Here is a 67,446-nt window from a genome sequence, read left to right as displayed (position 1 = left end):
TACCACCGCTTGATTTCAACCTGAAACCCCTGGCTCTTGAGTCAGACACCTTCGGCTATTTGCAACACAACAATGATTTTATACAAAATATTTACAGTTTTGAAACACAGATAAGTTAGAAAAAAGCAACACATGAAAGAAGCTGTAAGCATAAACTGCAGTTTTATTGATATGCAATACAGACAGCCTTCGAACACCATGTCTTTGCCACGTAGCACTATCAATCACAAACAGTGCAAATTGAACAGAGATTACACGGCATTATTTGATGTAGTGGACCTCCACACGACGCACAGAATAAATGATCGATTATCCGAAGTTTCTTTTCCAATCAAATTCGCTGTTGAGAAACTCCCGGTTCGATCGGAGATCGGCGATTCCCAATTCGCGACGGATCAAATATCGCGCTACGTCGACTCTCCACAATTTCAATCTGCTACAATTTCTCATGCGCGGTTCGCTGATTTTCACGATTTTGAATTTACAATTGAGCACCGGTTTGCACAATTTTATGTACTCGTCGCTCATATCGTGTTAAAAAGAAAAAATCGCGGTATTGCACTCACGACTTCTAGTCCTCGACTACTGAGCGTACCATCAAATTCATCCTTCTATATCCCACTATTGTCACATCGTTTGTTTATCATATCTAATTTCACCATGATCTCAGCATCCATACATTTGGGCCTCACGAAAAATCTACAATGTGCAGTTTTGCACGTGCGCGATGAAGTCACCGCGAGACACGTATGTTCATGAAAACGATATCGCGCCATTAACTTTCAATGGTTTAATCTGTATAACTGCTATTGAACCGCTGTCAAACTTCTTTAAAACAGCTATCAAACAACAACTAAAAACAGCTATCAAACAACTAAAAACAACTAAAAACAACTAAAAACAACTAAAAACAACTAAAACAGCTTTAAAAACATCTTTAGAAACAACTAAAAACAACTAAAAACATCTTTAGAAACAACTAAAAACAACTAAAAACAACTAAAAACATCTTTAGAAACAACTAAAAACAACTAAAAACAACTATCAAACATCTTTAGAAACAACTAAAAACAACTAAAAACAACTAAAACATCTTTAGAAACAACTAAAAACAACTAAAAACAACTATCAAACAACTAAAAAGAACTAAAACAACTAACAAACAACTAAAAACAACTAAAACAACTAAAACAGCTTTAAAAACATCTTTAGAAACAACTAAAAACAACTAAAAACATCTTTAGAAACAACTAAAAACACTAAAAAAACTAAAAACAACTAAAAACAACTAACAAACAACTAAAACAACTAAAAAAACTAAACAGCTTAAAAACATCTTTAGAAACAACTAAAAACAACTAAAAACAACTATCAAACAACTAAAAACAACTAAAACAGCTAAAACAGCTTTAAAAACAGCTATCAAACAACTATCAAACAACTAAAAACAGCTTTTGAACAGCTAAAACAGCTTTTGAATAGCTTTTAAACAACTAAAACATCTATATTATATTACAAACTATGTGGGAAAAGGAAATAAAACATTTTATATATACATATATAATTTATTTAAAAAAATCATAATTTTTTTCTGGTGTCGCGACCACCAGTTACATATTTTTAATACATTTTGTAATGCGCAATTCTTAACATGTTTTTCACATCTTATAGTATTAGTAACATCTAGATTATTTAAAGATTCGATATCTTCGTAATCGGCATCCAAAGTCTCAATGTTTAGATTTTTTTCTAGCTTTATTCTCAAGTAGATCCACCAGCCATTCTCGTTTCTGGCATCCCTTGACGTACACAAGAGTCGACGTCTCGTCGCCCTCTCCAAGCACGACCGATGTAATTAAATGTTTCGCCATGCTGTATGGCACGTTTCCATCCTCCCATCGTAGTCCATGGTGATTTGCAATCAACCAAGAAGCGCATGATTTGTCGGATTTCTTTTTTTGTTTTGCATTTCTTCCTTTGTCTTGCGTACTGCGTCATAAAAATAATGTGAAATAGATACATCTACGCAGTACGCAAGACAAAGGAAGAAATGCAAAACAAAAAAGAAATGATCTTTCAAGATTCAATTGGAGCGAGAGAGAGAGAGAGCAAAGGATATATAACGATGGATGCATCAAGCCGCAGTAGTATGATTGAAAGTCTATGTGCAGCGATACATCTGTGTAGCGATCGATACAGTTAACATCTGGTAAATGTGCAAATTAATATTTAAAATTATTGGAATGTGATGTGGTATAAAATATTATGACATCATAATTTTTATATCAAAGGTTTCCACAGTATGGAGGACGCTGTCCGAAAACACTTCGTTGATTTACGCCGTACGATGCATTACCGCGCCTGCTCAAAATGTCATGAAGCATTGTACATGACATTTCCATGCAACATGTGCCCAATTTGCACGAAGTGAAAAAAACATTATCGCGAGTGGAACATTATATATATATATATAATGTTCCACTCGTTATATATATATATATATATAACGTGCGCACCATGGAATGGACAAGTGACGAGAACTCTACAGAGTTTCCAGACTCTGAGGATGAGTATATAATGGGAGATGTCGCCGATGGTTTGCGTAAAGAAGATCAAGGTGTGAAATTGACGGATGTGCGACGAATATCACCGGTACAGTTTCTTCGCGATCGCGAACTAGGTATACGTGGAACCGGTCAACGCATCGCTAGACAAAGAGTCGTTATCGATACCAATTCTCCTTATAACTGGAGATCTAACGTGAAACGAAAAGTGTATCGACGGTTGCGGGACGAGTGCGTTAGCGAGGAAGAATCACGTGCAGCTCGCCGTGCTGACGTTGTGCCGTATTATATTAAACCTATTGCTGACTATCGCTATTGGGCGACTAAAATTTATCAAAAGCTCGACGATTGTGAAGCAACATACATTAAGATTCATACAGGTATTGGGAAATACGTTGAATTGGTGGTGATGAACAATTCGGTACGTATGTACCCTGGCCGTATCATTGATCCTAATCATCTATTGATGCTTGAAAGAACTTATGAACGTGACCATGATGATGATGTTAATAATTGGGAACTTAATCGCTTTAATGCCCCCTTCTTCAGTCTTCATCGTTTTATGCTTACGCACTATTGCGTTCAACATTGCAAACGATATTGTTCAGCGTGTGATCGAGTCACGTGCAAGTGCTCCATCGAAGAATGTGACGTGATCTAAAAAATAGTGCAACGAGTGCTCATAAATTCAAGCATGGTCCTCGCGAGCGAGTACCCCAGGGGGAAATGGTAAATCGGATCGACATCGATCAGACGTCGATGGCGTCTACAGCTTTCCCAGATCGAAATAGCAAATCAGATCGACGTCGATCAGACGTCGATAGCATTTACAACTTCGATCGATTATCTGTAGACGCCATCGACGTCTGATCGATGTCGATCAGACGTCGATAGCATTTACAACTTCAATCGATTATATATAAGTTTAAATTAAAATATAATATATTAAAAAATTAAACGGGTCTCAATTCCTATCTACCATAAATAAACGGACATGAGGATTTTACCTGCTTTTGATTACAAATAAACTCATTCATTTTTTTCGACACATAAAATTAGGAAAATTATGTATATACATGCAGGCACAAAATATAGCGTGAGTTGATACAAAATAACGCTGTATTTTGTCCATCTTGTATATAATTGTATATGTAGGTATATGTATATGAAAAATTATACATATGCTATCTATATTATTATATTTTTTTTATTATATAATTATTATATAACTATTATAATAATTATCATATAATAAGATTTTTATAATTATATAACATGTATAAATATATATAAAATATAATATGTTTTAACTTTAAATTTTGACCGTTGAAACTATAAAGAGTACATCATATATGCAAACAGATTCACGATTTTTAAAACAGTTGCAAATTAAAAGATCGAAGGGCCGCTCAGCGCTGAGCGCTCACGGACGTGGTTCCTCTTTTGTGTGTGTACTCCCTCTATCTCCGTTTCACGGGACCGCGTCCATGCGGCCTCGAACGACCAATGCGATTACATCGCCCGCGACGCACGATATCCAATGAGCGTGCTGCGACGAGTGCAAGGTTATGTTCGTTGGATATCGTGTATCGCGCGCGATTGACGTGATCGTGCTTGTCTGCCGAGGCCATCACAGTATACTGCAGCTGTGTTTCGTGTCTGGCATCACTGCTGAGAGTGCTGAGTCGTGCTATTTAATGAAGTCAGCAATCAATCGAAAATGAGTGAAAGTCCACCGGTAAGTTTTTCATAGTGTTATTTCTCATTTATCTGTTTTTAACTTCAAGAATTCTCGTTTTCGAAATCTACATATATATTTGGTCGATTTAGATTACCTTTTGTAAGTTTATTGTTTACTTATTTACTCAATAGCAACCTATATCGTCGTTTGATGTTATCATAATATCAATATTTGGTTATTATTGGTTATTATAATGTCAAAATGACATCAGATGATCGATAGCTTTCTACTTGTTTTGTGTTCTTAAAGAGTCTATAGACAATTATGATTACTTCATAAATAACTTATGAAATATAATTTTTATATAGTTCATAATTTGTTAATAAATATTTGTTCAGGTTTATTTAATTGGAAACGTTGTGTGCTCTCATATGCTTTACTTTATAACCTTATTATGCAGGTTAAATGTTATCGATCATCAATAATTCCACTATTCTTATACTTCTTGCTTTTGCCATTATTTATTTATGATTTGCGTACTATCGAGATTTTTATATTATTGTAAATGCAACATAAGCAGCATACATATATTAATGTTATTATATATTAATTGTTTTTATATAATAAATATTTATTTTATATATCGTTCTTACATGTGAAGTATCGTAGAAATGCACAGAAGAAATTTATCAAGGAATTAGTTCGCCAAATCTACCCTCTCTGCCTCTGAGTGATATAAAAGGCCTTGAAGAATTTGAGAAATTTTTATCCAACGATGTAAATCTTTCAGCAGCAGTAAGTAATATTTTATTATGCTTATACAACTTGATACATTTTTATTATTTTATGGCTAGATTCTGGATATTCACTGCCACTACTGAATCTATAGTTTACGTCACATACACTATAGATTTTTAGTACTGGCAGTGAATATCGGAACGTCATCATCTCTGTAATGTGTTTCATAAATACTAATTTCTTTTTGTTTGGTTCCTTTCTTGCAGTGCTACTATTTGAAGAGTTTGGCTTTGGGAAATAATGAAAAAACTGCAACGTCAAAACTTATGACTCAATTGATGACCAATTCCTTAGCTGTACATTTTAATTTTGATGGTCATAATCCTCAGAAAGCTATGACAATTAAAAGGTCATTTAAACAGTTGAAACTTTGGGAATTATTTTAAGGTATTCTATCTTCTTTCAAGTATTCCGTCTCCCAAAGTTTTTAATTTATTATACAATATTAGGTAACTCAGAGAATCACAGAATATTTATTTCTCTTCATTGTTCTTTTAATCTAGGAGTGATGCTACTAAAATTTCCGGACAGCGATTTATCAGAAGCTTTAAATGCACTCAGAAGTTGGCTACGAAATGCTGCTGGGCGTAAAAAAGATTAAAATGTAGAATTTTTTATGATTTCCTTTTATATGCAAGTTTGAAGCCTTATATTATTGGTGTTTCTTTTTCGCTTTATTTTATTGCACTAGAGAGAAACTAAATATTATATAGAAAGTTTGTCAGATTCAATTTTAAGTTTAAATGTATAACGTATACGTTATATTTCCTTTTATATACAATTTTTGAAGCCTTATATTATTGGTGTTTCTTTTTCGCTTTAGTTTATTGTACTAGAGTAACTATTATATAGAAAGTGTCAGATTCAATTTTAAGTTTAAATATATAACATATACGTTATATTTCCTTTTATATGCCATTTTTGAAGCCTTATATTTGTGCTGTTTCTTTTTCGCTTTATTTTATTGCACTAGAGAGAAACTAAATATTATATAGAAAGTTTGTCAGATTCAATTTTAAGTTTAAATGTATAACGTATACGTTATATTTCCTTTTATATACAATTTTTGAAGCCTTATATTATTGGTGTTTCTTTTTCGCTTTAGTTTATTGTACTAGAGTAACTATTATATAGAAAGTGTCAGATTCAATTTTAAGTTTAAATATAGAATGTACGTATATATGTGTGTGTATATACTGTATATATATATATATATATATATATATGTAGAGAGAGAGAGAGAGAGAGAGAGAGAGAGAGAGAGAGAGAGAGAGAGAGAGAGAGAGAGAGAGAGAGAGAGAGAGAGAGAGAGAGAGAGAGAGAGAGAGAGAGAGAGAGAGAGAGATTATGTACAAAAAATAAAAAAAATAATATTCTTTTACATCTATCGTATGTATATCTATTTAGTACACTCCAATCAAAGTAAAATGCATACTGAGCGGTTGTAGTACCGAATGCACTCATTGTATCAACTAAATGTCTAATAGATGTTTTATAGACGTCGATATTAAGATCTAGATAGCGTCGAAATTCAGAGAGTTGAACGTCTATGTAGACGCGTCTATAGATCTCATTTAGACACGTCTAAAAGACGTCGATTCAATGTCGATCCGATGTACCAATTCTCCCTGGGACAGGGCAACAGGGGATACAAGTATCAGTGGGTAATCTCACCGTTGATATCGACCGAATCCAAGAAGAAAAAATCCGGAAAAGGATTATTCGCGCCTCGCGCGATGACGCTAACCGACAATAAGATCGACTACGTGCACTGGGATGACCCCAACGAGCTGGTGGATCGTCTGCGATTGCTCGACGTGTAAAGTGTTTGAAATATGTAATACATATAAAGTATATAATAAAAAAATATGAAATACACATATGTAGAATATCTTTATTAATATTCCTTCCATTAATATAATACATACGTTACATTACATACATACATTCATACATTTATATGTTATACTACTACATACATTACATATATACATATATACATTGATAATTCATACGATTCATTACACAAGAATAATGTATTGTAAAAATGTATTACAATATAAAAACATATTATACATACAAATGAGTCATTTATTTTCATAAATATCTAAATGTAATTACAATATATATTTACGATGGTATTTTATAATGCCCCCATGGCAGCGTCTCGGTAGAACCGGGTATAATGTATCGCTTATCATTGTACGGACTTAGAGCTATTTTCGTTTCGGTGTACACCTTGTGTTGTTTGGATCTTATGCATGCCTGCTGTGATTTTTAAAGGCCAACCACTTGTCGTTATCGCTCGGTAACTTGATCACGCAGTCGTTCATCTCCTGACAGTCGACGGTGTGGGCTTCCAATTTCTCGCTCGTGTAGAAATAGTGCAAACATCTGTAAATAATGAAATTTTTTATATATTTTTTTTTTACGTAAAAATTATTTTTTATTATTTATTAGAATGTATACTCACTGATCGCAAAAGTATTTCTGACCACGGTGCCTGTTGATTTGCGAGCTCACGAGGCGGGATAGGTTCTTGATCCACGCAAAATGCCCACCATTGTTGTCTCGTGGGTCCTGCACGTACAGCAGATTTACATGCCTGTCCATCTTTCGATCAGTAACCCGTATTGGCAGGATAGCAAGTTCCTTGTTTTTTTTCTCGATGCTGAAGACGTTGATTGATATATCGTTGTGATTTTCAAACTGTTTAATTTGATCCATCGTCATTGGAAACTCAATGTCTGTAAGATTTAGCACCGACTTGTAATGTGGATACGACGATTCCCGTTCTGCATTTCTTTGGGCTGGATGCAGAGCAGCCACCACTGACCATGCGAAACATGCATTATCCATTGATCGCACATTTATCACCGCTCTCTTCAATTTAATTTCTCGCGGTATTTCTACAAACCACATTTTATTACACGATCCTCTTCCTGACACACTTTATTGTACTCACGACTTCCAATTCTCGACTACTGAGCGTATGTCCCAGATTTGTCATTTTATATTCTACTAATGATGCATCGTTTGCTTTTTTATCATATCTAATTTCACCGTGATCTCAGCATCCGTACATTTGCGCCTTCCGAAAAAAATGCAAAATTTGCAGTTTTACACGTGTGTGATGAAATCATTGCGGGACACGTATGTTCTTGAAAACGATATCGCGCCATTCACTTTCGGTGATTTGATCTGTATCAATGCAGCAGCCGTACATCGGCGCTATTTGCAAAATTTGCAGTTTTGCACGTGTTCGATGAAATCATCGAGACACGTCGCAACATGTTTTTGAAAACGATATTGCGCCATTGACTTATGCGAAATTGCAAAACTTGCAGTTTTGCATGTGTTCGATGAAATCATCGCGAGACACGTAAAACACGTCTTGAAAAAAAAAAATCATATTTGATGCTATTGCCCGATGAGGTAATCTCATTACGAATGTTCTTGACAAAGATATCACATTTAACATATATGTGGATTGTGGTGGTGGTGGTCACCATGCACCAGCCGTACATTGGCGCTATTTGCAAGATTCACATTTTTGTATGTATAAATAGTCTACAAGGATTCTAGCGCGCGCAGTCAAGAGTTTGATACGGTTCGATTACGTCACAAACAGCCTCCAGATACGATGAACACTCACGGTGTGAACTACTACGTGCCGATTCAGGATGAAACGTGCGAGAAACAGCACAATGAGTAAGTACTGCTAATTTTCGTATATACTTGTGCAAAAAAAAAACTTTTATAAACATAATTGTATTTTTTCAGTTTTGATAAACCCCGTTATACGCCTCGTATTTTGGGAAGGAGATTTGCCTTGACATCGACAGCGTATAAATTTTTGGATGTTGGAATCAACGTGGGACCTATGTCCTCTGTGGATATACTTATTGGTGATAACCGAGGCAATCGGATAATTCTGCCTCATGCAACGTGGGTGACATTCATCGAAAAACGTGCAGATATTCAGCGACTCGTGCAGTCACCAGCGCCATCATCGCTAGCGTTTCGAGATCTGGAACTCGTTAAAATACGTGACGCAGATATTGTAAAATTGACATCGTGCGACACCAGCTTGTACATGAAACCGTCAACCGTACTCTTCCTGTTCGAACTAGAACATTGCGTCGAGAATGTGTATTTTCAACTATGCCAAAATGTTCATGGCGTAAGTGAAAAATTTAAACAATTTGTAACCATTTTACGCCAAAATTGTATCACCAATAAATGTAATGCAGTTAGAATCTTGCATGAATTTTATGATAAAAATTCAATTATTGATTGTGAACTGTTGGCGTATGCTGCAGATAATATTATACACGATGCATTACATGAGAAATAAATGTATATTAAAATGCATATCACTGTATATAAAATTATCTTTCCTTCTGTCTACCGTTCCCTTGTCCACCGTCAGCGGTTTAGAATTACAGAGCGGTAACTCTCGATAAGAATGCGCGTGCCGCACTCGCCGCGCGCGATCATTAAACGTTTTTCTCATCTGTCTCATATAAATTATTAAATATTCTTCCTCTTATTTCCAATAAATAAATCACTTAAAATAATATAAAAATGATCTAACTATAATGGGTGACGGGAGCGAGAAGACGTGCGCGAACGGGGAATTTTTCCAAGCCCGTCCTTTTCGATATGTATGCGCGTTTTCGTAAAGCTTATTACGGATACGACTGCTTCGATATAGTCTAAGAGCTGGCTACATAAAAATGCAAGGTATAAGGTACATGAAATATTTATAGCTAGTGAGGTTCTATTAGCACTCCCGAACACTGAGTGACCAGTCTGCCTGCGCGCTTAGGAAGATTAAGGCGGGGGTGGACGGTCAAAAATGACAAATTTTACAAGGAAAAAAATGATAAAGCTCAGGGATAAAAATTATAGGAATGTTAAGTATTTGTTGCTACGAAACGCGGAAAATTATTGGCAGACGATTTCGTGGAAGAGAAAGGGCCGGCAGACTGCAACAAAGCGGCGTTGACTTTTGTGAAAAAAAAAATGATAAGCTTCATGATTAAAAATTATTGGTAATAATTACTAAACTGTTAACGAAGCTATGTGCTAAATGGCAGACGAAAAAACTGAAGACAACATCGAGGCAGACTGTGATGAAGAGCGCGGTCTGCCTCGTTTTTTTCACTTCGTGCAAATTGGGCACATGTTGCATGGAAATGTCATGTACAATGCTTCATGACATTTTGAGCAGGCGCGGTAATGCATCGTACGGCGTAAATCAACGAAGTGTTTTCGGACAGCGTCCTCCATACTGTGGAAACCTTTGATATAAAAATTATGATGTCATAATATTTTATACCACATCACATTCCAATAATTTTAAATATTAATTTGCACATTTACCAGATGTTAACTGTATCGATCGCTACACAGATGTATCGCTGCACATAGACTTTCAATCATACTACTGCGGCTTGATGCATCCATCGTTATATATCCTTTGCTCTCTCTCTCTCTCGCTCCAATTGAATCTTGAAAGATCATTTCTTTTTTGTTTTGCATTTCTTCCTTTGTCTTGCGTACTGCGTAGATGTATCTATTTCACATTATTTTTTATGACGCAGTACGCAAGACAAAGGAAGAAATGCAAAACAAAAAAAGAAATCCGACAAATCATGCGCTTCTTGGTTGATTGCAAATCACCATGGACTACGATGGGAGGATGGAAACGTGCCATACAGCATGGCGAAACATTTAATTACATCGGTCGTGCTTGGAGAGGGCGACGAGACGTCGACTCTTGTGTACGTCAAGGGATGCCAGAAACGAGAATGGCTGGTGGATCTACTTGAGAATAAAGCTAGAAAAAATCTAAACATTGAGACTTTGGATGCCGATTACGAAGATATCGAATCTTTAAATAATCTAGATGTTACTAATACTATAAGATGTGAAAAACATGTTAAGAATTGCGCATTACAAAATGTATTAAAAATATGTAACTGGTGGTCGCGACACCAGAAAAAATTATGATTTTTTTTAAATAAATTATATATGTATATATAAAATGTTTTATTTCCTTTTCCCACATAGTTTGTAATATAATATAGATGTTTTAGTTGTTTAAAAGCTATTCAAAAGCTGTTTTAGCTGTTCAAAAGCTGTTTTTAGTTGTTTGATAGTTGTTTGATAGCTGTTTTTAAAGCTGTTTTAGCTGTTTTTAGTTGTTTTTAGTTGTTTGATAGTTGTTTTTAGTTGTTTTTAGTTGTTTCTAAAGATGTTTTTAAAGCTGTTTTAGTTGTTTTTAGTTGTTTTTAGTTGTTTGTTAGTTGTTTTTAGTTGTTTTTAGTTGTTTTTAGTTGTTTCTAAAGATGTTTTTAGTTGTTTTTAGTTGTTTCTAAAGATGTTTTTAAAGCTGTTTTAGTTGTTTTTAGTTGTTTTTAGTTGTTTGTTAGTTGTTTTTAGTTCTTTTTAGTTGTTTGATAGTTGTTTTTAGTTGTTTTTAGTTGTTTCTAAAGATGTTTTTAGTTGTTTTTAGTTGTTTTTAGTTGTTTCTAAAGATGTTTGATAGTTGTTTTTAGTTGTTTTTAGTTGTTTCTAAAGATGTTTTTAGTTGTTTTTAGTTGTTTTTAGTTGTTTCTAAAGATGTTTTTAGTTGTTTTTAGTTGTTTCTAAAGATGTTTTTAAAGCTGTTTTAGTTGTTTTTAGTTGTTTTTAGTTGTTTTTAGTTGTTTGATAGCTGTTTTTAGTTGTTGTTTGATAGCTGTTTTAAAGAAGTTTGACAGCGGTTCAATAGCAGTTATACAGATTAAACCATTGAAAGTTAATGGCGCGATATCGTTTTCATGAACATACGTGTCTCGCGGTGACTTCATCGCGCACGTGCAAAACTGCACATTGTAGATTTTTCGTGAGGCCCAAATGTATGGATGCTGAGATCATGGTGAAATTAGATATGATAAACAAACGATGTGACAATAGTGGGATATAGAAGGATGAATTTGATGGTACGCTCAGTAGTCGAGGACTAGAAGTCGTGAGTGCAATACCGCGATTTTTTCTTTTTAACACGATATGAGCGACGAGTACATAAAATTGTGCAAACCGGTGCTCAATTGTAAATTCAAAATCGTGAAAATCAGCGAACCGCGCATGAGAAATTGTAGCAGATTGAAATTGTGGAGAGTCGACGTAGCGCGATATTTGATCCGTCGCGAATTGGGAATCGCCGATCTCCGATCGAACCGGGAGTTTCTCAACAGCGAATTTGATTGGAAAAGAAACTTCGGATAATCGATCATTTATTCTGTGCGTCGTGTGGAGGTCCACTACATTAAATAATGCCGTGTAATCTCTGTTCAATTTGCACTGTTTGTGATTGATAGTGCTACGTGGCAAAGACATGGTGTTCGAAGGCTGTCTGTATTGCATATCAATAAAACTGCAGTTTATGCTTACAGCTTCTTTCATGTGTTGCTTTTTTCTAACTTATCTGTGTTCAAAACTGTAAATATTTTGTATAAAATCATTGTTGTGTTGCAAATAGCCGAAGGTGTCTGACTCAAGAGCCAGGGGTTTCAGGTTGAAATCAAGCGGTGGTAAGCAAATTTTCTATTTGTAGTTTTCGCATAATTTCTGAACGAGACCGCGAACGGGGGAGAGGGATCGCGCGCGATTGTGAAGACGCGCGCGAACGGGGGACGGGGGCGCGAGAGAACATCTACGAGGGGGAGATAACGCGAGCGGGAGCGTGCCGTGTGACGTCACGCGGACCGACGCGGCCGTTGCACGCGGACTCCGCGGCGCGGCGAAAACGCGGTCGCCCCTCCCCGCGGCGCGGCGAAAAGGCAAACGAGGGTCCCCTCACCCCGCGGACCCCTCTCCCGCGGCGCCCGAAAACGCGAACGCGGGTCCCCTCACCCCGCGGACCCCTCTCCCGCGGCGCCCGAAAACGCGGTTTCCCCCTCCCCCCGCCCGCGGCGCCCGAAAACGCGGTTCCCCCCTCCCCCGCCCGCGGCGCCCGAAAACGCGGTTCCCCCCTCCCCCGCCCGCGGCGCGGCAAACAACGCGATTCCCCCCTCCCCCTCCTCGCGGTATACCCCCCCCCCCCGCGGTATACCCCCCCTCCCGCGGTATACCCCCCGCCCCTCACCCCCCGCGGTACCCCCTCCCCCTCCCCCCGCGAAATCCGATACCCTTGTGTAACCCGATACCCCCGCGGTGGGTTAGAACATATATTGTTTACCTACTGCCGTTGTTTGAGGTGGCAATCTTTTAAGTGCTTTCTTGCCTTTGTACTCGAAAGCTGCGGTGGCGATATTTAGTACTTGCAGCAAGCTCAGAATACGTCTCGCGCTGAGCTTGGAACACCACTGTGCTAGAGCGGTTTGTTCTAATCCCTTCAGCACCCATAAGGCACACATTAATAAATGTCGAGTAGCTTCGGAACTCAGAGATACACGGCACTGATTGCCCGCGGTGTCCGCCGACATTCCGCCAGCAATAGCCAATGCTACCGATTGCGTGATCGATCCGGATTCATCCGGATAAACGCTTTTGTCTTTGGAGTCCCAATGATAAAGCTGGGGTAAGGCATCCATCAAGATACTAAGTAACGGCAGATATAGCGCGGCAACTCTAGCCTTCGCCGCAGGTCGGAATATCGCGGATCAGCATCGTGGCAGCTCATGAGATGTCGGACGGTCCCAATAGCTTTATTCTGTAGCATCGGATTTGGTATCTCCAAGGTGTTTGCCAGATCGGACAGAACGATGCCGACCAAGAAGTGCTGCTGCCTGAATTCCTGACTGAGTTCCGAAAACCGGGCTCTATCCCCAGGCACGAGAGTGGATATTAGACTGCCTGAGCTGCCAGTCGATGGACTGGGCGATGCCGGAGCCGATCCCGATGTATAGCCAGTGCCAAAGAGAAGATTCAATGCTACATAGTGCTCGTGCGAGCACACCGTTCTCACGAGATCGAGTTTCAGAGCGAATAACGCTGCGGAGTCGGGAATATGCATTGACGCATCCGACAGCGAGCAACAGGCGGCGCGAACGAACGACAGCACGAATCCTCTGTCCATCACGGATAGCAAGTCGGATAGGAAATTGCCAAGGCTCGATATCAAGTTGGACGCCACGCGGATTTCCTTGCCGCAGCGCGATATCACCTCGGACGTTAACGCAGCGGTGAGCGTTGCGACATCGTCGTAGAACTGCGGTGAGAATCTCAGTTTTCGCAGTGCCTCCAAGGACGCCATCTCAGACAGCGTGACAACCATCGAGCGCATTATCAGCTCCAGGAAGAACCAGGAATGAGTTATCGCCAGTTCGTGTGCCTGACCGGTGGATACAACCCAGTGCAAGGCAAGTTTCTCGTGTAGAAGTCTTCTGGTAGGATGACTGTTGATCGAGGGGGATTCCTGTCGCATCGACGCGGTTCTGTCCAATCCCCGCGAGTGGATCTCCATCTCCAGATCTTCCAGAGGCAGATCGGGATTGCTCTGTGCTCGCACGACGCCCCCGTTGTGAGTCATGCTCGGCAAAGAGCATTGATACGCGATGTAGATGGCCAATAGCGCGTGTCTTCCATGCGCGTCCAGTTGACCGTCCGGTAAATTGGTGATATTTCGTACAAGCAGTCCCAGAGCCTCGAAGATGGTGGCGGCAACGTTCAACGATTGAGAGTAATGTTGGCGGTCGCATTAGAAGACACAGTAATTGATCCAGTAATTGGGGAAGTAATCGCACCAAGGCGGAATGCGAGGCACGCGCTAATTCGAGAAGAGCTGATTTCAATTCTGATTCCATGCCCGCTTCGCCGATACGAGGCGAAACTTGACCGGTTTCCAAAAAGCCGCATAATGATAAAAATCTGTAATATGGAAATTATGTAAAAAATTATTACATATCTTTTTATTCGTTTTTTATTCGCACAAAGGAAAAAATAATACATTATTACCTGTCGGTATATTTGTCTTGCGGATGAACGCTGGAAACAGGCTCCAATATGACAGTGAAGACCCCTCGATGAGCATCCACCCATCGAGTGCCTGGCAAAAGAACATAGGGTGCGATGTAGGAATAATTTGCGGGCTCTTAGAAGCGGTAGCCACTATAATTAAAATTTTACATATTTAGTTCATCAATCAAATTACTAAGTCCTGGTTTTATTAATTACTGATTGAAATTTACTGTATACGCGACCGCCGTTTCGACGTTTGGTTGCTCTGCTTTCTTCTGGCAACTAATATGATAGAAAGTGAACAATAAGTGATGTTTCGCACTTAAATCCGCGGGTAGTCTCATCTTGATTTCGTCGTAAAAATTCGGATTCTTGTTGTGGTATGACACGGAAGTAAAGTACTCATGCATCATCTCAGGACACGATGATCTGCCGAAGATAGCTGTAAGCGCGTCGGCTTCTTGCTCACCTCCCATAAGCTGAATTCTTACAGCGATATTACGGGCTGAGCCAGTTCTGGAGCTGAAGTTTGCTTCCTACACATAATAAAATATAATTTCTCATGTCGTATAATTAATAAGAAATAATTGATGGTACAATTTTATTCGATATGCACCTTGGGATAAAGATATAGAAGATTACGATACGTTAAATCGGGCGAAACAACTTCGCTTGGAAACTCGAGTATCTCCTTAACCGGTCGATTTTTTTCATCCGGATATGGAACTAATCTTCTAAGGTCGGGTCAAGACACCTCGGTAGTTCTTCGGGTCTAGGACTGAGATCCAATTTCAATATCCCTGGTAAGCATTTTAATCGTTTCAAGTTGGAACCAGGTCTTCGTAGTTCAACCAAAAGCTTATAAAGATCTTCATCGCGAAGTCGTTCGCTTTCCTGTTTGAAGAAGCTCGAGACTGTTAAAGTAATGGGTCTATAAGAATATCAAGATGTTAGTTAAGCCTTTCGATAGGAAAATGGAGCATTATACAAACCTAAAGCTATCGAGGCAATTGGCAAAATCGTCCGGCGACCAACTACGTCTTTTATCCGAACTCCGTCTTTCTAGCGAACCACGTCGCGTCGGCGGTTCCACTTTCTTTCGCCACTGTTCCAGACCGCCCGACTTTCTGTCTAAAGATCCAGCACTGCCAGTGCTATCCGTATCACCACTGCCTCCGATTACACCAGACAGATGAATTGCAGTCCACGCGAGAGGCATTCTATAACGACCCAGGCGTTCGCACGCAGCAGCGGCGGCAGCTCTGACTTATACTGAAATGAATAAGACAATAATATGAGAAATTGCCATTTTGAATGCATCAGTATTTTATTTTAACATTTTATTACCTTATCTTTATTTTTATCTTCGCGTAAATATGGTTCGGCACACTCCGATATATCGCCCTGCAATACTTTCTCGAGCCGTACGACAAGAAACAAATCGGGACTGGGTTTATTGATGCTTAAAACGGAACTTCTAGCTAAGATACTTGCATCGCTATAAGCGATGCGTCCTCCAAGCATTCTTTTCAATCCCTCTGAATTCATATCGACGTAGAAATTTTCGGACACCTGAAATATAACAATTTGTAATTAGCATTATGCATTCTTGAAGTTGTAATTTCAATGATAAAAAATATCATACCTTTTTCTTTTCTTTGGCATCGTATAATGCGAGACTCGCGAATATTGGCTCCACTTCTAGTTCTAACTTTAATTGCAGACATTTTACGAGAATTTTATGAGCAAAAGGTTCTGTAGGTTCCGGGGCAACGCTGATTTCTTGCCACTCGTCGTCAGGAGAAGTCGGAGGAGCGTAAAGCGGGAACAAGGCTTCCTGAAAAATAAATATTTAATTATTTAGTCAAATATTGAACAATAAATACAATATTTAATATTTAACATTTATTATTCAATATTTTATTAAATATTTAATAAAATATTTAATTGAGGAATGTATGAGGATATAGTCTGGGGTTCAGAAGGTTCGACGGTTAAACGGGACACTCTCAATTCACTCGCGAGTGAATTATCGCTAATCTCAATATCTATATTTACGTCACATACACAGAATACAAAATAAACGCCGACAGAAAGATGATCGATCCGACGGACTGAAGGCCCGTTAACGGAATATAGTTCCGAGCACCAGCGGATTTCGACTCGCACGAGCGTAACTACAAAGCGCGTAAACGAATGGGAAAGAGGGCGGCGCGTAACGGAACGGAGCGTTGATCAGCGCGAATAAAGAGATCTTGAGGAGCGCGAATATAGAACGGAGATCTTGAAACGCGCGAACGGAGATCTTGCTGCGCGCGATGACGCAGATTTTCGCTGCGTCAGCTGAAAACAGTTCTTGGGCCTGCAAGGAGAGCGTGCTCCACGCCAAAACCAGCTCGCTCCCAATAACACGGGAGGCCGGTATCCAATTGATTGTTAATCTTTGGATAATCACGCCCGCACATCCTAGTATTAACGCAGGAGAACGGCGACACAATATACGGCGCGAACAATCCCATGACCGATCGGTCTTTATCGCAGGCCCGTCATACAGGAACTAAATTCGCCGGATCGTCGCACAGCACACAAAACCTTCGAGTTCGGAAGCGGCGCAGGTATGCGGGAGCATGACCAGCGCGTGATACGATTGTAGGAGACGCGTGTACGCGTGATCGATTACACGCTGTTGTTGACTTACGGACTCGTTGTCTAAATATCGCGGAATAGAATGTATCAGCAACGCCGAATCCGGAACAATATTTAATAAAATATTTAATAACAAATATTAAGAATATTTAATCAAAATAAAACGGACAAACTTGCCGCTTTATAATCCTGTACCTGTCGATCCTCCAATCTTTTCTGCTCGTTCATCTGATCGATCGTTTCGAGGCAAACATGATCTAACAAACTCGGCAGAAGAGGGTCATGTTGCGAATGCCGCAAATCCAGACTTGTCCAAGATCCTCTCGGAGTATCTCCGGAATTGGACAAATCATCCTCCTCGTTCGGTGATACACAGCCATTTGCATCTTCTTGATCTACCTAATTAAGATAAATCGCTTTCACTTCCTGCTTATCACAAATAAATTAATTTTATCTCCAGCACTAGATACCTTGAAATCTTGTCTAGGTGTATCCTGAAGCAATCTGTCTCTGGCGATAGGTGAGATTCTACCTTTGTATTTACGATGTATTACGACCCAGTCTGAAGTAAAACTCTCGATGCATCTTTTCACATAAGGCGACACGGTATCACTGAAAGCCAAATGATCAAAATGAAGAATGGATGGCAAGTTTTAAATAACTGTATTGTAATTAATAGCGTTTCAACTATTTTTTTACATTTACTGGCTCCTCTGTTTGAATCTTCCTCTTTACGACTCTCAATTCGACGTCCCCCGGTGGAAAAACTAGTATTGGTTTTAAAGGATCACGGTCCAGCACTGACTGATGCTGTCCCAAGAATTCCTCGTAATCAAGTGGTTCTAATACCTCGCACAGGGACATCTGCATATAAGGAATTAAATATTAATTTACTCCAAGATTATTGGCAATCTCTTTATATGCCAGTTTTCCAAAGACTATATACCGTGGAAGAAAATCCTGATACACTGCTACCGCTCTTGGATAAATCACGAGAATAGGAAGTAGAAGTGGCAATTTGCCGCTTCACATCGGCGGCATGCTGTTTGCTTAACTTGTGAGCAAACGCACGCCGGACTGAAGACATTATAAATGTCCCAGCAAATTAATCCGACGAGATTTTGTAACTGTTAAATGCCATATCGAAATAATACTTAGTCGTGCTTATGTTCTCAGTTAAACTTATATTCTCTATTTATGTTCTCTATTTACATTCTTTATTTATATTCTCATGACAAAGCGACGTATGTAGTGTTGTTTTCGTTTTAATTTCAACCTAACGTCCGAGCTTTACAATAAAGCAATTGATCATGTATACATATATAAGAGCTTGTCTCCTGCCGCTGTCTTCTAGTTAATATTAAATTGTAAGAGACAGTTCATAATTAGCATAACAACTAGATTGTGAAAGAATTTTCCTTTATTTATTAAAACGAGTAAACCACGATATCATATGAAATTTACAGTAACCAAAACAGATATGGACAGATATAAATCTGACAAAACTACAAATGGTTCTAGCTTTTAAATCCAAATTAATTAATCATTAACAAACAGATATGGACAGATATAAATCTGCATTAATTAATTTGGATTCAAAAGCTAGAATCATCTGTATTATAGTTTTGTCAAATTTAACTGTCCATATCTGTTTGTTGTAACATTAATTATTAATGGTAATACTTAAGGAGAGCTCCCTCCTCACCGATTTCGCTGAATTTAGGCTTAATCGACGCGTTTTTGCACAAAACGAACGAATCTGGCAGAAAAAAGTCCCGCTCTGCCCCGCGAAGCGAGATATTAACTGTTAAAGTTGACGACTATCAGGTTATGAAACCTGTTATACCGACGCTATGTAGCGACTACGGACATACTCCGCGACCACATACGCATGCTCCGTGGTCACATGTGTAGTGACGTACATTGAGCGCTCAACCTCAATGACATATCACATATCATATATTGTTCTGTGCAATTCCAAAATATTTATAATGCCATATTCAGTAGAGCAATTAAATAGTAATCCGTGGCTAATGGTTCAGGATGTTGTTGGCGATGCAAAAACATGGCCCAAATTCATCCGAAAAATGTTTTGGGAGAAAAATCTTAAAGATCACAATAGAATGATCCTTGTCAATTTTTCACATCTAAATGCAGTATCTGAAGATTTATTGCACGATATATTAACTTTTACGTTGAAAAATGCGTATACAGCGGAAAGAAAGCGCAATATTAAGGATAGATTTAGCTATTTAAATCACGAGGTAATTGTTTTAATTTCAATTGATAACTATATATCAAATAAGTATTATGTTTTTTATACTTTGTAGGAATTCGGACATATTCGACGCAGCCGTGTATACAGTTATCACGTTTATTTTAAGGAAATGTTAGATCTCAACTTTAATCCAATTAATAAATAATAAAATTTAATATATTGTTTTCAAATTGGTGATTTTGATTACAACAGAGAATATTTTGGAACACAAATTATTTCTGTTACAGATATTAAGCGTTGAAGTTAACGAAACATAAATAATTTGTTAAAGCAGAGAATAGTTGATATATGAAAAGTACACATAAATATGTACTTTTCATATATCAACTATTCTCTGCTTTAACAAATTATTTCTGTTACAGATATTAAGCGTTTAAGTTAATGAAACATAAATAATTTGTTAAAGCAGAGAATAGTTGGTATATGAAAAGTACACATAAATATGTACTTTTCATATATCAACTATTCTCTGCTTTAACAAATTATTTCTGTTACAGATATTAAGCGTTGAAGTTAACGAAACAGAAATAAAATTGTTAAAGCAGAGAATAGTTGGTATATGAAAAGTACTTATAAATATGTACTTTTCATATATCAACTATTCTCTGCTTTAACAAATTATTTCTGTTACAGATATTAAGCGTTGAGGTTAATGAAACACAGTAATATGATTATTAATGGATATATCGAGCCTTATTTAATTGCTAAAGAAATACAGAAAAATTAATTAGTTATTTAATCAAGCATCATTTAATTGCTAAAGAAATACAGTGTCCAAAATGTGGTAATAAATTAATAATTGATACAAGTAAGCTCAGATTTCGATGCCGAAAAACATATTATGAAAAGAATTCCAGCAAAAAATATGTAAAAAAACAATGTATGTTTCAAATAAGTACAAAATGTGATACGTGGTTTAGCAAATATTCATTTTAAGTTGTAGCACTTGTAGAAGCCTCCGGCTCTGAGATATCTGCTTCATCATGGATCTTCGGTGGATACAGTTCCGCAATGGTACAGAAAAAACTGTTCAAACGGTCTTCGTAATCATGAACGCGTTTGAAGAGATATTCTGCTAAATATCCCACTAAGTGTGAAGTACGTGTTCCGTACCGTGGGATATTAGCTCTTACCTCTCTCCAAACGCGTTCTATATGCTGGGTGTGGGCTCCTAAAAATTAGAAAAACTGTCAATACATTTATGCAACATTTCTTTATTTTTTTATCTTAAATATATTATAGTTAAACCCAAACATTTGTAAAACTATTTAAAGTTTATACTTACCAGTATCTGGGTCGACGAAATTCATGGAATGATTAACGGTCAGATGTTGGAAGCCTTCATTGTTTAAACAATTGTATGACCTCCAACAATCTGACATTATCGTCGTCCCAGGTAGAATCCACTCTTTTATAATTTCCAGCAAAGTTTTCTCTGTACGATCCGGAACCGCAACAAGAAATATTTTTCTTGAGTCGCGTTCGTATCCACCGAAGATCCATTTTCCTTCGATAATTCGGCCACAGTTGTATTTCCTTTTGCCGATTTTAGCCTCGTCTATTTCAACAATTTTGTTGGGGCCTCCAAGTTTGGTCGAATTTTTTTTGGCCCAGTATATGCAAACCTATATCATTTTTAAATAAATTTACTAAATATACATTTAACATATTTATATTTAATGTATTAAATGTATCAAATTATACTTACTTCTCGGCAAAAGGAAACCCAATCAATAAACGAAGGCTCGGAAAGTTGTAACTCCGTACACAAAAATTGATGTCGCGGAGGCCGTAACATAATAAAGTATGCTGTTAATCGGCATACGGTTTCTAAACTTAATTTTGATTTACTAAACCACGTATCACATTTTGCACTTGTTTGGAACATACATTGTTTTTTTACATATTTTTTGCTGGAATTCTTCTCATAATATGTTTTTCGGCATCGAAATCTGAGCTTACTTGTATCAATTATTAATTTATTACCACATTTTGGACACTGTATTTCTTTAGCAATTAAATGATGCTCGATTAAATAACTAATTAATTTTTCTGTATTATGGGTTACAGCGAGAAACTCGTGCAGTCGCATTGTTGACAGACTCGTAAGATTAAAACAAAAGAGATATTTGATTAACATTTGAAATTGTGTTACTTACCAAGCAGACAGTTGTCACGTGACCTTCTTTTACATGCGCGTGCGGCTACGGAGCATGCGCATGTGGCCTCAGGGCATGTTCGTAATCGCTATCAGTCGCTACACCGCGTCGGTATGACAGGTTTCATAACCTGATAGTCGTCAACTTTAACAGTTAATATCTCGCTTCGCGGGGCAGAGCGGGACTTTTTTCTGCCAGATTCGTTCGTTTTGTGCAAAAACGCGTCGATTAAGCCTAAATTCAGCGAAATCGGTGAGGAGGGAGCTCTCCTTAAGTATTACCTTATTAATGTATCACATATTTATTTCCTTCTTATTATGCAAATTTGATTTCCTTTGCAATAAAGCAACATACACAATACATGCAGTATCTTTAACTTACATCATTTTTGTACGTGTTAAATTTGTCGATCAATCATTTCACTCAGAAATAATTGCGTGCTGCATTAATGCATTTAAAAGGACATTACAACAAATAAAATCAATGGGAAAATTAGAAAATAATGATTAATATTCATAGTTGTGAGAGTAGCTCGGAAATCGAGCAAAAAAAGTATAAACACGAGTATGAATAACGAGATATCGGGATGAGAATGTGTACTTGTTATATCGAGCAATTACAATTCATTGAGAACGGGACTGTGAATCAATATCGCCAGCAAGAATCCACTGTCTTCCAAAACCTTCCTCGAGGCTCGAGCCATGGTAGCAATGACGACCCCCACGTTTTCGGATACCGTAGGTGCGCTAGGCCCAAGGAATTGCGCGGATCACTTACCCCTGCGGCTGTATGTGTGTGTGTGTGTGTAAAGCCCCTTGCACAATGCCAGGCAACAGGCAATAGGAACAGGAAATAACCAAAAAATCGTTAATTACAACCTAAAAAATTCGAATGCTATGATTGGTTGGCAACAGGCAATAGGCACAGAATTTCCAACGTGACGGAAACTCTGTGTCTATTGCCTGTGTCACTGTTTATTCTGCATTTATACATGATTTCTGATTTCTATTCCCTGTTCCTATTGCCTGTTGCCTGGCATTGTGCAAGGGGCTTCAGTAGTGCGATTCTGTAACTCGTTATGAGGTATCGACTATCGTTGCGCAGATATTTTATATGGTAAAAAAGCTGCGCAATTGTCGTTATAGCTCATAACGACGGCATAACGAGTTACAGAATTGCACTACAGGTTAGGAATCCTGTCATACCGACCATGAACATGCCTTACATGCCCCGCGGCCACATGTGCATGCTCTGTGGCCACATGCGCATGCTCCGTGGCCGCACGCGCATGCAAAAGTGCGCGAATTTGAAACGTATGCATTGGTCTAAAATATAGCTGAAAATTGATAGGTGTATCTCTTATTTGTCACCATGCCAGGGTGCTGTAGGCTAATCACCCCGTACATCTGAATTTAAAGCGATTACTGAAACTTTATAGGAGACCTTATGTTCCACTTGGGATTTAAAGGAACTAATCATTATCATCATGTACAAACAAGTGCCAAATATAATGTTTGATAGTTACAATGGTTGAAATTTTTTCAATACAGTACGAAAATGTAAAAATCCTATAAAAATTGTTACATGCTAAGAAATATAGAAGAAATATGATACTTATATTTAAATGTAAAATTATCTAAAATTGTTTCAGAAAAATAACAATGTGATTAATTTAACATGCATGCAATATTACAAGAGAGCAGATTTTGTCATATTTCTGAAACACCTAAATCATATGTAATTACAAATATAAATTGCATAATTAGCAAGTCCAATTACTGATCGTTTAGTAAAAATAATCTACATATATGTTATTGGTTAAATTTTTTACAACAACACAGGGTCCTGAACTCCAGCCTTAAGAGGAGCAACCTATAAATATAAAAAGGTTTAAGTTTACAAAATACATTTATAGAATTAACCGAATATGTATTCCGTTTCTCGTATTTCGATGAGTGGGCTATCATCGCGTACTCTCTGCGTTGTTTCGTGAGTCCGTATTAGCACATTGCCTGAAATATATAATTGCCAAAAAAAGTCCATTGAAAAAATTTTCTGCTAGTTTTCCGTAGCATAAAGTAAGATGCCGACGAAATCTCGGAGTTCCGGTTTATATAAAACATTTTTCGAATAGTTCCGAACATACTGAAGCATTTACTAGAGAGTGCCTGACATTAGCAATGTTGTATGATTTTTTAATAAATTTATGTCGCCCGAGCGTCGCGTACTTAGAGAGAATAGAGTGATATGCTGTACGAAATGTCGCAAGTTCCGGTTTATCTAAAATATTTTTCGAATAGTTCTGAACATACTGAAGCATTTTCTAAACATATAAGAATCAATCGTTCTAAATAAATAATACTTAATGAATAATTAAAAACTTTAATGTACGGGCCTATTTCTAACATTAGCAATCGCTCTTTATAATTGATACCTCATGATTTTGAGAAATTTGGGTATTACAAACGTTTATGCGAAATTCTCCGTTGTATTTGAACTCAGAATTAAATTTGCTAATATTAATCATAAAATTTATAAAATTAATTTATTCATATATACATTCTCTACATGCAATTAACAAACTAATAATTTTGTAATAATTATGGCGATTAAGAAGTGATGTAATAACATAATTTGTATCGATATTGTAAAGTGAATGTACGAAATAAATACGAAATTGTGTATCAGAGATCGTTATTAAATTTGCTGCAAGTAATCATCAATTAATTTGTTTTGTTACTGATTTTCTCACTCTAATTATCTTCTCAGATCTTACAATAGTTTTCTGCTTCATATACAATTACGGATTCATATTCCTGTTGCATGTATATCATTGAAAAATTATTATTATTTTTTTTTAATAAAAAAAATGCTAAATGCTAAACTTACATTAAATGTTTTACATTAAATAAGAAAATATACAACATAATTATAACGAAACATTGAAATATTTAAATACTATTTTTTCATTTTATAACATTGCAACAAATGTAGATAAACACAATTGTCAATACGAAGTAATTCTTAGCAGTGAGTGTTAGTATAAGCTTGCATACATTAAAATTGTCTTTTGCCTTTTCGTCAGTACAATTTTATTACAATAATTGTAATAACATGCAATTATTATGGTAAATATTGATGCTTTTTAAATTGTGTTGGAAATATTGATTTGATAACACATAAGCAGTTAACATTATTGGTATCTGCATATACAATGAGTCTCAGCGCGTGGGAGCTTATTCAATGTCAATGATTAACTCTGATACTGTATGCGTGTGTCAGCAGAGATAAGGACCCCACGGTTTGTCACTTCTGCAGTATTTTTCTGCTTCTTCTTCTTTATGTAAAATATGGCTGAAATATAGTCACCCAAACAGCCATATCTCTACTTACTGAACTAGAATGTATATAGGTAACTTTGACATGCCGTAACTCTGTGAAGATAAATAATACGGACCTCATTTTCCTTAATTTGCTAGTCCGTATTTTATGATGGTTAGCACGACATTGGCAAAAAAAATTATTCCACCCTGTAGAGTGCGTCAAATTATGTAATTTTTTTTAAAAACAAAGTACGTCCACTACCAAAGTACTTTGGAAGAGATGGCGGAAGAAGGAAAAAATAAATTCAAAATCTAACAAATGCTATTTAAAGTACAGACTTATCTTTTAAAATAAAATACAATTTAATCAAAGAAAGATGGAGCGTGGAGCCATAACAAGGTGTTGGTGTTCATATATTCTATACTTTACGTATAAAGAAATAACGAATTGTAATGTACATACTGTACATATACATATATTCCAATTTAATAAACTATGCGCGTCGCAAATTTTTCGGACTTGAAACACAGCTATCTTGGGACATTAATACCCTTCCCTACCCCGGAATTAAATCTACACGATTTAATTGTTTAAGAAACGTAAATACAATTTTTTTTTCAAATTCGACAATTTTCCCGGAAATATATGCTTACTTGCAGTTGCGCAACATTTTGATATGAATTGAATGTTGCGATAATTTTGTTGACTATTGTATTTAATAATAATATTATAATTATTTAAGGTAAATAAACAAATAAATCTAATTTATGTCAAATTCTGATTATTTAAATTCGGTGTTGCAAAGTTAGAATCAATTAAAGTTAACCAAGAAAGTGCGTAAATTTCGCGCACTTATATTAGTATACAGTTACGTCACGCGGGAGACTCGAGTAGGTATTACTTTACGAGACGCAACAGTCCTCACGCTGAGGCGACAGGAAACGTAAACCGAAGACAAGGATCACACGGCGGATCAAACGTAGGGATGCCCCGAAACCCCAGGGGAAAAGGTCCTCTAGTCGAATGTCTAGACATTCGACCGCCTCGAAGAACCCTCATGATAATGACCGCGGGCAGTCATATCATTGAGGGCTCTCTTCATTGGCTGCGAGGTCATTCCCAGGGGAGCCGATAGCATCCCAAGGAACAGAACGTGCACGACCACAGGACATGCACGTACAAAGACAAACAGGAACCTCCTCTACCCGGAGAGGGGTTTCACACGTAACTATCCCACGAGTTCGACAAACTCGTTAACATTTAGGATACGAGTACCCACTACCACATAAAGGATCCCATTCCAGAGATCCTCATCCCTGGCCGAGACATACGGCAAAGAGTAGAAAGGAAGGAGCAATCTGGCATCAATCAATTTGATTGGCCGTCACAGTCGCCCGATGCAAATCCGATCGTAAATGTTTGGGCATATATTAAGCATGATAAGCTTCGTGGAAGACAAATATTCAGTTTGAAGCAATCTATTTTGAGAGATTCGTCGGATATGGAGATTATTGCCGCAAAATATCCTTTGGAAATGTCAGTCAATTATCGACGACGATGGTGACTGGATATATTATTAATGTAATTGCATCTTAGCTCTAATCAAATAGAAATGTATCTATGTATTTCAAAATTTTGCTAACTCAATTTTTCTATAAATTAGGCCGACCACGCTCTTACTAGACAGACTGTAAATAAGCACCTCTAAATATGAAATATTAGAAGCTATTTCTAAATTACTAATATCAATATTTTAACATATACTAAATTTTTAAACTACTATCGTACTTTATATTAAAATTGTCAAATTATATTAATAGTATGTATCCTCATGGTATTCTTAATTGCGTTGCCTGAAAAGACAAGAAGTGTAAAGGATGACGTTCCTACCGGATTTAAAAGTAATATATCTGTCGTGCGAAAATCGTTCTCGCACATAATAAATCGACAAATAAATACATGATCTCCAGGATTAAATATATATAAATATCTATTTTATTCCAGCCCATCCATCTTAAAGTAAGGAATCTATGATATTTTATATATTTGTAATGTACGTTCTTATAACATTTGATACATACATTGATACATATATCTGTATACACATCTTATATATATCTCATACAGTTTTCACGGATCCATTACCTCGATTTATAAGACAAACGTTAACTTCTCACTCACCAATATGCAGCAACCGAGTTGTAACGCTACATCGACCTGCAACATACAAATACAAAATCCAAATTAGCGCTCGAATGACACACAATTAACATAAAAAAAAAACCTAATAATTTTACATGAAGTACACGAATATGCTATTCGTCTTTTAAAGGTAAGTACCAGGAATGAAAGATTATATAATTTCCACGGAGAAATCTTTTCCGTAAACTTTCGTACAAAGTCACAAACAAAAGTTTCCCTTTTTATTACTTATACAAATTATTCAGGTGCACTTGTACGAATCGTTCCAGGCGATTTACAAATAAACGAAAGAAGAAAATTAAAAATTAATTCCGAAGTGAAGTTAACGAGCAATATGTAAATAATGATATTCACCACAGGGTTGCTCCGCCGTCGCCCGATGCCTCTCAGGCCGCCGCGCCGCCTCTTCTCTTAGGTCCCTCCATTTCGCACTAGCACAACGCAAATTCGACGTATGTACGTTCGACGCGACACTCGCGAAAGAGAGGCTAATTACGATCGCGCGTGCTAATTACCGAAGTAACGCGCGACACTTTATTATATATATTTTTTATATATATTTTAATTTTGCAAATTTTTCTCGCAATATACGGCACATGAAATCATAGACAGAACTCTATTCCAAATTTCAGCGCAAAATTCTATACCTATCTGTACTGGAATTAAAGCAACGTTAACGAAAGATTTTGTGCGAAATATCTATCGCGGCAAAATGATAGTTAGAATTGTAATTTCCATTCCTCGATTCCCGAATATGCATGTATATAAAATATATATTAAAATATTGGAATACGTATATTGGAATACGTATGTAAAATTATAGATAAAACTCTTTTATATTTGTACAATTATTATATTTCTTAAATATAGATAAATCGTGCAAAAATATCTGCTCCGATTAAACAGCGACCATCGCCTCGATTATTGATTCGTGGAAGTTAATTAATCCAGGCTAATGATCACAATAACTGTTTGCACAGGCATACAACACTCGCATTTCGAGAGACAGCTACGCGACGTCGACCAGACACCATTGAGACAAAACGCAGAATACGGCCAGTTAAACCTGTGAAAGTCAACGAAAGATTCGGCATACGTGGTTCTCTTATCGTTGATCTATTCGTTTTCGATATTTTTGAATCGACGCGGCCGCGGCCGCGCGCGTCGTGCCGCGTAGGCTGGGTAGGCCGTGACGTCACCGCGCGGGACGCGCCGCGCGCCGAGGCAGAGGACGTTCCGTCCCTCGCATTCTTCGGATTATCTTTCGAGCCGCCGCGCCGCGCTGAGACGAGTGCCACGGGAGGATATGCGCGATCATTCTCTCGCAATTAAACAATGCCACTATCGAGCTCCTCGATGCCGTAGATGCTATGCCGTTCTTGTTTTCGATCTGGAGCAGATATTTTACTTGAAATATACGAAAATCGGCCCTCGAATCGCCGTCTTTCTCTCGCGATCGCTGCTCCTTCGACGACGTGAACTGAACAAAGGAAGAACTGTGAAAGTGTCGATCGCTTGTTAACGTGCAAGTAGTTTCCGTGTGGACTTACGCGATTTATTCAATCCAGATACATCTCATACATCGCGCGAGTGATATCGAGGTTCAAACCGCGTCGCTGCTCTGACTCGCGTAGTACCGACCGCGTAGTACTGGAAAACGGCGCAGGCGCCATGATTGTTCATTGGCGGAACGTCGTGGACACGCAGCGGATCGAACTCGCGCCGATGATCGAGCGGGCTCGATATAGATGCTATCGCACCTTGTTCGGTGCTCTCAGCCAGCATCTCGGCGGCGCTCCGGAAGGGCCTGCTGGGACAGGAAAGACCGAGACTACCAAAGACTTGGCAAAAGCAGTCGCCAAGTAATGCGTCGTATTCAATTGCTCGGAGGGATTGGATATTATATCGGCGAGCCGACTCACTAGTTAGTAAGTATATTACTTTATTTTTTCTCTCATCCTCCTCCTAAATATAAGATTTTAAGATGAGATCTTTAAAATGAGACTTCTCTCGAGCCCTTTTATCTCTATCAGGATTAAATATTGTACAAATAATTTAACAAAGCAATACTTAGAAATCTTTTTCAATATGTATATGTTACAGTTAAAACCCGAAATCCGTCAAAACCCGAATTTACTGGTAAATTCTAGTTTTAACTAAGCCCTTTCGGTAATTCGCATTCTAACTGAAAGAATTTAGTTAAAACTAGAATTGACCGAATGCTTTAGTACATTCGCGTTTTAACTAAAATAATTCAGTTAAAACTAGAATTAACTGACCGCTTTAGTAAATTCGCGTTTTAACTAAAATAATTTAGTTAAAACTAGAATTGAATGATTGCTCTTAGTGAATTAGCGTTCTAACGTGTCGCCGGCGCGCTTACGTCCACGACGCGTTCTGCATAACTTGCATGTACTTTAAATTATAAAGCGAGATCCTCGCTGCCTACCGGCGGAGGTGGGTGCGGGAGGGGGGGCCGAAGGCTCCCCTTGCACCCCGCGCGCGCGCGCGCGCGTGTGTGTGTGTGTGTGTGTGTGTGTGTGTGTGTGAGTGACGCGCTTTAAAAGTATTAAAATGGTTAGTGTCGTTATATGTATAGTGATGCGCTTTAAACACTTAAATACTTTTAAAGCGCGTCACTCACACACACACACACACACACACACACACACACACACACACACACACACACACGCGCGGGGGGGTGCAAGGGGAGCCTTTGGCCCCCCCTCCCGCACCCACCTCCGCCGGTAGGCAGCGTGGACCTCGCTTTATAACTTAAAGTACATGCATGTTATGCAGAACGCGTCGTGGACGTTTCTCAAATGCACACATCGCGTTGTGGATAATAAAAACGACCACACACCGAAAAAATATCTCATTTCGGTCTTTGGAAGATCAGCACCGTCCACAACGCGTTGTGGATGTTTTTTTCGCTCACTGAGCGATTTCGGTGTTTGGGCGTAACACATATATGTATAGCATTGCCGATTGAGGGATTTCGCGTTTTGACTGTAAGAGAAACACATTAGACCGCGAATTTACTAAAGCAGTCGGTTAATTCTAGTTTTAACTAAATTTTTTCAGTTAGAACGCGAATATACTAAAGCACTCGGTCAATTCTAGTTTTGACTAAATTATTTCAGTTAGAACGTGAATTGCCGAGCTAACTTACAATTAGTTAAAACTAGAATTTACTAGTAAATTCGGGTTTTGACGGATTTCGGGTTTTAACTGTATAAACCCGAAAGGGGCAGAAATTATCTTTCTGTTGCATATATTCTAACAAGTTTATTTTATTTAAAAAATGAATAATAATTATGTTTATTTTATCATATGTATAATATGTCCATTTTGTTTCTATATTTTTCATAGACCATCCATGTGCATGTTTATTATGTGTTCGTTTTATATTACTTGCAAGTAATATAACATGAGATTGAATAAATATTTTATCACGAAACAGAAGAGCTTTTTATATCGATTTTATATAAATTAGCCTTAATCAATTATGTGAGAGATTTATATCAAGTAATATAACATTTTATAAGATCTGAGAAGATAATTAAACTGAGAAAATCAGTAACAAAACAAATTAATTGATTATTACTTGCAGCAAATTTAATAACGATCTCTAATACACAATTTCGTATTTTTTTTCGTACATTCACTTTACAGTATCGTACAAATTATGTTGTTACATCACTTATCTATTAATTGCCATAATTATTACAAAATTATTAGTTTGTTAATTGCATATAGAGAATGTATATATAAATAAATTAATTTTATAAATTTTATGATTAATATTAGCAAATTTAATTCTGAGTTTAAATACAACAAATTTCGCATAAACGTTTGTAATATCCAAATTTCTCAAAATCATGAGGTATCAATTATACGTACATTAAAATTTTTAATTATTTATAAAGTATTATTTGTTTAGAACAATTGATTCTTCGTCGATTAATACAAAAAATAAAGGTAATAGATAACAGGAAGGAGAATATGTAGGTATATCATATATTATAATCATTGACAATTAATATAATCTTTGACTAATTGTGGATCAAACAGGTTTGTAAGCCGTTATTTCTTCTCAAATGTCTATCACTTTATTAACAAAAATGTGTCATTTTACATTATCTATCTTACGGTGTTTATTTCCATTTATCAATTTTTGAACAAATGTAAACAAAATATTTAACCGTGTGTCAACTTTGTAATAATTACATTACAATAATATTTAATATAACCAGCAAAATTATTTTTAAAAATTGTATAGGAATTTATTTTGCATAGAATCAATACTATATGTTGATTAGAATTATAAATACGATCGAGATTATAAAATTAGATTACTAATACTAGAATTATTCAAATAATTTGAACGCTAGAATTTGACTAACAATAACCAAAAATAACTATAAGTAACATTTACTTCGCCAGTCAATAATTAACACAATTGAGAATTTAATTGACTATACTGGCAATGATTATAATCGTGGTAACGATAATTGTGCAAAAATAATTATTTCGAATAATTTCTATATTTTAGTATCGGGATATGTTTTACAATTCTACTTTGTGTGTACAAATTATAACTCTGATACAACTGTGTACATTACATACGACGTTATATAGCACATGAATAAAATTACATATTAATATAAAGAGTTTAAGAGAGCATATAAAGAGAGCTCAGTTACACGGCGATATCAGATTTACTAGTAAGTAATTATTAAAACGGTTAATAAATTGTACATTTATAAAGAAGTTAATGTCTAATTAATAAGAGATCGCATTTTGTTGTTACGTAAGGTAATGCGATCTTACTAATTATTCGTCAAATGCGCTTGTTTGATATATTCTACAATATTATCCAAATCAAAACAGTTGCTAGTGTTACATGCTACATGGCTTTCAGATTTGGTAAGGCGTCCTAGATCCTTGTTGTCCGCTATGATTAGATCTGTACATTTGTACACAGAATAATTAAAAATCGAAAAAGTACGAATGTCATTAGAATTACAATGATATTGCTCTCATGTACGTTATTTGATTATTAAACCAAAACTGTGACTTATATTATTTATATTTCTTAAAATGGGATATCTATAGAATTACTATTTAGATTCCATAATACTTGCGCAGTTACTCGTTTATGAAAGTATTTATAACCGATTACCGAATATGTAATATTCAGATAATATATAAATAACAGTATATCTGAGTTAACAGAAATTGATGTAAAATTGTTTAGAATTGTTATAATTTTATTTAACTCAAGTAATTATAATAATTTATAAAATGATACGTTAAATATTGTATTCAAATTTTATATAAGTTATTTTTAAATGTTAAATATGTATTTTTCTAATGTGTGTGTGTGTGTGTGTGTGTGTGTGTGTGTGTGTGTGTGTGTGTGTGTGTGTGTGTGTGTGTGTGTGTGTGTGTGTGTATGTGTGTGTGCGTGCGTGCGTGTTAGTTATATTAGAATATATAATAAAATATATTAATTACGGCTATTCCTCCGAAAACGTCCGTGCTCCGATTTAGATGAAACTTTGTGAATAGGTTCCTTTTAGATAAGAAAAGACATATACCAAAAGGATTTTTCGCGACGGACGTTTTCGAAAGTTTTGCCACAATTACTAAGGAAAAATACTAATATTTGTGACATTTACCTCTGCTGATCTTCTTGATTTTCAGAACCTCACCCATGTCTATTATTATGAAAACTTGTGGACGCATAATTTTCTGCAGTTACAGGGTGTTGTTTCGTTGCATCTACGTTAGAATGATCAGTTTCTCCATCAGATTCTGAGTGCTCGTTTATATTACGACACACAGCCTGATGAATGATTATATGCTCTGTAAATTGCACTCTTCCATCAAATGTGTTAATAGACCAACTGCAATGTTTGCAGTTTGTTTTATAATTTTCCGTGTCGAGTGTGAAGTATTGCGATAGTCCGCTACAGCTATTAATTTCTTCTCGTCTTTTATCCATTACTTTTATATGTCTATTCAGATGCCTCATTAAATCGTAAGTACAATATACACGAATATTTCTTCCACAAATTTTGCAATTTGGAAAATACTTCTGTTCGTGTGTGAAATATCGCCATGGCGAGTCATTCTATTCGTCTTTCCATATAAAGTTGCCTTCCGTGGTAAATATATATATTATGTATATGGAACAAGTGTGCTTCTACATATAGTTCACCCTTCCTTTCAAAGAGTTGTTCACAATGATGGCACTGTATATCATTGCAATTGGGTAATTGACTGCAAATTTCCCAAATTGTCTTAATATAACGTTGAGCTGCCATTATATCCGCACTATATCACGGAGAATGTCTTACTAAATGTGACATGTACTGACTACGCCAAGGAAAATATTCGAAACAACCGTTTGATGAAGGTTGAAGAGAAACATGCGAATCTTTCCTAAATGTAAATATTGTAGACACAAATAATAATATAATTAATAACATCAGCTATTTTGCTGTTTGACTCGGACGCGGATATCTTCACGTGGGAAGGTATTTATGGTACCGTGTATATGTACTGCATAGTATTATATATAGTATGATAAATAGCGTATAATTTGAATCTTGGTAATTTTAAGCCGTGTCGCTCTATTTCTAATTATTCGAACGCCATTCAACGTTTAGATTGAGATTCATGTTTTATGCATTTTTGACAAACTGAAATGTTACAGTTATAGTTAGTAGTAAAGATTGGTATAAAATTGTATAAATTAAATATTTTTTTTTTACTTTTTCTTTATATTAATCAATGTATCGTAGATTATATAAGAATTAGTGTTACAAACATATAGGGTTGTGTGGGGTGATGTGCAACATGGGGTGATGTGCAACGTTTCCGATTTTTGGTCTGCATGTCGACATTTGACAGAACCGCATACTGCCATGTGTTTGTGTCGACAGTACCTTGTTTTAGATAAATAACTCGCGAGATAGCACGCACCCTGGTTTGCTGTACGAAAAGCGAGTTAAATTTCTCGAGCTGAAAGTTTTTTTTGCTTTTCACATTCATAGTGATTTCGTGAATTGGTTTTAGTCATCTTATAGGTAAATATTTTTATATTGTTAGTTTTTCAAGTGCTTTTGATAATCCAAAACGATTTTGTGATTTCCTTACATTGTGTTGGTGTCACGCCAGTCCGCGCAAAATAGCGTGTTTGGGGTGATGTGCAACACTATCATTTGAAATGTGTCGACATGCAAGGTCGCAACTATTTTACTTGTGACAACTGCGATTCAGATGATGAAAAATAAAGTTTTTTGCGTTTTTCCTTTCATTATATTAATTTTTAAGCGATAAATAAATAAGAAATCAAATAAAATGATTTTGTGAAATTTCCATTTGTCAGAGGTCGATTACAACACAGTGAAATTTTTTGTTCACCAGATTTCGATTAATTTGTATTTAAGAAGCCCAAATTTAACATTTAAGTCGATTGATGTCGATATTCATCCATTTTTTACCTTAATTTTACCTGTGTTGCACATCACCCCAAGAAAATTTGAAAATGCTAAAACAGACGTTTTTGAAAACTCGAAAAATTTTTAGGAAAAATTTAAAATTTTGAAAATCTAATCACGCAGAATTTTAGTATTTTCCTTCCTCTACATTATACAGCCATGATATATTTAAGAATTTGATTTTTGGATATGTTTTCCGAGCAACGAAAAAAAGTGTTGCACATCACCCCACACAACCCTAATATATATCTATGTAATTTAAAAATATAGAATTTGTAATATGAAAGCGATTGATATTGATGTAAGTACTAATATGAGTGCGCAAAATTTACGCACTTTCTTGGTTAACTTTAATTGATTCTAACTTTGAAACACCGAATTTAAGTAATTAGAATTTGACAAATTAAATTTACTTGTTTATTTAACTTAAATAATTGTAATATTATTATTAAATACAATAGTCAACAAAATTATCGCAACATTCAATTCATATCAAAATGTCGCGCAACTGCAAATAAGCATATATTTCCGGGAAAATTGTCGTATTTGAAAAAAAATTGTATTTTATTTTAAAAGATAAGTCTGTACTTTAAATAGCATTCGTTAGATTTTGAATTTATTTTTTCCTTCTCCCGCCATTTCTTCCAAAGTACTTTGGTAGTGGACGTACTTTGTTTCTAAAAAAAATTACATAATTTGACGCACTCTACAGGGTGGAATAGTTTTTTTTCGCAAATGTCATGCTAACCATCATAAAATGCGGACTAGCAAATTAAGGAAAATGAGGTCCGTACTATTTATCTTCACAGAGTTACGGCGTGTTATATACCTATATGCATTCTAGTTCAGTTACCGCCTGCATTAGCTTTACTCGATGAACACCACGAGCAGATTACTGATCGAATTTTGCTTATCGTGTGTGTATGTGTGTATGTAAGTAGAGATATGGCCGTTTGGGCGACTATTTCAGCCATATTTTACACAAAGAAGAAGAAGCAGAAAAATACTGCAGAAGTGACAAACCGTGGTCCTTATCTCTGCTGACACTCGCATACAGTATCAGAGTCGAACATTGACATTGAGTAAGCTCCACGCGCTGAGACTCATATATATGTAGATACCAATAATGTTAACAGCTTATGTGTTATCAAATCAATATTTCCAACTCAAATTAAAAAGCTTCAATATTTACTATAATAATTGTTATTATAATTATTGTAATAAGACTGTACTGACAAAAAGGCAAAAGACAATTTTAATGTATGCAAGCTTATGCTAACACTTATGCGTACTTTATTGGTCACAAAACACATAAAACGTGCCTTTACGCGGAATTAATAAATTTTAAAGAAAGCTATTAAAGCTATTAAATTTATATGACACGAGTCACCTGTTTCCCTTTAGCTTATTGAGTTTACTGGATAATATCGCAGATAAACCAATTTCTGTCCCTAAATCGCAGATCTTTTCTTTTCTTAGTAGAAGTTCGGTCGCAACAGACGTATTCTGATGTACCTCAATAATTGTGTCAAACAAACTTCCCACAATTCCTTTTAAATTCTTATACCACGCATACTCATGCACTGGAGAATCCAATTCTTTACTGGAAATCGTTTCTTTTCTAATAGATTTGATTAGAGGATCATATAATGCAGATTGGACCTCCTGAAGATTATTGCATGTAAAGTTTTCACAAATTTCTGTTTCTATAATCCAAAGTGCAATCTTCTTTTTAAGATAAATTATGGCTCATTGGATCAAAATGAGAAATAATTTTACAATTTACTGTTATAAAAATGCACCTGTTCACTTACAATAACTTCTACATTTGGATTAAATCCTCTGACAGCCAACGCAATACCCGCTGTAAGTCCGCAACCTTTGATCGACGTCGGTAGTATGACTGCACCAACATTTGTTACGTTTTCCAAAATTTCTATGCCCAAGGTGTGGCTTGGCCAATGATCATATTTGGATGATCATTCCTATCAAAAAAATGTCATTGGATACTTCGGTGATAAGAATATATAGATAAACTTATTAACAAATCAAGCATCTCTTGAAACAATAAAGTATGATTAGTATATATAAGTGTATAAGGTAATTACAGTTGCATTCTTGAATTTAACTAATTTCTGCGTAATAAAATTAAATCTTATAATTGCTGTAATAATTAAAGATAAAAACAACTGATAAAAATATTATCTTTTAATGTATTTTAACCGAAAAGGAGAAGTAAAGGCCATTGCACGTAACAAAGTTTTAGTTTTAATCGTAAGGCCGTAAGAAAATAGACCAATACACTCGATTATTCTTCAAGCACGAGAAGAATAATATTATCGACTGCGATTGGTCTATTTCCTTACGGCCTTCGATTACAACTAAAACATTGTTGCGTGCAATGGCCTTAACGCATATTACTTTCAAACACTGTTGTGGGTACAGTTATTACTTTTCAGTAACAAAATATTAATGTTAAGTTTCTCTCATAATGTTAACGATAACATAGTTACGCGCTTGATTATTACGTAAGAATAAAAATTTAGAAAATTACTTTTTAACATTACTCAACTTTACTTTATACATTTCAATTTATTTGCAAGATTTCCACATTTCCTGACAAACAGTAAAATTATAAATAATAACTAATGTATAAAAAACTTGTATCGATGTTGCTAAAAATTGATCTTTCAGTTATGTAGCCAAATAAATTTTGAGTAACGGTAACGATAAACAGTTTCTTTTATAAAATAACTTTTCTACCCTGATTTCAACTTAATTAAGATTTTAATAAAAAAGTGTACCCGTCGATGTAAACTAATCCTTTCTGCTCGGCGATATGCGAAGCTGCTTTATGTGCTTCAACCATATATTGCTACCCTGGAAATGCACTATTGCTCCGAGTTTTCGAACACATATCGAATGTTTCCTGACCTACCGTCATTTCTGTTATCGGTATCACAACAGTCACCCGTATTTCAAGCTTCTCTCCATATAACGGCAGAGAGTATGAGCGAGGCTGCCCGTTGAGATTGCTATCACGCACTTACTTCTTTGCTCTTTCGATAACTGTAGCAACGTGTAAACCACGCCTCGTGCTTTGACACTGTTCGTAACCTGGTTTAATTCTTTCTTCAGATAGATTTCGTAACCACTAACAAGTTGACTCTAAAGCAATTCGTTCGACATTTGTTTAAAAATCAGCCTTAGGCGATTCTTTATGTCAAATATTTTGGCTTACATGCGTTATATACATCAAAGTTATATACATATCGCTCATTTGTTACAACAATGACATGACTCAAAAAACAAAATTTTCCAAACAAAAGTTTGAATGTTTTAAATTATTACAATTTTTAATATATTATACTTTTAAATGTGATTTTGGTACAATAACTGATTGCAGAGGAACAAAAATATCTAGCTATATATAGTATTAGCTTTTCATTCAGTGATTTTATTGACTTTTCACTCTTCCTTTGCAAACAGTTAAAAAATGACGATTTTTAAGTTATGTCATTGTTATAGCAAATGAGCGATATATACCATAATATTGCGAGAAAAAAATGGCCAAATTATTACTTTAAAATAATTTCTTAGTTTATATTACTTTATTGCATGTAATTCATTTCAATTTATAGTTAAAAAATGTATTTTAAGTCACTTTGTATGCAAAATAGATGTTTTATTTTTATATTTCACATTTTTCTTATTTTTGTGAACATAAATTTTCGGATCTATGTGTTGAGATTTTTGGAGTTATAAGATTTTGGAGTGAATTTGATATTGAAGTACATATTTACATACTTTTGGTCGCCTATTTCTGACATATTTGCTAAAGTGCGAAGATAAAATAGTTAAATTATAGAGATCTTATGGTATTTATCACCTGTTCACATAGTGTTATATCAATATGTTTTTTTATCAGAGGCAGTGCCGTTTTGATAATGTCGTACGAGATCTTAACCCTATTGAGTCACACTTCCCGAGAATCCCGTACCGGTCACACTGGGTGAAATACACCCCAGCGTGTTTGCACGTGTATAAAAAATTGTAGATGACCTTAAAAAAAAATATCCTGTTGTAGTTTAAGTCTTCCTTAAAAAGACTGTATAGGTTTGATTTGCAAAAAATTAATTTAACATATGTAAAAAAAGGCCCATTTCCATTGGTTTACTGGGTCGTTTTCGAAGTCAAAAAAACGCTGGGGTGTATTTTACCCAGTGTGACTCAATAGGGTTAAATCTTTCCTCTGGCTTTAATTTCTCGGACCCTTTTTCATGTACGTACTATAAAATAAAACACAAAATTATGATTTTTTACTTCACAGAATATACGTAATGTTCCGCTATCGCAAAAATTACTTTTAATATTCACTATTTAAATAACATTCAAACGATTGGAATATTGTTATTTCTCTATATATTTCTGAGAGCTATTTTTGAAATATGAAAATATTGTCACAGATAATGCCTTGGTACCCATTCTGCGTGAGTACATTGAGCTTTAATTGAAACTACGATTAATCAAATCAGACATACCCACAAGGTACTTCGTATATGCTTTGGGCGGACCAAATTATAAGAAAATGTCAAATTGTTCTCTTCTCTTGCTTCCGTTTCCATTCTTTCGCTGCCATTATATCCGCACTATATCACAAAGCACATCTTTCTAAATGTGATATACTGACTACGCTAAGAAAAATATTCAAAAAATCTGTTTGATGAAGGTTAAAAAGAAACATGTTAATCTTTTCTAAATGTAAATATTGTACACACGAACAATTGCTAATAACAACTATTTATTGTTTGACTCGGACGCGGCTATCTGCAAGTGGGAAGGCATTTATGGCACCGTGTGTATGTACTGTATAATATTATGTATAGTATGATAAATAAAACGCATAATTTAAATCTTGGTCATTTTAAGCCGTGTTGTTCTATTTCTAATTATTTGATCCCCATAGTTCAATATTTAGATTAAGGTTCATGTTTAATGCATTTATGACAAACTAAAACATTATTTATAGTTAGCATTAGAGATTTATATAAAATTGTATAAAATTGTTTTTTTTTATTTTAAAGGGTAATGTCTTTAGTAGCATTCGTCAGATTTTGAATTTATTCTTCCCCCCTGCCTTCTCTTCAAAAGTAAGGATGACGTGCTTTGTTTCCAAAATATTACGTCATTTGACACACTCTACGGGGTGGAAGAAATCTTTTTCTCAAATGTCATATTAATCATCCTAAAATACGGACGTTTACTTGCAAATTAAGAAAGATGAGGTCCGTACAATTTATTTTCGCGGAGTTACGGCGTGTCAAAGTTACCAATGCATTCTTGTTCAATCACCGCCTGCATTAGCCTTACCCGAGGAGCAGTTGCTGATCGGATTTTGCTCATCGTGTGTGTGTGTGTATGTGCGTATGTGAGTGTCAGCAGAGGTATAGCCGTATGGGCGACTATTCCAGCCGCTCGACGCCATATCTTACACAAAGAAGAAGAAGCAGAAAAATATTGCAGAAGTGACAAACCGTGGGGTCCTTATCTCTGCTGACAAACGCATACAGAATGAGAGATAAACATTGACATTGAGTAAAACGGGGAGCACACACTTCTACACAACGCATAATGCGTAAGCATAAGAAAATTGATTGGTCTATTTCCTTATGCACATCATGTGTATGGACCAATCAATTTTCTTATGCTTACGCATTATGCGTTGTACAGAAGTGTGTGCTCCCCGCTTAAGCTCCAAGCGCTGAGACTCATCATATACATATATGCGGATACCAATAATGTTAACAGCTTATGTGTTATCAAATCAATATTTCCAACACAAATTAAAAAGCATCAATATTTACTATAATAATTGTTATTATAATTATTGTAATAAGATTGTACTGACAAAAAGGCAAAAGACAATTTTAATGTATGCAAGCTTATGCTAACACTTACTGCTAAGAATTACTTCATACTGACAATTGTTTATCTACATTTGTTACAATGTTATAAAATGAAAAAATAGTATTTAAATATTTAAATGTTCCGTTATAATTATGTTGTATATTTCTTTATTTAATGTAAAACATATTTAATCTAAGTTTAGCATTTAGCATTTTTTTTTATTAAAAAAAAGGAATAATAATTTTTTAATGATATACATGCAACAGGAATATGAATCCGTAATTGTATATGGAAGCAGAAAACTAATGTAAGATCTGAGAAGATAATTAAAGTGAGAAAATGAGTAACAAAACAAATTAATTGATGATTACTTGCAGCAAATATAATAACGATCACTGATACACAATTTCGTATTTATTTCGCACATTCACTTTACAATATCGTACAAATTATGTTGTTACATCACTTATTAATCGCCATAATTTTTACAAAATTATTCGTTTGTTAATTGCATGTATAGAACGTATATATGAATAAATTAATTTTATAAATTTTATGATTAATATTAGCAAATTTAATTCTGAGTTCAAATACAACTGAGAATTTCGCATAAACGTTTGTAATACGCAAATTTCTCAAAATCATGAGGTATCAATTATAAAAAGCGATTGCTAATGTTAGAATAGACCCGCACATTAAAATTTTTAATTATTCATAAAGTATTATTTGTTTAGATTGATTCTTCGTCAATTAATACAAAAAATGAAGATAAAGGATAACAGAGATAAGGAGAATATGTAAGTATATCATATATTATGATCAATTAATATAATCTTTGACTAGTTGTGGATCAAACAGGTTTGTAAGCCGTTATTTTTTCTCAAATGTCTATCACTTTATTAACAAAAATGTGTCATTTTACATTATCTATCTTACGGTGTTTATTTCCATTTATCAATTTCTGAACAAGTACAAACAAAATATCTAACCGTGTGTCAACTTTGTAATAATTACATTTTAATAATATTTAATATGACCGAAAAAATTATTTATAAAAATTTTATAGTAATTCATTTTGCATAGAATCAATATTATATGTTGATTAGAATTATAAATACTATCGGGATTATAAAATTAGATTATTAATACTAGAATTATTCAAATAATTTGAACGCTAGAATTTGACTAACAATAAGCAAAAATAACTATTTCGAATAATTTTTATATTTTAGTATCCGGATATGTTTTACAATTCTACTTTGTATGCACAAATTATAACTCTAATACAAATTTGTACATTACATACGACGTTATACAGCACATGAATAAATTTACATATTAATATAAAAACTATAAAAGAGCGTATAATGAGAGCTCAGTTACACGGCGATATCAGATTTACTAGTAAGTAATTATTAAAACAATTAGTAAATTATACATTTATAAAGAAGTTAATGTCTAATTAATAAGAGATCGCATTTTGTTGTTACGTAACGTAAAGCGATCTTACTAATTATTCGTCAAATGCGCTTGTTTGATATATTCCATTATCCAAATCAGAACAGTTGCTGGTGTTACATGTCATATGGCTTCCAGATTTGATCAGGCATCCTAGATCCTTGTTGTCCGCTATGATTAGATCTGTATATTTATACACAGAGTAATTAAAAATCGAAAGAGTACGAATGTCATTAGAATTACAATGATATTGCTCTCATGTACATTATTTGATTATTAAACCAAAACTGTGACTTATATTATTTATATTTCTTAAAATGGAATATTTATAGAATTACTATTTAGAGTCCATAATACCTGCGCAGTTACTCGTTTATGAAAGTATTTATACCGATTACTGAATATGTAGATAATATATAAATAACAGCATATCTGAGCTAACAGAAATTGATGTAAAATTGTTTAGAATTGTTATAATTTTATTTAACTCAAGTAGTTATAATAATTTATAAAATGATACGTTAAATATTGTATTCAAATTTTATATAAGTTGTTATTTTTAAATGTTAAATATGTAATTTTCTAATGTTAGTTATACTAGAATATATAATAAAATATATTAATTATGGCTATTTTTCCGAAAACGTCCGTGCTCCGATTTAGGTGAAACTTTGTGAATATGTTCCTTTTAGATAAAAAAGACACATACCGAAAGGTTTTTCGCGACTCAAAAGTTAAGCAACTTTTAAAATATTTTTGGTATATGTCTTTTTTATTTATCTAAAAGGAACCTATTTACAAAGTTTTACCTAAATTGGAGCACGGATGTTTTCGGAAGTTTTGCATTAATTACTAAGGATAAATACTAATATTTGTGACATTTACCTCTGCTGATCTTTTTGATTTTCAGAACCTCGCTCATGTCTATCATTATGAAAACTTGTGGACGCATAATTTTCTGCAGTTACAGGTTGTTGTATCGTTGCATCTACGTTATAATGACCAGTTCCTCCCTCAGATTCTGAGTGCTCGTTTATACTACGACACTCAACATGATGAAATTTTAATTGCTCTGTAAATCGTACTCTTCCATCAAATGTGTTGATAGACCAACTGCAATGTTTGCAGTTTGTTTTAAAATTTTCCGTGTCGACTGTGAAGTGTTGCGATAGTCCGCTACACCCATTAATTTTTTCTCGTATTTTATCCATCACTTTTATATGTCCATTCAGATGCCTCTGTAAATGGCTCTTATTATATACACAAATATCTCCTCTACAAATTTTGCAATTTGCAATATACTTCCATTCGTGTGTGAAATATCGCCATGGCGAGCCATCGGTTTCGTCTTTCCATATAAAGTTGCCTTCCTTGGTAAATATATTATGTATATGGAACAAGTGTGCTTCTACATATACTTCACTATTATTAAAAAGTTTCTTACAATAATAGCAATATATACCTGTTTTTTTTGGGTATATTACTGCAAACCTCCCAAATGTTATTAATATAATGTATTTGAGCTGCCATTATATCCGCAATCCGCACTATATCGGACTATATCCGCACGGAGAATGTCTTACTAAATGTGACATGTACCGACTACGCCAAGGAAAATACTCGGAACAACCGTTTGATGAAGGTTGAAGAGAAACATGCGAATCTTTTCTAAATGTAAATATTGTAGACACAAATAATAGTTAATTACATCAGCTATTTTGTTGTTTGACTCGGACGCGGCTATCTTCACGTGGGAAGGTATTTATGGTAACGTGTGTATGTACTGCATAGTATTATATATAGTATGATAAATAACGTATAATTTGAATCTTGGTAATTTTAAGCCGTGTCGCATTTTTGACAAACTGAAATGATATTAGTACCAGATTAAATAAAATTAAATTGTTATACATATAACACTACTACATTAGCAGATGTAGCACGGACGCGCACCAAAATGATGTTTTATCGGAAAATAAACGTGGCTACATAGTACCAATTTCGAAAATGCATGTACTGGCGATAGTGTACAGGGGCTTTCGACGGTCCCACGAAAAAGGCCGGGATGGCCTCTCTCAGACTTCTCTCTGATATTACTCTTTTCTCATTTATTCCATTTTCTTATTACTAAATATTGCTTATATTAAGTAATAATATGAAATATTGATGAGGTATGATTTAGGAGACTGGTATGCATTCGGCAACTCTCCCCTATTTTTATCAGTGTAAGGGAGGGGGCAGCCAATCAGAACGCGCTTTTAGGGGTAGCTTATTGGTAGAGAGAAGCCGGCAAAATCGGCAAGAGGCGACCAATCAAATGACGTCATGTGGTCACCCCGAAAATGGCGCGTTCTGATTGGCTGTAATAATGTCTTCATTTTATCAGAGGTAGGGAGAGCGCTATAAATATCAGCATCGAGACTGCGGAGCTATCATTATCTTTTAGGTTCTCGAAGAATATAGGACACAAATCAAGAGCAATGGAAGCCTTTAGGAGAATTGTTTTATATTTTCATGTATTTATACAAAAGAAATTGGATATCATTAAACAGCTGCCTCTTGAAATATCCAACATGATTTTTGGCATGTTAGACAACCGATCTCTCCGGTCGGTTTCAATGGTGTCTGAAGCATGGGAAACGATATCTATGGATGAACGGAGACGCAGGCTTCGCCTTGCGAAATTAAATGTAAAACCTGTAAAACGGCAACCTGTAAAATACAATAAAATTCTGACATTCAAATTCAATGAACGAAACGGCAGGGCTGTTAAGATAGATCCGAATCGATCTCGCCGATTGCGAACACGCACCTCCTTTAGAGACAAGAGAAGTAATCTGCGCTTTTGAATAGAAATGTAATAAAAAATAAATGTAAATAGCCTGTAGTAGCATTAGTAGTAATAAAGTAGTAGTAATGATGGCGGATAGAACTAAGTTAATTCCTAACATCATCTAGATTTAAAAAGATCCTCTGTAACTCTCGTTGGTTTTTCTAGTCTGAATTGTCAACCCGATGTTCTGCACTAGACCTTTGAAATTATCTTTTCACGAAGACCATCTATAAGCTGGACCGTAACCATAACGATAATTTAACCATATTCGACGCTGCGAGAATCTATGTATGTACTTGCTATAAAAGTTACAAATAATTTCTAACAGAATATGAAATTATACATATGTATATTTGTCGTCTATTACCGACATAAATTAAATTTATACCATTCCTTTTTATAAAAATACAAATATTTGCCATACAGATAATAAAATGTTAATAAAATTTTTTCAATATTGTGTGTGTGGTTGGAAAACATCGTCATTGAAACACCTTTCTTGCTATCTTCTTCATAACTTTATCCCAAGTACTATCTTTCTTGAGTTGTGCGATTTGTTCTAATGTTCCAGATTTTGTAAATTACTTGAATTCTTAAATGTGTGCGAGTCTTCTTAAAATTTCTTTCTGTCAATTTATTTAGAAATGTATAGATGACTATTCAAGCGTATGAGGGGCCAGCACAAGGCTCCAAACTTGGATTATTCGTCCTCTTTGTCCTGCGTTCTTCAGACAAGTCCATTTTGCCGAATATAGGTATTACCACCTTGAAGTGCACAACAAAATTATAATATTATTAAATAATATTATTGTAATATATTACAATACTAAAATACATTTCTATACATTTCTATATACAATACTAATTACAATACTAATTTACTAAATTACATTTTACCATAATATTGCGAGAAAAAAACGGCCAAATTATTACTTTAAAATAATTTCTTAGTTTATATTACTTTATTGCATGTAATTTATTTCAATTTATAGTTAAAAAATGTATTTCAAGTCACTTAGTATGCAAAATAGATGTTTTATTTTTATATTTCACATTTTTCTTATTTTTATGAACATAAATTTTCGGATCTATAAATGTTGAAATTTTTGGAGTTATAAGAATTTGATATTGAAGCATTTACATACTTTTGGTCGCCTGTTTCTGACATATTTGCTAAAAGTGCGAAGATAAAATAGTTAAATTATAGAGATCTTATGGTATTTATTACTTGCTCACATAGTGTTATATCAATATGTTTTCTTATCAGAGGCAGTGCCGTTTTGATAATGTCGTACAAGATCTTAAATCTTTTCTCTGGCTTTGATTTCTCGGATCCTTTTTCAAGTACGTACTATAAAATAAAACATTGTGATTTTTTGCTTCACAGAATATACGTAATGCCCCGCTATTTTAAAAATTACTTTTAATATTCACTATAAATAACATTCGAACGATTAGAATATTGTTATTTCTCCATATATTTCTGAGAGCTATTTTTGAAATATGAAAATATTGTCACAGATAATGTCTTGGTACACATTCTGCGTGAGTACATTGAGCTTTCCCAGGTAGGAGAATAACGTCTAAAGACGTCTTAATGACGTCTAATGACGTTTATAGACGTCATTAAGACGTTATTAAAACGTCATTTGACGTATTCTCCTACCAGGGTTAATTGAAACTACGATTAATCAAATCAGACATACCCACAAGGTACTTCGTAGATGCATTGGGCGGACCAAATTATAAGAAAATTTCAAATTGTTCTCTTCTCTTGCTTCCGTTTCAGAGACACTGATGTATAATAAAATGTTCGATGGGAATCACTTGACATGCAAATGTAAATAATCGGTGACAAAGTTTTAGTGTCGAGTCCTACTTGGCTTCCATTGGAAATGAGCCTCTTCCACGCCAAAAACAGACTTGTCATTAACAACTAATCTTTCGTCTTATTCCCGAAGTTTCTATCTGTTTCTTCTGTGGTAAACTGTTTTTATAATTTTGTAACCAACTTTGCTTGCCAAATAAATACCGAATGATGACTTAATAATAACAATTAGAAGGTAAATAGAAGATCATATATATAGAAATAAATCTGCCATATGATAAAATAAGTATTATTTAACAGAGGTATTTGGGCTTTGATTTTTTTTAAATAAAGTGATAAATTTTTGTTTAGTTGATATTTGTTTAATTTTCTACGATTTTACTTATCTTTTTATATATAGTGTAGAAAAGAAGTTTAAATTAAATTATTTCAAGTTTTTTATATACATGCGTGTATTTTAATTTTCCAAATTTTTCTCGCAATATACAGTACATGAAATGATAAACAGAACTCTATCTCAAATACCGGCGCGAAATTCTATACATATCTATACTGGAATTTAAGCAACGTTAACGAAAGATTTTGTGTGAAATATCTATCGCGGCAAAATGTTAGTTAGAATTGTAATTTCCATTCCTCGAATCCCGAATATGCATGTATATAAAATATATTTTAAAATATACACATATATGAATACGTATGTAAAATTATAGATAAAACTCTTTTATATTTATATATACAATTATTATATTTCTTAAATATAGATAAATCGCGCAAAAATATCTGCTCCGATTAAACAGCGTCCACCGCCTCGATTACTGATTTGTGGAAGTTAATTAATCCAGGCTAATGATCACTATAACTGTTCGCACAGGCATACAACACTCGCATTTCGAGAGACAGCTACGCGACGTCGACCAGACACCATTGAGATAAAACGCAGAATACGGCCAGTTAAACCTGTGAAAGTCAACGAAAGATTCGGCATACCGTTCTCTTATCGTTGATCTATTCGTTTTCGGTATTTTTGAATCGGCGCGGCCGCGGCCGCGCGCGTCGTGCCGCGGCGCGCGGTGCCGCGTAGGGCTGCGTTCGGAAACGTCACCCGGGTACACACGGGTATACTCCCTTCTCCTTCTAACTCGCTGAGATAGAAAGAGAAGGGAGTATACTCGTGTGCACTCGGGTGACGTTTCCGAACGCAGCCTAGGCTGGGTAGGCCGTGACGTCACCGCGCGAAGCGCGCCCGGGGCAGAGGACGTTCCGTCACTTCCGTCCCTCGCATTCTTCGCATTATCTTTCGAGCCGCCGCGCTGAGACGAGTGCCACAGGAAGATATGCGCGATCATTCCCTCGCAATTAAACGATGCCACGGCCGCACTATCGAGCTCCTCGATGCCGTAGATGCTATGTCGTTCTTGTTTTCTGGAGCAGATATTTTACTTGAGATATACGAGAAATGGCCCGCAAATCGCCGTCTTTCTCTCGCGATCGCTGCTCCTTCGACGACGTGAATTGTACAAGAAAGGACTGTGAAAGTGTCGAAAGCTCGTCAACGTATGTACTTCTCGTATGGATTTACGTGTTTATTCGAGATACATTGCGCGAGTTTTCCCGGAGAAGGTATTTCGCTCGAGATACGAGAAGCGGCCCACGGATCGCCGCGCCGTCTTTCTCTCGCGATCGCTGCTCCTTCGACGACGTGAATTGAACAAGGAAGGACTGTGAAAGTGTCGATCGCTTGTTAACGTGTGTAGTTTCCGTGTGGACTTAGGCATTTTATTCAAACGAGATACATCTCATACATCGCGCGAGTGATATCGAGGTTCAAACCGCGTCGCTGCTCTGACTCGCGTAGTACCGCGTAGTACTGTGGAAAACGGCGCAGGCGCCATGATTGTTCATTGGCGGAACGTCGTGGACACGCAGCGGATCGAGCGGGCTCGCTAGCTATCGCACCTTGTTCGGTGCTCTCAACCAGCATCTCGCCGGCGCTCCGGAAGGGCCTGCTGGGACAGGAAAGACAAAGACTTGGCAAAAGCAGTCGCCGAGTAATGCGTCGTATTCAATTGCTCGGAGGGATTGGATTATATCGGTGAGCCGACTCACTATATATAGTTAGTAAGTATATTACTTTATTTTTTTCTCATCCTCCTCCTAAATATAAGATTTTAAGATGAGATCTTTAAAATGGGATTTCTCTCGAGCCCTTTTATCTCTATCAGAATTAAATATTGTACAAATAATAAGTATGAAATTATACGACCGTGTAAGATATACAATCAAACAAAGGAAAAACGCCGTAATCGGTCAGGACTGGATCTTGGTTGTCCGAATAATATATATTAATTTTAGAGTGACTTTTTTACGTACAATTCTTTGGCCCTTGGCAGACCACGCGCCATTACTTCCGGACATAACGCAGTCTCAACCAAAGCCAGAACGATACAGTCACACGATTAAATTGATTGATATCAATTCAATCATATTAAAACATATACAAGAAATTCGGATTAAACGATATGATATATCTATATATATATATACATATACATATAGGATAGGGTACTGAGAATATAAAGGAAAATGTTGCGAAAAAATAACACCCCAGCCAGGATTCAAACCTGGACCTCCCTCATTCCGTGACGGGCGTCTCACCAATTGATATCAATTTAATCGTGTGACTGTATCGTTCTGGCTTTGGTTGAGACTGCGTTATGTCCGGAAGTAACGGCGCGTGGTCTGCATGTAATATATGATATGAGTAGATGCATGTAATATGATATGAGATTGAATAAATATTTTATCGCAATCAAAAGCGTTTTATATCGATTTCATATAAATTATCAGTTTTATATATATAAGACACGTCAAAATAGGTACTTCATATCAAGTATTTGAAAAATGACTTTGTTTTATGTTAAGAGATATTTATTTATATATTTGATACTTAAGACTATGTTCCATAAATAACTTAATTAAGACATTAATTTTTTATGTTAATGACAACGAGACATTAACAATTTTAATTCCCGGGAATTTAAGTCTTTTCTGCCGCTATAATTGGAATGACATCAATACCTCATACGTTACATGGCTTGAATAGAAAATGCAATGACAATTATCGTGCGAGTCTCGTGTATCTTTTCTTATAAATAACCATCAAGTCAAATAGTCATCTTGAATTTATTTCATTACGCTTATTAATCCCGTAATCAATCTTTGTTTGAAACATATTTTTCGAGAGCGAGATCGCATACAGGAGTACCAAATATACTTATATTTATACGCGATTTATACGCATCACCTTCGATGCACTCTCTGCATGTCGGTTCGTTTAGCATACTTGCTGGCCAACGCGACGGGCACATGTCACTTGTTAATTTAACATGTAATTGTGCGGCTTAATTGTGCCGCGTACTAAGAAAAAAAAGAACATTTGTTATGTTCGCGAACGACCGCAATGCTCCTTTCAGCCGTCAGCGATCGCAATTTCGTAGCTAACCGGCATACTTCTCCGCGTTCGGTGCTTGCCCGCAAAACGGAATCTCGCGATACGTGACCGAGAACACCTCTCTACAAATAATAACGCCCGTTATTAATCGTGGGATTGATTCCAGGAGGAGTGTTTAGTGTCTTAGAAGCGCTCAGAAATTATCTAATTACGCTCGAAATTGAGTCGAAAGTAAAACCGTGCTGAGTGTGCGCGGAATACAATGGCATTATTACGCGTATAATGCCAATTTTATCTCTATTTCTTTCTCCGCATGTAAACGTAAGCGCGATTGCTCCCGTTTTCCTCGCGCTAATTGACTTGTGTTTTTGCAGCCCGTAGCCGACTTTGGCACGATCCGTTGCGAGCGAATTGAGCACGTTGCAGACGAGCATTCCGCTAAACTACGAACAGAGAAAATCTAGAGTCGGATCATAAAACTGGCGAGAAACGATAATAACAGTAAATCGCAATTTCACGCACGTTCAACACTCAAAACATGTTCAATGATTTTATAATTATTTCGTACTATTGCAATAAAGATGCTCAGTAATTACGATTTGCTATATGAATAAAGAAGAACAGCTATTTTAAAGTATGTAAAATATTAATTGTAACAATATTTTTTATATTACTATTTTGAATATGGACTGATTTTCAAATAAATTTATGTGAAAGTTTATTCCATGTTAATTGTTGATATTGTAATTTGCAGAAAATAATTCTTTTCTTTGCCAGCAATAACTACACTGAAAAAAATATGTTAATCCGAAAAAATATTTAGTCCGATACGTTTAACTAAACATTTTCGTTAATTAACTAAACATTGGTTGAATTAATTAATTCTTGTTTAAAAAAATAAATTGTTTGAAACAACTAATGTTTAGTTAACTAACTAAAATGTTTAGTTGAACGTATCGGACTAAATATTTTTTTGGATTAACAATTTTTTTTCAGTGTAACAAAAATAATTGCTTACTTTGATTTTAGTTGTGAAAATTACGATTTAATAAATATGGCCAGTGGGGTCGAACTAAACTATCATTTTTATTAGTGATTCGCTCGAATCGTTTACGGATCCGGTGGCATCGTCCGGTCGTGAAGGTTTCTAACATCGCTTTAACCGCGGTGGACGAGCATTATATTGTTTGAGGGAACTTACACGTCATTGCTTCGATCCTACTTATATCATAGGACGTTTTTGCGGGTGAAAGTCGAAAATTCGCGCGGAAAGATAGGGACATGCTTGACTAAACGCTAAATTGCACTATGCGCTACACTATCGCCGAAGGCGGTGTACCATTCTACGAGAAGATAAAGTAACGCTAATCTGCAACCCGTTACATTGTTGCATTACATTATTGTGGTTATTTGTTGTTATTGTGGTTAATTGTGGATTAATTTAGTAAACCATTACGTTTTCTTAAATGTCTATCACCTTATTAATTAAAATGTGTCTATTTTACATCATCTACCTTATGATGTTTATTTTCGTTTATCAATTTTTTAATAAATGTAAACAAAATATCTAAACCAACAATTATAACTTTGTTTTAATTATAACTTTGTAATAATTACATTACTAAAATATTTAATGTAACCAGAGATTATTTATAAAAATTTTATAATAATTTATTCTGCACAAAATTAATATTATATGTTGATTAGAATTATAAATACAATCAGGACTATAAAATTATAATATAAATACTTGAATTATCCAAATAATTTAAACGCTAGAATTTTACTAATCGAAAATAATTATTTCGAATAATTTTTATATTTTAGTATCCGGATATGTTTTATAATTCTTCGTGTGTACAAATTACAACTCTAATACAAATGTGTACTTTACATACGACGCTATATAAAGTACATGAATGAATTTATATATTAATGTAAAGAGTTCAGATGCATGGCGATATTAGATTTACTAGTAAATAATTACTAAAATGATTAGTAAATTACATATTCATAAAGAAGTTAATATCTAATTCGCGTAAGACCGCATTTTGTTGTTATATAACAGCATAAACGATCTTACTAATTATTCGTCAAGTGCATTTGTTTTCTGATATATTCTATTATACAAATCAAGACTGTTGCTATTGTTGGTGTTACATGCAATATGGCTTCCAGATTTGATAAGGCGGCCTAGATCCTTGTCACCAACACCTTGTTACGGCTCCATGCTCCATCGTTCTTTGATTAAATTGTATTTTATTTTAAAAGAAAAGTCTGTACTTTAAATAGCATTTGTTAGAATTTGAATTTATTTTTTCCTTCTCCCGCCATCTCTTCCAAAGTACTTTGGTAGTGGACGTACTTTGTTTCTAAAAAAAATTATATAATTTGACGCACTCTACAGGGTGGAATAATTTTTTTTTGCAAATGTCATGCTAACCATCATAAAATACTGACGTTTACTTGCAAATTAAGGAAAATGAGGTCCGTACTATTTATCTTCACAGAGTTACGGCGTGTCAAAGTTACCTATATACATTCTAGTTCAGTTACCGCCTGCATTAGCTTTACTCGATGAACACCACGGGCAGATTACTGATCGGATTTTGCTTATCGTGTGTGTATGTGTGTATGTAAGTAGAGATATGGCCGTTTGGGTGACTATTTCAGCCATATTTTACATAAAAAAGAAGAAGCAGAAAAATACTGCAGAAGTGACAAACCGTGGGGTCCTTATCTCTGCTGACACACGCATACAGTATCAGAGTTAAACATTGACATTGAATAAGCTCCATGCGCTGAGACTCATTGTATATGCAGATACCAATAATGTTAACAGCTTATGTGTTATCAAATCAATATTTCCAAAACAAATTAAAAAGCATTAATATTTACTATAATAATTGTTATTGTAATTATTGTAATAAGATTGTACTGACAAAAAGGCAAAAGACAATTTTAATGTATGCAAGTTTATGCTAACACTTACTGCTAAGGATTACTTCATATTGACAATTGTGTTCATCTACATTTGTTACAATGTTATAAAATAAAAAAATAGTATTTAAATATTTAAATGTTCCGTTATAATTATGTTGTATATTTTCTTATTTAAACTATTGTAAGATCTGAGAAGATAATTAGAGTGAGAAAATCAGTAACAAAACAAATTAATTGATGATTACTTGCAGCAAATTTAATAAAGATCTCTGATACACAATTTCGTATTTATTTCGTACGTTCACTTTACAATATCGTACAAATTATGTTGTTACATCACTTATTATTAATCGCTATAATTATTACAAAATTATTAGTTTGTTAATTGCATGTAGAGAATGTATATATGAATAAATTAATTTTATAAATTTTATGATTAATATTAGCAAATTTAATTCTGAGTTCAAATACAACGGAGAATTTCGCATAAATATTTGTAATACCCAAATTTCTCAAAATCATAAGGTATTAATTATAAAGAGCGATTGCTAATGTTACAATAGACCGGTACATTAAAATTTTTAATTATTTATAAAGTATTATTTGCTTAGAACGATTGATTCTTCGTCGATTAATACAAAAAATAAAGGTAATAGATAACAGGGCTAAGGAGAATATGTAGGTATATCATATATTATAATCAATTAATATAATCTTTGACTAATTGTGGATCAAATAGGTTTGTAAGCCGTTATTTTTTCTCAAATGTCTATCACTTTATTAACAAAAATGTGTCATTTTACATTAGCTATCTTACGGTGTTTATTTTCATTTATCAATTTTTGAACAAATATAAACAAAATATTTAACCGTGTGTCAACTTTGCACAATAATTACATTACAATAATATTTAATATAACCGGAAAAATTATTTATAAAAATTTTCTAGTAATTTATTTTGCATAGAATCAATACTATATGTTGACCAGAATTATAAATACAATCGGGATTATAAAATTAGATTACTAATACTAGAATTATTCAAATAATTTGAACGCTAGAATTTGACTAACAATAAGCAAAAATAACTATAAGTAACATTTACTTCGCCAGTCAATAATTAACACAATTGAGAATTTAATTGACTATACTGGCAATGATTATAATCGTGGTAACGATAATTGTGCAAAAATAACTATTTCAAATAATTTCTATATTTTAGTATTCGGATATGTTTTACAATTCTACTTTGTGTGTACAAATTATAACTCTAATACAACTGTACATTACATACGACGTTATACAGCACATGAATAAATTTGCATATTAATATAAAGACTATAAGAGAGCATATAATGAGAGTTTAGTTACACGGCGATATCAGATTTACTAGTAAGTAAATATTGAAACGATTAGTAAATTATACATTTATAAAGAAGTTAATGTCTAATTAATAAGAGATCGCATTTTGTTATTACGTAACGTAAAGCGATATTACTAATTATTCGTCAAATGCGCTTGGTTGATATAGGTATTCCATTATCCAAATCAGAACAGTTGCTGGTGTTACATGTCATATGGCTTCCAGATTTGATCAGGCATCCTAGATCCTTGTTGTCCGCTATGATTAGATCTGTATATTTATACACAGAGTAATTAAAAATTGAATGAGTACGAATGTCATTAGAATTACAATGATATTGCTCTCATGTATATTATTTGATTATTAAACCAAAAGTGTAACTTATATTATTTATATTTCTTAAAATGGAATATCTATGGAATTACTATTTAGATTCCATAATACTTGCGCAATTACTCGTTTATGAAAATATTTATACCAATTAATGAATATGTAGATAATATTTAATAACAGTATATCTGAGTTAACAGAAAATAATATAAAATTGTTTAGAATTGTTATAATTTTATTTAACTCAAGTAATTATAATTATAATAATTTATAAAATGATACGTTAAATATTGTATTCAAATTTTATATAATTTGTTATTTTTTAATGTTAAATAAGTAATTTTCTAATGTTAGTTATACTAGAATATATAATAAAAATATTAATTACGGCTATTCTTCCGAAAACATCCGTGCTCCGATTTAGATGAAACTGTGTGAATAGGTTCCTTTTAGATAAAAAAGACATATACCAAAAGAATTTTTCGCGACTCAAAAGTTAAGCAACTTTTGTAAATATTTTTGGTATATATCTTTTTTATTTATCTAAAAGGAACCTATTTACAAAGTTTGACCTAAATTGGAGCACGGATGTCTTCGGAAGTTTTGCCTTAATTACTAAGGAAAAATACTAATATTTGTTAGTTGACATTTACCTCTGTTGATCTTCTTGATTTTCAGAACCTCGCTCATGTCTATCATTATGAAAACTTGTGGACGCATAATTTTCTGCAGTTACAGGTTGTTGTATCGTTGCATCTACGTTATAATGACCAGTTCCTCCATCAGATTCTGAGTGCTCGTTTCTATTACGACACTCAGCCTGATGAAATATTAATTGCTCTTCACATCGCATTCTTCCATCAAATGTGTCAATAGACCAACTGCAATGTTTGCAGTTTGTTTTAAAAATTTCCGTGTCGACTGTGAAGTGTTGCGATAGTCCGCTACACCCATTAATTTTTTCTCGTATTTTATCCATCACTTTTATATGTCCATTCAGATGCCTCTGTAAATGGCACTTATAATATACACAAACATCTTCTCCACAAATTATGCAATTCGGAATATACTTCTGATCGTGTGTGAAATATCGCCATGGCGAGCAATTTCGTCTTTCGTCTTTCCATATAAAGTTGCCTTCCGTGGTAAATACTTTATGTACATGGAACAAGTGTGCTTCTACAGATACTGCACTTCCATTAACAGGTTTCTGACAATAATAGCAATATATACCTTTTTTGGGGGGTAATTTATCGCAAACCTCCCAAATATTTTTAATATAAAGTATTTGAGCCATTATATCCGCACTATACCACGGAGAATGTCTTACTAAATGTGACATGTACTGACTACGCCAAGGAAAATATTCGAAACGATGAAGGTTGAAGAGAAACATGCGAATCTTTCCTAAATGTAAATATTGTAAACACAAATAATAGTTAAGGAGGTTCGACGGCTTTATCGGAGGGAGTAGTGGGACGCGGGGGTTCTGGTAACAGCGCACTAGCGTTTGAAGCAGTGGGAGTGAAGGGGATTGCTCTGATTGGTCGCCGCGTGTATAGTGCGTACTGCTGTTCACGTCGTTCACGACCGTAGCAGTCTAGCAGACGAAAAATCAAGCAATTTATGCTTTAATAATTAATTTTTCTACGAAATGTGCGGTAACCTTCCCCTTTCTTTCGCTCATTTATTTGTAAATTATTAAGTTACATATGCATATTTTTTTTTCCTTATCATTTGCATTTTTTCTTGCACTTATTTCATTCTAAAGGTATAATGCAATATGTCATTTCCCATAAGAACCTATGTTAAAAATACAGCCAGTTTCATGACATTTTAATACGTTGTTCTGGAATGCAAAATAGAATTATGTGAATTTTTTGGGAATTTTTCACCGTCCCGTTTTGAAAAAAATGTACTCCAAAAATTGTACTTTTTAAATTTTTGGAGCAGATTTTTTTCAAAACGAGACGGTGAAAAATTCCCAAAAAATTCACATAATTTTATTTTGCATTCTAGAACAACATATTAAAATTTTATTTAATAACATCAGCTATTTTGTTGTTTGACTCGGACGCGGCTATCTTCACGTGGGAAGGTATTTATGGTACCGTGTGTATGTACTGCATAGTATTATATATAGTATGATAAATAAAGTATAATTTAAATTTTGGTAATTTTAACCCGTGTCGCTCTATTTCTAATTATTCGACACTCGTTCAACGTTTAGATTGAGATTCATGTTTTATACGTTTTTGACAAACTGAAATGTTACAGTATAAAATTGTATAAATTAAATAACTTTTTTTTTTACTTTTCCTCTGCATTAATCAATATAACGTAGATTATGTAAGAATTAGTGTTACAAACATATAATATATATCTATGTAATTTAAAAATATAGAATTTGTAATATAAAAGCGATTGATATTGATGTAAGTACTAATATGAGTGCGCGAAATTTACGCACTTTCTTGGTTAACTTTAATTGATTCTAACTTTGAAACACCGAATTTAAATAATCAGAATTTGACATAAATTAGATTTATTTGTTTATTTACTTTAAATAATTGTAATATTATTGCTAAATACAATAGTCAACAAAATTATCGCACCATTCAATTCATATCAAAATGTTGCGCAACTGCAAATAAGCATATATTTCCGGGAAAATTGTCGTATTTGAAAAAAAATTGAATTTAATTTTAAAAGATAAGTAACTTTGTACTCTAAATAGCATTTGTTAAATTTTGAATTTATTTTTTCCTTCTCCCGCCGTCTCTTCCAAAGTACTTTGGTAGTGGACGTACTTTGTTTCTAAAAAATATTACATAATTTGACACACTCTACAGGGTGGAATAATTTTTTCTCGCATATGTCATGCTAACCATCATAAAATACGGACGATTACTTGCAAATTAAGGAAAATGAGGTCTGTACTATTTATCTTCACAGAGTTACGGCGTGTCAAAGTTACCTATATGCATTCTACTTTAGTTACCGCCTGCATTAGCTTTACTCGACGAACACCGCGGGCAGATTACTGATCGGATTTTGCTTATCGTGTGTGTATGTGTGTATGTAAGTAGAGATATGGCCGTGTGGGCGACTGTTTCAGCCATATTTTACACAAAGAAGAAGAAGCAGATAAATACTGCAGAAGTGACAAACCGTGGGGCCCTTATCTCTGCTGATACACGCATACAGTATCAAAGTTAAACATTGACATTGAGTAAGCTTCACGCGCTGAGACTTATATATATGCAGATACCAATAATGTTAACCGCTTATGTGTTATCAAATCAATATTTCCAACACAAATTAAAAAGCATCAATATTTACTATAATAATTGTTATTATAATTGATGTAATAAGATTGAACTGTGTGTGTGTGTCTGGTTTATTTAAAATTTTTCTCGAATAGTTCTGAGCATAATAAAACTGATCTGCTAGTTTTCCGTAGCAAACATTTATTACCGATACGATGTGATATGCTGGTGCGTCGCGCGAGTTTTTTTATTTTAGATAAACCGGAACTGCGACGTTTCGTATAGCATATCACTTAATTCTCTCTAAGTACGCGACGCTCGGGCGACATAAATTTATTAAAAAATTATACAACATTGCTAGTGTCGAGAACTCTCTAGAAAATGCTTCAGTATGTTCAGACCTATTCGAAAAATGTTTTATATAAACCGAAACTCCGAGATTTCGTCGGCATCTCACTCTATGCTACGGAAAACTAGCAGAACATTTTTTCAATGTTGCTCACGAAAGTCTATATTCGCCTCTTAGTTACTGTACTCTGATATTACCCGGCGTGTCACTCGGCAGAGGGATCTTGATCTAGTGAAATCATTAGGTCAGTTATCTTCCACTGAATCCGGCGATAACACGGTTTTTACTCGTGATTTCTTGAATCTTGTCTATCTCGTCGTTGAAAGTAATTTTTTTGTATATTCAAATCAATTTTGTAATGTAACTCTTTTATAATGTTGTACATTATTGTAAAGTAAATTGTAAGAGAAATAAAATAAATGATAGAAATGTGAAAAAACTGTATTGTAAATAAAAGAGGACTACCGCGCGCCGATCGGAATCGGCGGAGGCGGTGGAGGGCCTCTATAGGTTGACCTGTTTCTAGCGGATGTTAGTTAAAACCTAAGATAAAAACTAATATTTAATTTATAACTAAGAAAATGCAAAGTCCAAAATGCATTTAATCGCAATGACATTCGGTACAAGCAGGACGGCCTTTAAAAATATTGCTTACACCTTTTCCTCGATACTAGTACCAGATTAAATAAAATTAAATTGTTATACATATAACACTATTACATTTGCAGATGTAGCATGGACGCGCACTAAAATGATGTTTTATCGGAAAATAAACGTGGCTACATAATACCAATTTCGAAAATGGATGTACTGGCGATAGTGTACAGGGGCTTTCGAAAAAGGCCGGGATAGCCTCTCTCAGACTTCTCTCTGATATTACTCATTTCTCAATTATTCCATTTTCTTATTACTAAATATTGCTTATATTAAGTAATAATATGAAATATTGATGAGGTATGATTTAGGAGACTGATATGCATTCGGCAACTCTCCCCTATTTTTATCAGTGTAAGGGAGGGGGCAGCTAATCAAAACGCGCCATTTTAGGGGTAGCTTATTGGTAGAGAGAAGCCGGCAAAATCGGCAAGAGGCGACCAATCAAGTGACGTCACGTGGTCACCCCGAAAATGGCGCGTTCTGATTGGCTGTAATAATGTCTTCATTTTATCAGAGGTAGGTAGAGCGCTATAAATATCAGCATCGAGACTGCGGAGCTATCATTTTCTCTTAGGTTCTCGAAAAATACAGGACACAGATCAAGAGCAATTTACGAGCAAGAAGCCTTTACGAGAATTGTTTCATATTTTGATGTATTTGTACAAAAGAAATTAGATATCATTAAACAGCTGCCTCTTGAAATATCCAACATGATTTTTGGCTTGTTGGACAACCGATCTCTCCGGTCGGTTTCAACGGTGTCTGAAGCATGGGAAACAATATCTATGGATGAACGGAGACGCAGGCTCCGCCTTGCGAAATTAAATGTAAAACCTGTAAAACGGCAACCTGTAAAATACAATAAAATTCTGACGTTCAAATTCAATGAACAAAACGGCAGGGCTGTTAAGGTAGATCCGAATCGATTTCGTCGATTACAAACACGCACCTCCTTTAGAGATAAGAGAAGTAATCTGCGCTTTTGAATAGAAATGTAATGAAAATAAATGTAAATGGCGTGTAGTAGCATTAGTAGTAATAAAGTAGTAGTAAATGGCGGATAGAACTATGTTAATTCCTAACATTATCCAGATTTAAAAAGATCCTCTGTAACTCTCGTTGGTTTTCGAGTCTGTGTTGTCAATCCGATGTTCTGCACTAGACCTATGAAATCATCTTTTCACGAAGACTATCATAAGATGGACCGTAACCATAACGATAATTTAACCATATTCGACACTGCGAGAATCTATGTATGTACTTGCTATAAAAGTTACGAATTATTTCTAACAGAATATGAAATTATACATATGTATATTTGTCATTTATTACCAACATAAATTAATTTTATACCACTCCTTTTTATAAAAATACAGATATTTGCCATACAGATAATAAAATGTTAATAACATTTTTTCAATATTGTGTGTGTGGTTGGAAAACATCGTCGTTGAAACACCTTTCTTGCTATCTTCTTCATAACTTTATCCCAAGTACTATCTTTCTTGAGTTGTGCGATTTGTTCTAATGTTCCAGATTTTGTAGATTACTTGAATTCTTAAATGTGTGCGAGTCTTCTTAAAATTTCTTTTTGTCAATCTATTTAGAAATGTATAGATGTCTATTCAAGCGTATGAGGGGCCAGCACAAGGCTCCAAACTTGGATTAGTCGTCCTCTTTGTCTTGCGTTCTTCAGACAAGTCCATTTTGCCGTATTATCTCCCTGGAGTGCACACAAAAATTATGATATTATTAAATAATATTATTATAATATATTACAATACTAAATTGCAATTTTATTAAATACAAACAGCTAGGATATAGTACGTATTTTATTGATCACAAAACACATAAAGCGTGCCTTTACGCGGAATTAATGAATTTTAAAGAAAGCTATTAAAGCTATTAAATTTATATGACACGAGTCACCTTTTTCCCTTTAGCTTATTGAATTTATTGGATAATATTGCAGCTAAACCAATTGCTGCCCCTAACTCGCAGATCTTTTCTTTTGTTAGCAAAAGTTCGGTCGCAACAGACGGATTCTGATGTACCTCAATAATCGTGTCAAACAAACTTCCCACAATTCCTTTCAAATTTTTATACCACGCATACTTATGCATTGCAGAATCCAATTCTTTATTGGAAATTTTTTCTTTTCTAATGGATTTGATTAGAGGATCATATAGTGCAGATTGGACCTCCTATAAAGATTTATTACATGTAATATTTTCACAAATTTCTGTTTCTATAATCCAAAGTGCAATCTTCTTCTTAAGATAAATTATGGTTCATTGGATCAAAATGGGAAATAATTTTACAATTTACTGTTATAAAAATGCACCTGTTCACTTACAATAACTTCTGCAATTGAATTAAATTCTCTGATAGCCAACGCAATACCCGCTGTAAGTCCGCAACCTTTGATCGACGTCGGTAGTATGACTGCACCAACATTTGTCACGTTTTCTAAAATTTCTATGCCCAAGGTGGCTTGGCCAATGATCATATTTGGATGATCATTTCTATCAAAAAAATGTCATTGAATAATTCGGTGATAAGAATATAGATAAACTTATTAATAAATCAAGCATCTTTTGAAACAATAAAGTATGATTAGTATATATAAGTGTATAAGGTAATTACAATTGCATCCTTGAATTTAACTAATTTCTGCGTAATAATTAAAGATAGAAACAACTGATAAAAATATTATCTTTTAATGTATTTTAACCGAAAAGGAGAAATAACGAATATTACTTTCGAACGCTGTTGTGGGTACAGTTATTACTTTTCAGTAACAAACTATTAACGTTAAGTTTCTCTCATAACGTTAACGATAACGTAGTTACGCGCTTGACTATTACGTAAGAAAAAAATTTAGAAAATTACTTTTTAACATATTACTCAACTTTACTTTATACATTTTAATTTATTTGCAAGATTTCCACGTTTCCTGACAGACAGTAAAATTATAAATAATAACTAATGTAAGAATTTGAATCGATGTTGCTAAAAATTGATCTTTCAGTTATGTAGCCAAATAAATTTTGAGTAATGGTAACGATAAAGAGTTTCTTTTATAAAATAACCTTTCTACCCTAATTTCAACTTAATTAAGATTTTAATAAAAAAGTGTACCTGTCGATGTAAACTAATCTTTTTTGCTCGGCGATATGCAAAGCTGCTTTATGTGCTTCAACCATATTGCTACCCTGGAAATGCACTATTGCTCCGAGTTTTCGACACATATCATTATAAAAGAATATGAGCATTACAATGATTGTATAAATATAACTATTTTTATACTACAATAATAAATAGTTAGTGTGTTTTAACAATATTATTTATTAAAACTTGTTCTTTACATTTTGTACTTACTTGTATCTTTTTTTCATGTTTGCAGTGGCAAGCACTCGTTTCTCAAAAAAATTATCTGAAAATCTGTTAAGAATATTTATATTTATCAGAGTTGCATATGAGAACAGCCTCTCAATTGGTGCTGATGAAGGTACGTATTATATGCACGTATTATATTTAAATTAAATAATTGTTTTACCTGTGGGAATTGATTTAAAACATCTAAGGTCGTAATAGGATTATTCAGAAATTGCAAAATTTCTAATTATTTCCTTGGCATGTAAAAATTTATGATTTTCTATTGGCCTGAGTAGTATTTTCACCAAAATAAAAGAAATCATCTAATTCCATTGTTTCTTCTGGAATTTCGTTATTTTTAGACTCACTAAACGCCGCACTAATCAGTTATTGTACTTTCATTATTTTATCATCACTCAGGCAAGCTAACCATCGATCTTTAAATTGTGGATGTGTAATCGCAGCAAGAGTAGCAGCTTCTCCTTGGCCACGAATTTCAAAAAAGTCATTAAATCTATCATCACGATTATTGTTATTGTGTATAATTCAAGATTTCAAGACTATCAGCATTTTTATTTGATAATTAAAAAAGCGATAGAAATAATTATGTAAATAATAAATCCGGCATAAGTGTGTTACAACATTATTTATTACCTCTCCACAATTACCTATTTTGATAATGACCCTCAAAAGAAGAGAAAAAGAGTGAAAATGAAGAAAAATATAGTTTTATATGTACAATTGAATAAATTAATTTTTAAACAATTTACATCAGTGATTCTTCCGTTCGTGAAGATATATTTTCATTTAACATACATACATTTTATTTTGTTTCAAGTAACATAAAGTAGTGGAAATTATTGATAAATATAAATAAATAGGCTACGAAAGATTAGAAAAATAAAATTGGCATATTGTAACAACAAAGATAATAAATAGTCACAAACAGCAGGAATACGATTATGAAGTACTGAAAAAAAAAAATGAATTTTATTAATCGACCGTTACGAGTCGATCAACAACAATTTGCATTGTATAATTCTGGGAGTCTGATTTTGTTAAAGTGGGTTACGATTACTTATTATTAATATATACAAAGTTTCTCATTCTCTCTTTCTTTTCTTCATTGTAATCATCGTATACGAACTTTTTAATTAGAATTGAAAGTCCTAATGTCGAGCCCGCGCTAGTTTGCGAGTTATGATTAATCCGCGCTATGAGTGACAGACGTAAATGCATTAGAATCAGTAAAAAAATTCAAAGTGCGATGTGAGAATTGTGCAAGTATAAAAGAATTCTGCTTATTATTTTATATATTTATAAGAGAAATATAATAATTGTACAAAATAATTCCGCTTATAGTTTTATATTTAAGAAATATAATAATTATACAAATATAAAAGAATTTTGTTCATAATTTTCATGCGTATTCCAATGTACGTGTGTATTTTAATATAGATATATATTTTATATATATTTGAATTTTCTAAATTTCTCGCAATATACGGTACATGAAACTGCATTAAAATCAGTAAAAAGTTTAAAGTGCTATGCGAGAATCGTGTAAATATAAAAGAATTCTATTTGTAATTTTATCTTCAAGAAATATATATTAATTATACAAATATTTAAAAAAAGAATTTAGTTTATAATTTTACCTGCGAATTCTAATTTATTTTTTAATATATATTTTATATACATGCGTGTATTTTAATTTTCCAAATTTTTCTCGCAATATACGGTACATGAAATTATAAACAGAACTCTCCCAAATTTTAGCGCAAAATTCTATACATATCTATACTTATTTAAGCAACGTTAACGAAAGGTTTTGTGCAAAATATCTATCGCGGCAAAATAATAGTTAGAATTGTAATTTCCATTCCTCGATTCCCGAATATGCATGTATATAAAATATACATTATTAAAATATACACATATACTGGAATACGTATGTAAAATTATAGATAAAGTTCTTTTATATATTTGTACAGTTATTATTTTTCCTTAAATATAGATAAATCTTGCAAAAATATCTGCTCCGATTAAACAGCCACCATCGCCTCGATACCCCTCGATTACTGATTGTGGAAGTTAATTAATCCAGACTAATGATTACTAATTGTTCGCACAAGCATACAACACTCGCATTTCGAGAGACAGCTACGCGACGTCGACTATTGAGACAAAACGCAGAATACGGCCAGTTAAACCTGTGAAAGTCAACGAAAGATTCGGCATACGTGGTTCTCTTATCGTTGATCTATTCGTTTTCGGTATTTTTGAATCGGCGCGGCCGCGTGCGTCGTGCCGCGTAGGGCTGCGTTCGGAAACGTCACCCGAGTGCACACGAGTATACTCCCTTCTCTTTCTACCTCAGTAAGTTAGAAGGAGAAGGGAGTGTACCTGTGTGTACCCGGGTGACGTTTCCGAACGCAGTCTAGGCTGGGTAGGCCGTGACGTAACCGCGCGAGGCGCGCCGGGGCAGAGGACGTTCCGTCCCTCGCATTCTTCGCATCATCTTTCGAGCCGCAGCGCTGAGACGAGTGCCACGGGAAGATATGCGCGATCATTCTCTCGCAATTAAACGATGCCACGGCCGCACTATCGAGCTCCTCGATCCCGTAGATGCTATGTCGTTCTTGTTTTCTGGAGCAGATATTTTACTTGAGATGATATACGAGAATCGGCCCGCGAATCGCGGCCTTTCTCTCGCGATCGCTGCTCCTTCGACGACGTGAACTGAACAAAGGAAGAACTGTGAAAGTGTCGATAGCTTATTAACGTGCGAGTAGTTTCCGTGTGGACTTACGCGATTTATTCAATCGAGATACATCTCGTACATCGCGCGAGTGATATCGAGGTTCAAACTGCGTCGCTGCTCTGACTCGCGTAGTACTGGAAAACGGCGCAGGCGCCATGATTGTTCATTGGCGGAACGTCGCGGACACGCAGCGGATCGAGCTCGCGCCGGTGGTCGTCACGACGATGTTTCACGGTGATTGTTACGGTGCGTGCAACTTGTAGTGAACTCGATACCGGGATTTGATAATCGTGTGGTGTAGACTCGGCACTCGTGCGTCGGTGGCTCGTTGAAATGAGTATTTCGCGAGGAAATATAGCCGGCCGGTATCTGCCGCGTACTTTCGTGCGCCGCGGCCGGCGTCGCTGGTGATTCTAACGATTGAATCTTAATTCGTGCGTATATCCTCGTACGTGTACTTTTTTCTCGCGAGACTGAACGAGTGACGCGTGAAGTTGGCTCCGCGATCCGCGATTCTCCGTTCAGTCCTACCCGCTTCCCGTTTCCCGGCATAACGTTCGCGCCACTTCGTGTAACGTCGTCGATGTCGAGCGGATCGTGTCTCTCTCGTTACGTTGTGGTGTAGTAAAGCCCGCGTCGATTAACGCCGGGAGTATGTAAAGTGTCGCGCGTTACTTCGGTAATTAGCACGCGCGATCGTAATTAGCCTCTCTTTCGCGAGTGTCGCGTCGAACGTACATAAGTCGAATTTGCGTTGTGCTAGTGCGAAATGGTGGGACCTGAGAGAGGAGGTGGCGGCCTGGGAGGCATCGGGCGACGGCGGAGCAACCCTATGGTGAATATCATTATTTACATATTGCTCGTTAACTTCACTTCGGAATTAATTTTTAATTTTCTTCTTTCGTTTATTTGTAAATCGCCTGGTCGAACGATTCGTACAAGTGCACCTGAATAATTTGTATAAGTAATAAAAAGGGAAACTTTTGTCTGTGGACTTTGTACGAAAGTTTACGGAAAAGATTTCTTCGCGGAAATTATATAATCTTTTATTCCTGCTACTTACCTTTAAGAGACGAATAAGCATATTCGTGTACTTTATGTAAAATTATTAGGTTCTTTTTTATGTTAATTGTGCGTCATTCGAGCGCTAATTTGTCTTTGTGTCTTTGTGCGTCATTCGAGCGGATTTTGTCTTTGTGTGTTGCAGGTCGATGTAGCGTTACAACTCCGTTACTGCATATTGGTGAGTGAGAAGTTAACGTTTGTCTTATAAATCGAAATAATGAATCCGTGAAAAATAGCTGTACGAGATATAGATATGTGTATGCAGATATATGTATCAAATGTTACAAGAACGTATATTACAAATATAAAATATCATAGATTCCTTACTTTAAGATGGATGGGCTGGAATAAAATAGATATTTATATATATTTAATCCTGGAAATCATGTATTTATTTGTCGATTTATTATGTGCGAGAACGATTTTTGCACGACAGATATATTACTGTTAAATCTGGTAGGAACGTCTTTTACACTTCTCGTCTTTTCAGGCAACGCAATTAAGAATACCATGAGGATACAGACTATTAATATAATTTGACAATTTTAATACAAAGTACGATATTAGTTTAAAAATTTAGTATATGTTAAAATATTGATATTAGTAATTTAGAAATAGCTTCTAATATTTCATATTTAGAGATGCTTATTTATAATTTAATATACAGATTATGATTAAGACTCTAACTTTTAACGTTTCGAACATTATGTAAGTAGTTAAATTTTTGAAAT

At 34.8% G+C, this 67,446-nt stretch overlaps 2 protein-coding genes, 1 long non-coding RNA gene and 1 pseudogene across 3 annotated transcripts; 2 read left to right on the top strand and 2 right to left on the bottom strand.

The window, feature by feature from the left end:
- The first annotated feature begins 4,898 nt into the window (after positions 1-4,898).
- LOC139785253 (uncharacterized) lies at positions 4,899-5,693 on the top strand. Its single transcript, XR_011721869.1, has 3 exons — positions 4,899-5,040; positions 5,250-5,430; positions 5,547-5,693. It is a non-coding gene; the product is annotated as an uncharacterized lncRNA (long non-coding RNA).
- A 1,301-nt stretch (positions 5,694-6,994) lies between these two features.
- LOC139785252 (uncharacterized) lies at positions 6,995-8,902 on the bottom strand. The gene is made up of 2 exons (XM_071724436.1): positions 7,517-8,902; positions 6,995-7,437 (listed from the first exon to the last, which is right to left on the bottom strand). The coding sequence occupies exons 1-2, from the start codon at positions 7,963-7,965 to the stop codon at positions 7,299-7,301; spliced, it is 588 nt and encodes a 195-aa protein (XP_071580537.1). The 5' UTR covers positions 7,966-8,902; the 3' UTR covers positions 6,995-7,298.
- Positions 8,687-9,483, top strand: LOC139785255 (uncharacterized). The gene is made up of 2 exons (XM_071724439.1): positions 8,687-8,754; positions 8,818-9,483. The coding sequence occupies exons 1-2, from the start codon at positions 8,687-8,689 to the stop codon at positions 9,398-9,400; spliced, it is 651 nt and encodes a 216-aa protein (XP_071580540.1). The 3' UTR covers positions 9,401-9,483.
- On the bottom strand, positions 9,446-18,727 carry LOC139785254 (dedicator of cytokinesis protein 7-like; annotated as a pseudogene).
- Positions 18,728-67,446: the final 48,719 nt, after the last annotated feature.

This window comes from Temnothorax nylanderi, unplaced genomic scaffold (genome assembly GCF_030848795.1).
Source record: "Temnothorax nylanderi isolate EJ_2023f unplaced genomic scaffold, tnyl_v1.0 TNYL_tig0764_pilon, whole genome shotgun sequence".
Classification (NCBI taxonomy): Eukaryota; Metazoa; Arthropoda; class Insecta; order Hymenoptera; family Formicidae; genus Temnothorax; species Temnothorax nylanderi.
Note: the sequence above shows the minus strand (reverse complement) of the source record. Positions and strands in the feature narration are given on the sequence as shown.

Coding starts and splice junctions, on each gene's coding strand:
- LOC139785252 (XM_071724436.1), bottom strand. CDS start 7,965: ATGTGGTTTGTAGAAATACCGCGAGAAATTAAATTGAAGAGAGCGGTG. Junction 7,438..7,516: donor CAGAAATACTTTTGCGATCA/GTGAGTATACAT, acceptor CATTATTTACAG/ATGTTTGCACTATTTCTACA.
- LOC139785255 (XM_071724439.1), top strand. CDS start 8,687: ATGAACACTCACGGTGTGAACTACTACGTGCCGATTCAGGATGAAACG. Junction 8,755..8,817: donor TGCGAGAAACAGCACAATGA/GTAAGTACTGCT, acceptor AACATAATTGTA/TTTTTTCAGTTTTGATAAAC.